The sequence below is a fragment of the Triticum urartu genome, chromosome 4 (genome assembly GCF_003073215.2).
Source record: "Triticum urartu cultivar G1812 chromosome 4, Tu2.1, whole genome shotgun sequence".
NCBI lineage: Eukaryota > Viridiplantae > Streptophyta > Magnoliopsida > Poales > Poaceae > Triticum > Triticum urartu.
In genome coordinates, this window is record NC_053025.1 from 574,817,728 (window position 1) to 574,888,695 (window position 70,968).

General features: G+C 45.7%; 5 protein-coding genes and 2 long non-coding RNA genes across 8 annotated transcripts in view; 2 read left to right on the plus strand and 5 right to left on the minus strand.

Annotated features, from left to right (window-relative positions):
- The first annotated feature begins 22,061 nt into the window (after positions 1–22,061).
- Positions 22,062–25,709, plus strand: LOC125552799 (protein GAMETE CELL DEFECTIVE 1, mitochondrial). The gene is made up of 3 exons (XM_048716483.1): positions 22,062–22,699; positions 24,887–25,076; positions 25,150–25,709. Exons 1-3 carry the CDS (start codon positions 22,161–22,163, stop codon positions 25,381–25,383), a joined length of 963 nt encoding a protein of 320 aa, XP_048572440.1. The 5' UTR covers positions 22,062–22,160; the 3' UTR covers positions 25,384–25,709.
- Positions 25,710–28,767: 3,058 nt separating this feature from the next.
- Positions 28,768–29,689, minus strand: LOC125552800 (ubiquitin-fold modifier-conjugating enzyme 1). The gene is made up of 2 exons (XM_048716484.1): positions 29,232–29,689; positions 28,768–29,135 (listed from the first exon to the last, which is right to left on the minus strand). The coding sequence occupies exons 1-2, from the start codon at positions 29,562–29,564 to the stop codon at positions 28,914–28,916; spliced, it is 555 nt and encodes a 184-aa protein (XP_048572441.1). The 5' UTR covers positions 29,565–29,689; the 3' UTR covers positions 28,768–28,913.
- Positions 29,690–32,261: 2,572 nt separating this feature from the next.
- LOC125552801 (protein FAR-RED IMPAIRED RESPONSE 1-like) lies at positions 32,262–36,673 on the minus strand. 2 transcript variants are annotated; one of them, XR_007303800.1, is made up of 5 exons: positions 36,396–36,673; positions 34,164–36,194; positions 33,942–34,065; positions 32,707–32,782; positions 32,262–32,608 (listed from the first exon to the last, which is right to left on the minus strand). XR_007303800.1 is itself a non-coding variant. In XM_048716485.1 (5 exons), the coding sequence occupies exons 2-5, from the start codon at positions 36,185–36,187 to the stop codon at positions 32,586–32,588; spliced, it is 2,202 nt and encodes a 733-aa protein (XP_048572442.1). In that variant the 5' UTR covers positions 36,188–36,194; positions 36,396–36,673; the 3' UTR covers positions 32,262–32,585. The 2 variants fall into 2 exon arrangements, 1 of the variants encoding a protein (XP_048572442.1); XM_048716485.1 differs by having other exon boundaries at positions 33,987–34,065.
- A 4,532-nt stretch (positions 36,674–41,205) lies between these two features.
- Positions 41,206–45,213, minus strand: LOC125554879 (probable ubiquitin-conjugating enzyme E2 23). The gene is made up of 5 exons (XM_048718263.1): positions 43,711–45,213; positions 43,425–43,562; positions 42,975–43,322; positions 42,008–42,080; positions 41,206–41,909 (listed from the first exon to the last, which is right to left on the minus strand). The coding sequence occupies exons 1-5, from the start codon at positions 45,145–45,147 to the stop codon at positions 41,206–41,208; spliced, it is 2,700 nt and encodes an 899-aa protein (XP_048574220.1). The 5' UTR covers positions 45,148–45,213.
- Positions 45,214–46,262: 1,049 nt separating this feature from the next.
- LOC125554200 lies at positions 46,263–46,689 on the plus strand. The gene is made up of 3 exons (XR_007304346.1): positions 46,263–46,335; positions 46,433–46,546; positions 46,653–46,689. It is a non-coding gene; the product is annotated as an uncharacterized LOC125554200 (long non-coding RNA).
- Positions 46,690–54,869: 8,180 nt separating this feature from the next.
- LOC125554201 lies at positions 54,870–55,842 on the minus strand. Its single transcript, XR_007304347.1, has 3 exons — positions 55,805–55,842; positions 55,466–55,654; positions 54,870–54,953 (listed from the first exon to the last, which is right to left on the minus strand). It is a non-coding gene; the product is annotated as an uncharacterized LOC125554201 (long non-coding RNA).
- A 14,357-nt stretch (positions 55,843–70,199) lies between these two features.
- The window catches only part of LOC125552802 (probable pyridoxal 5'-phosphate synthase subunit PDX2), a 4,246-nt gene continuing 3,477 nt past the window's right edge, over positions 70,200–70,968 (minus strand). The window contains exons 7-8 of the mRNA XM_048716486.1: positions 70,630–70,727; positions 70,200–70,539 (exon numbers count right to left, since the gene is read on the minus strand). Of these exons, the coding sequence (XP_048572443.1) occupies positions 70,407–70,539; positions 70,630–70,727 (231 nt within the window). The 3' untranslated portion in view covers positions 70,200–70,406. The remainder of the gene's footprint in view (positions 70,540–70,629; positions 70,728–70,968) is intronic.

A 70,968-nucleotide genomic window follows, 5' to 3' on the forward strand; every position in this document is an offset into this window, starting at 1 on the left:
AGTGAACGAAATCGCCATCCGTTTGGGTCAGCCCGTTGGAGTTGCTCTAATGTGTGTCTCAAACTTAATATTGTGGTGGTAGTCGCCAGATGACGGACAAAACTTGATGTAAGAAGCACCTGAATCCTAAAAGCTTCAAATCCTTGGAATTGGCGCACCGGCAAGACCTTCTCTACCCGGCAGGCATGCGCTTCTTCCTCCTGGATCCTGAACCATTTTCAGAACCTTGCATGGACTGCAGCAAATCCGTCTCAACAAAGTGCGTAGAGGGAACATTTGTGTGCCCTTTGTACTATATTGGAACAATGGTTCACAGTTGGAAGTTAGAAAACTTTATAAAGCTAGATAAGTAACTAACTGTGTCTTTCTCACCTATATCCACAACCGCTTTCATAGTTGCGTTTCCAAGAGTGAACTGTATTCAGATCTTTGAGCAAGTCACATTTCTAATATGAGCTGTCTTCTAATATTTGTTGTATGTGTGCCGTTAGCCCGTTACAAGGTGTCAATTATAGCTGTTGAGAGAGAGTGCAGTACAAAGATGTTGTGATGTTGCCGAGGAGTGTATTTAAAATATATAAAAGATAAGTCTAGTTTGTAAAGTGTTTTTCTTCAAGTGATATGGACGTATGGGGCCGGCAGCTAGCAGATTGCTAGAAGTACTCCCTCCGTACATCGTATTGTATGGAGACTGCATATTCGGATTGGAAAGGATTGTAAGAAGTACAATTAGTGGCTAATGCAAGAAATGGATGAAGTGAGGCTCATATTTGGATAAATTTTCCCTTCTCTATTTTTCTTATTCAAACTTCTGCTGATCTTTTTTCTGAAACGACCCCAAGTCAAATAAAAAATGGGTCTTCTTGATATTGTGCGGTGCAGTTCTATAGAATTTATATTGCTGAAGACATGCTTTCTGCTAGCAACATTACTTTCTCAGCCCAGTGCTTAGCTTTTGGCGACGTATGGTTCTACACTAAGTTTCAACCCCCAATACCAGATTCACTCACGAAAAGGGGCAGCCAGCAACGTTCAAATCATAGCAATGGGATGCAATTTTGAAGATTCGGAGCATTCTAGATGCAATTGAAGATGATTATGTCGGTTCCATGCATTCATACTTTTACCCAGTGAAATGGTTGTCTTAATGGTTCCGTACTAGGTTTTATTTGCATATTATGTACTCCCTCTGATTTAAAATAATTGTTGCTATTCTGAACCAAGGTTAGTTCAACCTTAGTTCAAAACGAAGGGAGTAGTTAAAATGTTCTTTTGGATGATATGATGCATTGCCATTCAAGAGCACAAGATAACAAAATTTTGGGTTTGTTATATAGTAGTACATCAATAGATAACATTTGTCGGGATGCGCATTTCCGTGTGCAAGATTACTAGTCCATAACTTATATGCCGCTAACACACAACAGCGAAGCAAACTACCATGCTACATAGAATGCCAGCACAACACACCCAGTCAATCGACCCCCCCCCCCCCCCCCCCCCCCCCCCCCCCCCACCCCCCTTTCCCCCTCACACACACTCATCGATACCCGACATAAACCTCACATGGCATCCAAACCTGTTAAAGTAGAGAAACAAAAGCCCACGAATCACTACAAAAGTACAACCCCAAAACAGACAAACACAGTGAAACGTTGACGATGATGGATTGATGGTGCGGCAAGGCACACATCTGCTTCTAGTCTGATGGTAAATATCGGGAGAAAATTATACATCTCACAATTATAACAAATGATCTCCATGTTAACTTAACATGACCTTGTCAGCAACCTCTACAAACCCAGTTACTCTTCATAGCAATATAACATCATCCATGTGAATTGGCCAAAAAAGGCAAAAAAATCATTATTAAAAATAAAAGGTATAAAATCATGTGGGAGAGAGGAGTCTTTGTTAGAGGAAACTCATGTTTGATAGTCTAAACATGCCTCTAGTCAAAATCTGCGAGGAGTTAGTGAAAAACGAACGTGGAGTATATAATCCCAAGCTTCAGTGATCTCAGATAAACATCAAAATCCAAAAAGAAAGTAAAAAAAGTTCAAAAAAATCAAGAAACATTGATGTTTTGTGTACATGCATGCAATTTTTCATGTTGAAAAATACTTGTGTGGAGGTGTGGGCAAAAAAATTGATGTTTCAAAAAGTATTTTGGAAACACTTTGGAACATCATTTTTTTTTCACACTTCCACAAATGTAATTTCATCATGAAGATTTGCATGCATATAGACAAAGCACTGTTTCTTGCAAAAAAAGATTTTTTTTGAACCTTTTACTATTTTTTTGGATTTTATGTTCATCCGGGATCAATGGAGCTCGGGATCACATGAGTATTTTCGGTGAAAAACTTGGTTCAACATAAAAATCAGAAGCGAACCAACTTGTGGTTGGATGGTTAGAGGGACAGTGGTATCCCCAGCCCACTAGGGATCAAGTCCTCATGCTCGCATTATTCCTGGATTTGTTTCAGGATTTCCGGGGATGTGCTTTCAGTGGGAGGAGACGTTCCCGTCGACGACGAGGCGCCTATGGTAACTTCGTAAATCTCAAGATGATATGCCGGCTCAGTATCTCGAAGGTGCTCATGGATGTAGGATGTGCGTGTGTGCGTTTATAGAGGTGAGTGTGCGCGTATTTATGAGCGCTTACATCTGTACTGTGTTAAAAACATGAAAATCAGAAGAAGAAAAAACAATGGACCATGACGTGCCGGCACACGGGCCTTGCCTCGCAGCCCAGGCACGGACGCAGGCCTGGCATGGCCCGTTTAGCCGCGTGCCGGACCGAGCATGCGTTATTCTGGGCCGGCCGGCGAAGTACGGGCCGTTTGCCATTGGATCATGGGCTTTTGGATCCATGCACGACTGGCATGTGATATTGGCAAACTACATATTTGTATCACAAGTCGTGGCTGTAGTTTAGTGGTGAGAATTCCACGTTGTGGCCGTGGAGATCTGGGCTCGAATATCAGAAGCCACATTCTTTCTTTTTATTTTTTTTCCTTTCTTATAAGAAACACCCAAATAATAAAATCAGTTCTTTTTTTTCATGCATATGATGTTCAGGACATGGATTTATTTTGGACAAGCACTGAAGTGAAATAGGATAATTAACCAGGTGGAAATTCAGCTTACCATTTCTGCAGGGAGCGCGCTGTCGGATTTGACCCCCGCAAGAAGAATGCACCACATTCTTTCTTTTTATTTTTTTCCTTTCTTATAAGAAACACCCAAATAATAAAATCAGTCCTTCTTTTTATTTGTTTCCCTTTCTTATAAGAAACACCCAAATAATAGCCACATTCCTTCTTTTTATTTATTTTCCCTTTCTTATAAGAAACACCCAAATAATAAAATCAGTCCTTCTTTTTATTTTTTTCTTATAAGAAACACCCAAATAATAGCCACATTCCTTCTTTTTATTTATTTTCCCTTTCTTATAAGAAACACCCAAATAATAAAATCAGTTCTTTTTTTTCATGCATATGATGTTCAGGACATGGATTTATTTTGGACAAGCACTGAAGTGAAATAGGATAATTAACCAGGTGGAAATTCAGCTTACCATTTCTGCAGGGAGCGCGCTGTCGGATTTGACCCCCGCAAGAAGAATGCACCACATTCTTTCTTTTTATTTTTTTCCCTTTCTTATAAGAAACACCCAAATAATAAAATCAGTCCTTCTTTTTATTTGTTTCCCTTTCTTATAAGAAACACCCAAATAATAGCCACATTCCTTCTTTTTATTTATTTTCCCTTTCTTATAAGAAACACCCAAATAATAAAATCAATTCTTTTTTTTTCATGCATATGATGTTCAGGACATGGATTTATTTTGGACAAGCACTGAAGTGAAATAGGATAATTAACCAGGTGGAAATTCAGCTTACCATTTCTGCAGGGAGCGCGCTGTCGGATTTGACCCCCGCAAGAAGAATGCACTGGAGGTCGATCCAGTTCCGGAAAAGGGGATTTTTCAGCTCCAGCGAGTCGACAATCTCCGAGAACGGGCGTAGCAGCTTCGTGGCCTAGGGCTCCCCGAGGCCCCATTTTTTATGAAGGACTGCAACAGAGAAGGCGTGTATCTACCGGTTGTTGTTGAAAGGATGCCCAGATTGCCTCGGATGGAGAGCGGAGGCAGAGCCATTGAAGCTGTAGATATAGGAATAACCGCATCCTGACATTGTTTTTGATACCGTGTGAGCAAAGGTTTCAAGGGGCATTCCTATGGTAAACTAAACTTTGGTCTCACATTTGAATCGTGACACTTGTACAAAGGCAACAGCGGGAGGTGGAAGAAGGCGTGAGATGTTAACTATAGTTGTTCCCCTCTTTATAGGCCGCGGAGGAGCCAAGGGTTCCCCTTTTCACGCCGTGGGCTTCTCAACTTCCCGATATGCTCGCTACGTTATGCGCGGGTGGGGAATTGAAATCATTGATCATATCCCCTAAAAAACGAGGCACGATCTCTGCCTTGATGAGATGTGCCAATGGAGGGGCGGCCTCGAGCTGCGCATCGAGAACTGCCAGCCGTTCGACGTTATGAACGGCGCGACCCTTTGCTAAAAGTTGTTAGGCGTGGGCACTATTCACACTTGGGCACTTTGGCCTTCGAGGCTAAGTAAAGTGGACGCTTCAGATTCCAAACACCACTGAATTCCGAGCACGCACATGAAGGAAATATGCCCTAGAGGCAATAATAAAGTTATTATTTATTTCCTTATTTCATGATAAATGTTTATTATTCATGCTAGAATTGTATTAACCGGAAACATAATACATGTGTGAATACATAGACAAATAGAGTGTCACTAGTATGCCTCTACTTGATTAGCTCGTTGAATCAAAGATGGTTAAGTTTCCTAGCCATAGACATGAGTTGTCATTTGATTAACGGGGTCACATCATTAGATTCTGTTAGCATAGCACTTGATCGTTTAGTTAGTTGCTATTGCTTTCTTCATGACTTATACATGTTCCTATGACTATGAGATTATGCAACTCCCGTTTATCGGAGGAACACTTTGTGTGCTACCAAACGTCACAACGTAACTGGGTGATTATAAAGGTGCTCTACAGGTGTCTCCGAAGGTACTTGTTGGGTTGGCGTATTTCGAGATTAGGATTTGTCACTCCGATTGTCGGAGAGGTATCTCTGGGCCCTCTCGGTAATGCACATCACTTAAAGCCTTGCAAGCATTGCAACTAATGAGTTAGTGGCGGGATGATGTATTACGGAACGAGTAAAGAGACTTGCCGGTAACGAGATTGAACTAGGTATTGAGATACCGACGATCGAATCTCAGACAAGTAACATACCGATGACAAAGGGAACAACGTATGTTGTTATGCGGTTTGACCGATAAAGATCTTCGTAGAATATGTGGGAGCCAATATGAGCATCCAGGTTCCGCTATTGGTTATTGACCGGAGACGTGTCTCGGTCATGTCTACATAGTTCTCGAACCCGTAGGGTCCGTACGCTTAAAGTTCGATGACGGTTATATTATGAGTTTATGTGTATTGATGTATCTAAGTTAGTTCCAAGTCCCGGATGAGATCGGGGACATGACGAGGAGTCTTGAAATGGTCGAGACGTAAAGATCGATATATTGGACGACTATATTCGGACATCGGAAAGGTTCCGAGTGATTCGGGTATTTTTTGGAGTACCGGAGAGTTACGGGAATTCGCCGGGGAGTATATGGGCCTTATTGGGCTTTAGGGGAAAGAGAGAGGAGAGGTTGGGCGCCCCCCTAAGGCCTAGTCCGAATTGGACTAGGGGGAGGGGCTGCGCCCCCTCCTTCCTTCTCTTCTCTCTTCCCTTGCCTTGACTCCTACTCCTACTACTTGGAAGAGGGGGAATCCTACTCCCGGTGGGAGTAGGACTCCTCCAGGGCGCGCCATAGGGGCCGGCCCTCTCCCCCCTCCCCCACTCCTTTATATACGTGGCCAGGGGCACCCCATAGACACAACAATTGATCTCTTGATCTCTTAGCCTTGTGCGGTGCCCCTCTCCACCATAATCCACCTCGGTCATATCGTAGCGGTGCTTAGGCGAAGCCCTGCGTCGGTAGAACATCATCATCGTCACCACACCGTCGTGCTGATGAAACTCTTCCTCAACACTCGGCTGGATCAGAGTTCGAGGGACGTCATCGAGTTGAACGTGTGCAGAACACGGAGGTGCCATGCGTTCGGTACTTGATCGGTCGGATCATGAAGACGTACGACTACATCAACCGCGTTGTGCTAACGCTTCCGCTTTCGGTCTACGAGGGTACGTGGACAACACTCTCCCCTCTCGTTGCTATGCATCACCATGATCTTGCGTGTGCGTAGGAAGTTTTTGAAATTACTGTTGGGGATCGTAGCAGAAATTTAAAATTTTCTACGCATCACCAAGATCAATATATGGAGTAATCTGGCAACGAGGGGAAGGGGAGTGCATCTACATACCCTTGTAGATCGCTAAGCGGAAGCGTTGCAAGAAAACGGATGAAGGAGTCGTACTCGCAGCGATTCAGATCGCGGTTGATTCCGATCTAAGCGCCGAACAATGGCGCCTCCGCGTTCAACACACGTGCAGCCCGGTGACGTCTCCTACGCCTTGATCCAGCAAGGGGAGAAGGAGAGGTTGGGGAAGACTCTGTCCAGCAGCACCACGATGGGGTGGTGGTGGTGGAGGAGCGCGGGACTCCAGCAGGCTTCACCAAGCACTACGAGAGACGAGGAGGGAGAGGGGTAGGGCTGCGCCAACAGGGAGATCAAATCGTGTGTTGGGCTGCCCCTTTGCCTCCACTATATATAGGGGGAGAGGGAAGGCTGCGCCCCCACCTAGGGTTCCCACCCCAAGGGGTGCGGCAGCCCTAGATCCCATCTAGGGTGGCGGCCACAAGGGGGAGAGGGGGAGGCGCACCTGGGGTGGGCCTTAGGGCCCATCTGCCCTAGGGTTTGCCCCCTTCCCCTCTTGGAGGCGCCTTGGGCCTTGGTGGGAGGCGCCCCAACCCACCTAGGGGCTGGTCCCTTCCCACTATTGGCCCATGTAGGCCTCCGGGGCTGGTGGCCCCTCCCGGTAGACCCCCGGGACCCTCCGGTGGTCCCGGTACACTACCGGTGATGCCTGGAACCCTTCCGGTGGCCAAAACCATACTTCATATATATAAATATTTACCTTTGGACCATTCCGGAACTCCTAGTGACGTCCGGGTTCTCATCTGGGACTCCGAACAACATTCGGTAACCGTGTACATACTTTCCCTATAACCCTAGCGTCATCGATCCTTAAGTGTGTAGACCCTACGGGTTCGGGAGTCATGCAGACATGGCCGAGACAACTCTCCGGTAAATAACCAACAATGGGATCTGGATACCCATGTTGGTTCCCACATGCTCCACGATGATCTCATCGGATGAACCACGATGCCAAGGATTCAATCAATCCCGTATACAATTCCCTTTGTCTAGCGGTACGATACTTGCCCGAGATTCGATCATCGGTATCCCCATACCTTGTTCAATCTCGTTACCGGCAAGTCTCTTTACTCGTTCGGTAACACATCATCCCGTGATCAACTCCTTGGTCACATTGTGCACATTATGATGATGTCCTACCGAGTGGGCCCAGAGACACCTCTCCGTTTACACGGAGTGACAAATCCCAGTCTCGATTCGTGCCAACCCAACAGAGACTTTCGGAGATACCCATAGTGCACCTTTATAGCCACCCAGTTACGTTGTGACGTTTGGTACACCCAAAGCACTCCTACGATATCCGGGAGTTGCACAATCTCATGGTCTAAGGAAATGATACTTGACATTAGAAAAGCTTTAGCATACGAACTACACGATCTTGTGCTAGGCTTAGGATTGGGTCTTGTCCATCACATCATTCTCCTAATGATGTGATCCCGTTATCAACGACATCCAATGTCCATGGTCAGGAAACTGTAACCATCTATTGATCAACGAGCTAGTCAACTAGAGGCTTACTAGGGACATGGTGTTGTCTATGTATCCACACATGTATCTGAGTTTCCTATCAATACAATTCTAGCATGGATAATAAACGATTATCATGAACAATGAAATATAATAATAATAACTAATTTATTATTGCCTCTTGGGCATATTTCCAACAATTCTAGCATGGATAATAAACGATTATCATGGATAATAAATGATAATAAACTTTGGTTTCTTGACAAACCAATGTTCATACGGCGTCGTCTCAACGGACTTATATGGTGTCCTATCTTAAGTGAATGCAGCTGTCTCTAATGCATAACCTCAAAATAATAGCGGTAGATCGGTAAGAGACATCATAGATCGCACCATATCTCATAAGGTTCGATTACGACGTCCGGACACACCATTACCCTGTGGTGTTCCAGGTGGCTTCAACTGTGAAACAATTCCATAATGTCTTAAGTGTTTACCAAACTCATAACTCAGAAATTCTCATTGATCAGATCGTAGGAATTTGATATTCGTGTTATGATGATTCTTAACTTCACTCTGAAATCGCTTGAACTTTTCAAACGTTTCAGACTTGTGCTTCATTAAGTAAATATACCTATATCTACTCAAATCGTCAGTGAAGATGAGAAAATAGCGATATCCACCGCACGCTTCAATTCTCATTGGATCACACGCATCAGTATGTATGATTTCCAACAAGTCACTTGCCCGTTTCATTGTACCTGAAAACGGGGTCTTAGTCATCCTGCCCATGAGGCATGGCTCGCATGTGTCAAGCGATTCAAAATCAAGTGACTCCAAACATCCATCGATATGGAGTTTCTTCATGCATCTTACGCCAATATGACCTAAGCGGCAGTGCCACAAGAAAGTGGTACTATCATTATTAACTCTACATCTTTTGGCATGGACATGTATATTACCATGACCGAGATTCAATGAACCATTCACATAGGGTGCATGACCATGAAAGGTATTATTCATGTAAACAGAATAACCATTATTCTCTAACTTAAATGAATAACCGTATTGCAATGAACATGATCTAATCATATTCATGCTCAATGTAGACACCTGATAACATTTATCTAGGTTCAATACTAATCCCGAAGGTAGATGGAGCATGCGATGGTGATCTCATCAACTTTGGAAACACTTCCAACACACATCGTCACCTCGCCCTTAGCCAGTCTCCGTTTAGTCCGTAGCTTTTGCTTCAAGTCACCAATAATAGCAACTGAACCGGTATCCAATACCCAGGTGCTACCAGGAGTACTAGTGAGGTACACATTAATAACACGTATATACTTTGTTGAAGTTGCCAGCCTTCTTATCTACCATGCATTTGGGGTAATTCCGCTACCAGTGACCGTCCCTTTACAATAGAAGCACTTAGTCTCGGGTTTAGGTTCAACCTTGGGTTCCTTCACTGGAGCGGCAACTGGTTTGCCATCCATGAAGTTTCCCTTCTAGCCCTTGCCCTTCTTGAAACCAGTGGTCTTGTTAAACCATCAACACTTGATGCTCCTTCTTGATTTCTACCTTTTGCGGTCTTAAGCACCGTGAACAGCTCCGGGATCAACTCCATGCCTTGCATGTCATAGTTCATCACGAAGATCTAGTAGCTTAGTGATAGTGGCTAGAGAACTCTATCAATCACTATCTTATCTGGAAGTTTAACTCCCACTTGATTTAAGTGATTGTAGCACCTAGACATTCTGAGCACATGCTCACTAGCTGAGCTATTCTCCTCCATCTTGTTGGCAAAAGAACTTGTCAGAGGTATCACACCTCTCAACACGGGCATGAGCCTGAAATCCCAATTTTAGCTCTTGGAACATCTCATATGTTCTATGGCATTCAAAACGTCATTGGAATCCCGATTCTAAGCCGTAAAGTATGGTGCACTAAACTATCAAGTAGTCATCAGGATGTGTCTGTCAGGTGTTCACAACATCCACAGACGACGTTGTAGGGGTTTGCACATCGAGCGGTGCATCAAATACGTAAGCCTTCTGTGTAGCAGTGAGGACACTCCTCGGACTATGGACCTAGTCCGCATCATTGCTTACAATATCTTTCAACTTAATCTTTCTCTAGGAACGTATTGAAACAGGGAGCTACAACGTGAGCTATTTATCTACAACATATTTGCAAAGACAATTTAGACTATGTTCATGATAATTGAGTTCATCTAATCAAATTATTTAATGAACTCCCACTCAGATAGACATCCCTCTAGTCATCTAAGTGAAACATGATCCGAATCGACTAGGCCGTGTCCGATCATCACGTGAGACGGACTAGTCATCAACGGTGAACATCTCATGTTGATCGTATCTTCTATACGACTCATGTTCGACCTTTCGGTCTTCCGTGTTCCGAGCCATGTCTGTATATGCTAGGCTCATAAAGTCAACCTAAGTGTTTTGCATGTGTCCCGAGGCCATGTCTGTACATGCTAGGCTCGTCAACACCCGTTGTATTCGAACGTTAGAATCTATCACACCTGATCATCACATGGTGCTTCGAAACAACGAACCTTCGCAACGGTGCACAGTTAGGGGGAACACTTCTCTTGAAATTTTAGTGAGGGATCATCTTATTTAAGCCACCATCGTTCTAAGCAAATAAGATGTAAAACATGATAAACATCACATGCAATCAAATAGTGACATGATATGGCCAATATCATTTTGCTCCTTATGATCTCCATCTTTGGGGCTCCATGATCATCGTTGTCACCGGCATGACACCATGATCTCCATCATCATGATCTCCATCATCGTGTCTTCTTGAAGTTGTCTCGTCATCTAATACTTCTACTACTATGGCTAATGCTTTAGCAATAAAGTAAAGTAATTACATGACGTTTATGTTGAGACGCAGGTCATAAATAAATTAAGACAACTCCTATGGCTCCTGCCGGTTGTCATACTCATCGACATGCAAGTCGTGATTCCTATTACAAGAACATGATCAATCTCATACATCACATATATCATTCATCACATCCTTTTGGCCATATCACATCACACGACACATGCTGCAAAAACAAGTTAGACGTCCTCTAATTGTTGTTGTAAGTTTTTACGTGGATGTTATAGGTTTCTAGCAAGAACGTTTCTTACCTACGCCAAAACCACAACGTGATATGCCAATTTCTATTTACCCTTCATAAGGACCCTTTTCATCGAATCCGATCCAACTAAAGTGGGAGAGACAGACACCCGCTAGCCACCTTATGCAACTAGTGCATGTCATTCGGTGGAACCAGTCTCACATAAGCGTACGTGTAAGGTCGGTCCGGGCGGCTTCATCCCACGATGCCGCCGAATCAAGATAAGACTAGTAACGGCAAGTAAATTGACAAAATCGACGCCCACAACAACTTGTGTTCTACTCGTGCATAGAAACTACGCATAGACCTAGCTCATGATGCCACTCTTGGGGATCGTAGCAGAAATTTAAAATTTTCTACGCATCACCAAGATCAATCTATGGAGTAATCTAGCAACGAGGGGAAGGGGAGTGCATCTACATACCCTTGTAGATCTCTAAGCGGAAGTGTTGCAAGAACGCGGATGAAGGAGTCGTACTCGCAGTGATTCAGATCGCGGTTGATTCCAATCTAAGCGCCGAACAACGTCGCCTCCGCGTTCAACACACGTGCAGCCCAGTGACGTCTCCTACGCCTTGATCCAGCAAGGGGAGAAGGAGAGGTTGGGGAAGACTCCGTCAAGCAGCAGCACGACGGCGTGGTGGTGGTGGAGGAGCGCGGTACTCCAGCAGGGCTTCGCCAAGCACTACGAGAGACGAGGAGGGAGAGGGGTAGGGCTGCGCCAACAGGGAGATCAAATCGTGTGTTGGGCTGCCCCTTTGCCTCCACTATATATAGGGGGAGAGGGAGGGCTGCGCCCCCACCTAGGGTTCCCACCCCAAGGGGTGCGGCAGCCCTAGATCCCATCTAGGGTGGTGGCCACAAGGGGGAGAGGGGGAGGCGCACCTGGGGTGGGCCTTAGGGCCCATCTGCCCTAGGGTTTGCCCCCTTCCCCTCTTGGAGGCGCCTTGGGCCTTGGTGGGAGGCGCCCCAGCCCACCTAGGGACTGGTCCCTTCCCACTATTGGCCCATGTAGGCCTCCGGGGCTGGTGGCCCCTCCCGGTAGACCCCCGGCAAGCACTACGAGAGACGAGGAGGGAGAGGGGTAGGGCTGCGCCAACAGGGAGATCAAATCGTGTGTTGGGCTGCCCCTTTGCCTCCACTATATATAGGGGGAGAGGGAAGGCTGCGCCCCCACCTAGGGTTCCCACCCCAAGGGGTGCGGCAGCCCTAGATCCCATCTAGGGTGGCGGCCACAAGGGGGAGAGGGGGAGGCGCACCTGGGGTGGGCCTTAGGGCCCATCTGCCCTAGGGTTTGCCCCCTTCCCCTCTTGGAGGCGCCTTGGGCCTTGGTGGGAGGCGCCCCAACCCACCTAGGGGCTGGTCCCTTCCCACTATTGGCCCATGTAGGCCTCCGGGGCTGGTGGCCCCTCCCGGTAGACCCCCGGGACCCTCCGGTGGTCCCGGTACACTACCGGTGATGCCTGGAACCCTTCCGGTGGCCAAAACCATACTTCATATATATAAATATTTACCTTTGGACCATTCCGGAACTCCTCGTGACATCCGGGTTCTCATCTGGGACTCCGAACAACATTCGGTAACCGTGTACATACTTTCCCTATAACCCTAGCGTCATCGATCCCTTAAGTGTGTAGACCCTACGGGTTCGGGAGTCATGCAGACATGGCCGAGACAACTCTCCGGTAAATAACCAACAATGGATCTGGATACCCATGTTGGTTCCACATGCTCCACGATGATCTCATCGGATGAACCACGATGCCAAGGATTCAATCAATCCGTATACAATTCCCTTTGTCTAGCGGTACGATACTTGCCCGAGATTCGATCATCGGTATCCCCATACCTTGTTCAATCTCGTTACCGGCAAGTCTCTTTACTCGTTCGGTAACACATCATCCCCGTGATCAACTCCTTGTCACATTGTGCACATTATGATGATGTCCTACCGAGTGGGCCAGAGACACCTCTCCGTTTACACGGATGACAAAATCCCAGTCTCGATTCGTGCCAACCCAACAGAGACTTTCGGAGATACCCATAGTGCACCTTTATAGCCACCCAGTTACGTTGTGACGTTTGGTACACCCAAAGCACTCCTACGATATCCGGGAGTTGCACAATCTCATGGTCTAAGGAAATGATACTTGACATTAGAAAAGCTTTAGCATACGAACTACACGATCTTGTGCTAGGATTAGGATTGGGTCTTGTCCATCACATCATTCTCCTAATGATGTGATCCCGTTATCAACGACATCCAATGTCCATGGTCAGGAAACTGTAACCATCTATTGATCAACGAGCTAGTCAACTAGAGGCTTACTAGGGACATGGTGTTGTCTATGTATCCACACATGTATCTGAGTTTCCTATCAATACAATTCTAGCATAGATAATAAACGATTATCATGAACAATGAAATATAATAATAATAACTAATTTATTATTGCCTCTTGGGCATATTTCCAACAATTACTACATTACCAACAGTGGCATCCGAGCCAGGTTTTATGCATTGATGTAATATGCACGAGTAGAACACAAGTGAGTTGTGGGCGATATAAGTCATATTGCTTACAAGCATGTCACACTTTGGTTCGGCGGTATTGTTGGATGAAGCGGCCCGGACCGACATTACGCGTACGCTTACGCGAGACTGGTTTTACCTCCGTGCTATGCACACAGGTGACTAGCGGGTGTCAGTTTCTCCAACTTTAGTTGAACCGAGTGTGGCTACGCCCGGTCCTTGAGAAGGTTAAAACAACACTAACTTGACAAACTATCGTTGTGGTTTTGATGCGTAGGTAAGAACGGTTCTTGCTCAGCCCGTAGCAGCCACGTAAAACTTGCGACAACAAAGTAGAGGACGTCTAACTTGTTTTTGCAGGGCATGTTGTGATGTGATATGGTCAAGACGTGATGAGATATAAGTTGTATTATGAGATGATCATGTTTTGTTGAAGTTATCGGCAACTGGCAAAAGCCTTATGGTTATCTCTCTATTGCATAAGATGCAAGCGCCAAATAATTGCTTTACTTTATCGCTATGCGATAGCAATAGTTGCAAGAGCAATAGTTGGCGAGACGACCATGTGATGACACATTGATATAGATCAAGATGATGGAGATCATGGTGTCATGCCGGTGACGATGGAAATCATGACGATGCTTTGGAGATGGAGATCAAAGGCACAAGATGATGATGGCCATATCATGTCACATATTTTGATTGCATGTGATGTTTATCTTTTATGCATCTTATTTTGCTTAGTTCGACGGTAGCTTTATAAGATGATCTCTCACTAAATTTCAAGATAAAAGTGTTCTCCCTGAGTATGCACCGTTGCCAAAGTTTGTCGTGCCCAGACACCACGTGATGATCGGGAGTGATAAGCTCTACGTCCATCTACAAGGGGTGCAAGCCAGTTTTGCACACGCAGAATACTCAGGTTAAACTTGACGAGCCTAGCATATGCAGATATGGCCTCGGAACACTGAGACCGAAAGGTTGAGCGTGAATCATACAGTAGATATGATCAACATAGTGATGTTCACCATTGAAAACTACTCCATTCACGTGATGATCGGTTATGGTTTAGTTGATTTGGATCATGTGATCACTTAGAAGATTAGAGGGATGTCTTTCTAAGTGGGAGTTCTTAAGTAATATGATTAATTGAACTTAAATTTATCATGAACTTAGTCTTGGTAGTATTAGCATATCTATGTTGTAGATCAATAGCTCGCGTTTAGCTCCCCTGTTTTATTTTTGATATGTTCCTAGAGAAAACTAAGTTGAAAGATGTTAGTAGCAATGATGCGGATTGGATCCGTGATCTGAGGTTTATCCTCATTGCTGCACAGAAGAATTATGTCCTTAATGCACTGCTAGGTGACAGACCTATTGTAGGAGCAGATGCAGACGTCATGAACGTTTGGCTAGCTCAATATGATGACTACTTGATAGTTTAGTGCACCATGCTTAACAACTTAGAATCGGGACTTTAAAGACGTTTTGAACGTCATGGATCATATGGATGTTCTAGGAGTTGAAGTTAATATTTGAAGCAAATACCGGAGTTGAGAGATATGAAGTCTCCAACAAGTTATATAGCTAAAAGATGGAGGAGAATAGCTCAAGCAGTGTGCATGTGTTCAGATTGTCTGGGTACTACATTCGCTTGAATCAAGTGGGAGTTAATCTTCCAGATAAAATAGTGATTGACAAAATTCTCTAGTCATCATCACCAAGTTAGTAGAACTTTGTGATGAACTATAGTATGCAAGGGATGATGAAAACAATTCCCAAGCTCTTCGCGATGCAAAAATCGGCGAAGGTAGAAATCAAGAAAAACATCAAGTGTTGATGGTTGACAAGACCACTAGTTTCAAGAGAAAGGGCAAAGGGAAGAAGGGGAACTTCAAGAAGAACGACAAACAAGTTGCTGCTCAAGTGAAGAAACCCAAGTCTGGACCTAAGCCTGAGACTAAGTGCTTCTACTGCAAAGGGACTGGTCACTAGAAGCGGAACTACCCCAAGTATTTGGTGGATAAGAAGGATGGCAAAGTGAACAAAGCTATATTTGATATACAGATTATTGATGTGTATTTTACTAGTGTTCGTAGCAACCCCTCGGTATTTGATACTGGTTCAATTGCTAAGAGTAGTAACTCGAAACGGGAGTTGCAGAATGAACAGAGAGTAGTTAAGGGTGAAGTGACGATGTGTGTTGGAAGTGGTTCCAAGATTGATATGATCATCATCCCACACTCCCTATACTTTTGGGATTAGTGTTGAACCTAAATAAGTGTTATTTGGTGTTTGCGTTGAGCATGAATATGATTTGATCATGTTTATTGCAGTACAGTTATTCATTTAAGTAAGAGAATAAATTGTTGTTCTGTTTACATGAATAAAACCTTCTATGGTCATACACCCAATGAAAATGGTTTGTTGGATCTCGATCGTGGTGATACACATTCTCATAATATTGAAGCCAAAAGATGCAAAGTTAATAATGATAGTGCAACTTATTTGTGGCACTGCCGTTTAGGTCATATTGGTGTAAAGCACATGAAGAAAATCCATGCTGATGGCTTTTGGAATCACTTGATTATGAATCAGTTGATGCTTGCAAACCGTGCCTCATGGGCAAGATGACTAAGACTCCGTTCTTCGGAACAATGGAGCAAGCAACTGATTTATTGGAAATAATACATATTGATGTATGCAGTCCGATGAATGTTGAGGCTCGCGGCGGGTATCGTTATTTTCTGACCTTCACAGATGATTTGAGCAGATATGGGTATATCTACTTGATGAAACATAAGTCTGAAACATTTGAAAAGTTCAAAAAACTTTAGAGTGAAGTGGAAAATCATTGTGACAAGAAAATAAAGTTTCTACGATCTGATCGCAGAGACAAATATTTGAGTTACGAGTTTGGTCTTCAATTAAAACAATGTGGAATAGTTTCATAAAATCGTGCCACCTGGAACACCACAACATAATGGTGTGTCAGTACGTTATAACCGTACTATTATTGGATATAGTGCAATCTATGATGTCTCTTACTGATTTACCGCTATCGTTTTGGGGTTATGCGTTAGAGACAGCTACATTCATGTTAAATAGGGCACCATCTAAATCCGTTGAGACGACACCGTATGAACTATGGTTTGGCAAGAAACCTAAGCTGTCGTTTCTTAAAGTTTGAGGTTGCAATGCTTATGTGAAAAAGTTTCAACCTGATAAGCTCAAACCCAAATCGGAGAAGTGCGTCTTCATAGGATACCCAAAAGAAAATGTTGGGTACACCTTCTATCACATATCCGAAGGCAAGATATTCGTTGCTGAGAATGGATCCTTTCTAGAGAAGGAGTTTCTCTCGAAAGAAGTGAGTGGGAGGAAAGTAGAACTTGATGAGGTAACTGTACCTGCTCCCTTATTGGAAAGTAGTTCATCACAGAAATCTGTTCCTGTGACTACTACACAAATTAGTGAGGAAGCTAATGATGATGATCATGTAACTTCAGATCAAGTTACTACCGAACCTCGTAGGTAAACCAGAGTGAGATCCGCACCAGAGTGGTACGGTAATCCTGTTCTGGAGGTCATGTTACTTGACCATGACGAGCCTACGAACTATGAGGAAGCGATGATGAGCCCAGATTCCGCGAAATGGCTTGAGGCCATGAAATCTGAGATGAGATCCATGTATGAGAACAAAGTATGGACTTTGATTGACTTTCCCATTGATCGGCGAGCCATTGAGATTAAATGGATCTTTAAGAGGAAGACGGACGCCGATAGTAGTGTTACTATCTACAAAGCTAGAATTGTTGCAAAAAGGTTTTCGACAAGTTCAAGGTGTTGACTATGATGAGAGTTTCTCACTCGTATCTATGCTTAAATCTGTCCGAATCATGTTAGCAATTGCCGCATTTTATGAAATCTGGCAAATGGATAAACAAAACTGCATTCCTTAATGGACTTATTAAAGAAGAGTTGTATATGATGCAACCAGAAGGTTTTGTCAATCCTAAAGGTACTAACAAAATATGCAAGCTCCAGCTATCCATCTATGGACTGGTGCAAGCATCTCGGAGTTGGAATATACGCTTTGATAAGTTGATCAAAGCATATAGTTTTATACAGACTTGCGGTGAAGCCTGTATTTACAAGAAAGTGAGTGGGAGCACTACAGCATTTCTGATAAGTATATGTGTATGACATATTGTTGATCGGAGATAATGTAGATTTATTCTGCAAAGCATAAAGGAATGTTTGAAAGGAGTTTTTCAAAGAAAGACCTCGGTGAAGCTGCTTACATATTGAGCATCAAGATCTATAGAGATAGATCAAGACGCTTGATAAGTTTTTCAATGAGTACATACCTTGACAAGATTTTGAAGTAGTTCAAAATGGAACAGTCAAAAAGGAGTTCTTGCCTGTGTTACAAGGTGTGAAGTTGAGTAAGTCTCAAAACCCGACCGCGGCAGAAGATAGAGAGAGAATGAAAGTCATTCCCTATGCCTCAGCCATAGGTTCTATAAAGTATGCCATGCTGTGTACCAGACCTATTGTATACCCTGCCCTGAGTTTGGCAAGGGAGTACAATAGTGATCTAGGAGTAGATCACTGGACATTGGTCGAAATTATCCCTAGTGGAATAAGGATATGTTTGTCGATTATGTAGGTGACAAAAGGTTCGTCGTAAAGGGTTACGTCGATGCAAGTTTTGACACTGATCCAGATAACTCTAAGTCTCAATCTGGATACATATTGAAAGTGGGAGCAATTATCTAGAGTAGCTCTGTGCATAGCATTGTTGACATAGAAATTTGCAAAATACGTACGGATCTGAATGTGGCAGACCCGTTGACTAAACTTCTCTCACAAGCAAAACATGATCACACCTTAGTACTCTTTGGATGTAAATCACATAGCGATGTGAACTAGATTATTGACTCTAGTAAACCCTTTGGGTGTTGGTCACATGACGATGTGAACTATGGGTGTTAATCACATGGTGATGTGAACTATTGATGTTAAATCACATGGCGATGTGAACTAGATTATTGACTCTAGTGCAAGTGGGAGACTGAAGGAAATATGCCCTAGAGGCAATAATAAAGTTATTATTTATTTCCTTATTTCATGATAAATGTTTATTATTCATGCTAGAATTGTATTAACCGGAAACATAATACATGTGTGAATACATAGACAAACAGAGTGTCACTAGTATGCCTCTACTTGACTAGCTTGTTGAATCAAAGATGGTTAAGTTTCCTAGCCATAGACATGAGTTGTCATTTGATTAATGGGGTCACATCATTAAAGAATGATGTGATTGACTTGACCCATTCCGTTAGCATAGCACTTGATCGTTTAGTTAGTTGCTATTGCTTTCTTCATGACTTATACATGTTCCTATGACTATGAGATTATGCAACTCTCGTTTATCGGAGGAACACTTTGTGTGCTACCAAATGTCACAACGTAACTGGGTGATTATAAAGGTGCTCTACAGGTGTCTCCGAAGGTACTTGTTGGGTTGGCGTATTTCGAGATTAGGATTTGTCACTCCGATTGTCGGAGAGGTATCTCTGGGCCCTCTCGGTAATGCACATCACTTAAAGCCTTGCAAGCATTGCAACTAATGAGTTGGTTGCGGGATGATGTATTACGGAACGAGTAAAGAGACTTGCCGGTAACGAGATTGAACTAGGTATTGAGATACCGACGATCGAATCTCAGGCAAGTAACATACCGATGACAAAGGGAACAACGTAAGTTGTTATGCAGTTTGACCGATAAAGATCTTCGTAGAATATGTGGGAGCCAATATGAGCATCCAGGTTCCGCTATTGGTTATTGACCGGAGACGTGTCTCGGTCATGTCTACATAGTTCTCGAACCCGTAGGGTCCGTACGCTTAAAGTTCGATGACGGTTATATTATGAGTTTATGTGTATTGATGTACCGAAGGTAATTCCGAGTCCCGGATGAGATCGGGGACATGACGAGGAGTCTCGAAATGGTCGAGACATAAAGATCGATATATTGGACGACTATATTCGGACATCGAAAAGGTTCCGAGTGATTCGGGTATTTTTTGGAGTACCGGAGAGTTACGGGAATTCGGGGAGTATATGGGCCTTATTGGGCTTTAGGGGAAAGAGAGAGGAGAGGTTGGGCGCCCCCCTAAGGCCTAGTCCGAATTGGACTAGGGGGAGGGGCTGCGCCCCCTCCTTCCTTCTCTTCTCTCTTCCCTTGCCTTGACTCCTACTCCTACTACTTGGAAGAGGGGGAATCCTACTCCCGGTGGGAGTAGGACTCCTCCAGGGCGCGCCATAGGGGCCGGCCCTCTCCCCCTCCTCCACTCCTTTATATACGTGGCCAGGGGCACCCCATAGACACAACAATTGATCTCTTGATCTCTTAGCCGTGTGCGGTGCCCCTCTCCACCATAATCCACCTCGGTCATATCGTAGCGGTGCTTAGGCGAAGCCCTGCATCGGTAGAACATCATCATCGTCACCACGCCGTCGTGCTGATGAAACTCTTCCTCAACACTCGGCTGGATCAGAGTTCGAGGGACGTCATCGAGTTGAACGTGTGCAGAACACGGAGGTGCCATGCGTTCGGTACTTGATCGGTCGGATCGTGAAGACGTACGACTACATCAACCGCGTTGTGCTAACGCTTCCGCTTTCGGTCTACGAGGGTACGTGGACAACACTCTCCCCTCTCGTTGCTATGCATCACCATGATCTTGCGTGTGCGTAGGAATTTTTTGAAATTATTACGTTACCCAACAGCACAAGACAAGACGAAGAACTCGCCTCGCAAGCCGAAGATGATGAGTTGTGCGGAGGCCAAACATAAGCCCTGACGCTGGAGGCTAGTCCTGGGGCTAGTGAGGGAGTCCTGGATTAAGGGGTCCTCGGATTGTCGACCTACTGTATATGGGCTAGACTGATGGGCCACTATGGAGCCGAGCTAGAGTGTGGATTCGTGGCCGGATAGGAAATCTTCGGAGTCGTGGAGTGCCCTCCAAGCTAAGTTTAGGCAGGATTCTTCCTTCCCTGTAACTGATCGCCTGTAACCGTAACCCTATTAGTGTCTATATAAACCATGTGGTTTTAGTCTTTAGGGCTAGAGCAACATCCATTACTCCATCAACCTAGGGTTTAGCTCGCCCGATCTCAAGGTAGATCAACTCTGTAACCATATCATACACATCAAATACAATTAAGCAGGACGTAGGGTTTTACCTCTTCGAGAGGGCTCGAACCTGCGTAAACACCGAGTTCATTGTCCCTGTTCCCCATTGATCCTAGATCCACAGCTCGGGACCCCCTACCCGAGATCCGCCGGTTTTGACACCGACCCCCCCCCCCCAACACACACACAGAGACACACTCATCGATACTCGACATAAACCTCACACTACATCCAAACCACTTAAAGCAGAGAAACAAAAGCCCAAGAAGTACTACAAAAGTACAATCCCAAAACAGACAAACACAACGAAACGTTAAAGATGATAGATTGGTGCGGCAAGGCGCGCATCTGCTTCTGGTCTGATAGTAAAATATCCGAAGAAAATTATACATCTCACAATTATCACAGATGATCTCCATATTGACTTAACGTGACCTTGTCAGGAATCTCTACAAACCCGGTTACTCTTCACAACAATATAAATCATCCATGTGAATTGGCCAAAAAAGAGTACAAACAAAATCAGTATTAAAGATAAAAGGTATAAAATCATGCTGGAGAGAGGAGTCTTCGTGTTTTGTAGTCTAAACATGCTTCTAGTCAGAATTTGGGAGGAGTTAGTGAAAAGTGGACGTGGAGTATGTGATCCCGAGCTTCGATGATCTCGGATGAACAATAAAATCCAAAAAAAAAGAAAAATATTCAAAAAGTCAAGAAACATTGATGTTTTTGTCTACATGCATGCAAAATTTCGTGATGAAATTACATGTGTGGAGGTGTGGGAAAAAATGATGTTCCAAAAAGTGTTTTTGGAAGCACTTTGGATCATCAATTTTTTTTCACACCTCTACAAATGTAATTTCATCATGAAGATTTGCATGCATGTAGATAAAACATCAATGTTTCTTGCCAAAAAAAATCAGATTTTTTAAACTGTTTACTATTTTTTTCGGATTTTGCTGTTCATTCGAGATCACTCGAGCTCTGGATCACATGAGTATTTTCGGTGAAAAACTTGCTTCAACGTGAAAAATCAGAAGAAAAAAAAAATGGGCCGTGCTGTGCCGGCACGCGGGCCTTGCCTCGCAGCCCATGCATGCCGCAGGCCTTGGCATGGCCTGTTTAGCCGCGTGCCGGACCGAGCACGCGTTGTTCTGGGCCGGCCGGCGAAGTACGGGCCGTTTGGCCAGCTATAACCCTCTCCCTCGTAACCCCTAAAAAAAATAACCTCTCCCCCGCAAAAAGGAAAAGAAAAGGGAAGCAGATCGAACCCTCTCGTCGGCATTTCGCCGAGCACACGGCATGCTGTCGCTCCGGCGCATCCTCCGCCTCCCCGTGTCCTCCTCCCGCGGCCCCCGCCGCCTCCTCTCATCCCACCGCCGCGCTCCAGCGCACCCGGCCGCGGCCACCGGGGACGACGAGTGGAACGACGCGTGGGAGACCGCATGGCTCCCGGGCGACTCCCCCGCCTCCTCCCCGGCACCCGCCGCGCCGTGGGAGTCCCCCACCTCGGAAGCCGCCGCGGCCACCGTCCCGGCCGTATCCGCCGAGGTGGACCCTGACACGAAGGCCTTCGTCGCCGACATGGACGAGCGCTGGGCTGAGCGCCGCGCCGCGACGAGGCGGCTGCGCGCTCCTTCTCGCCCCACGGCCGCCGAGGGAGCGGGCGGCGCCGGGGCGAAGAAGGCAGGGGCGGACGAGTACAGGACGAGGAAGCAGCGCGTGCACGCTGCGCTTTGGGTGAAGGAGATCGACAAGATGGAGGAGGCGCGCCTCGGCGGCGGCGGCGGTGGCCGCGGGGCGGCCGACGACATCGACCGGCTTCTTGACTCGTGCTCAGAGTGCGTTGCTGCTCTTCTATCCTTCATTTTTTGTTCTCCAACAAAGCTGCGATTTGTAGCTGTGGTTGCTTAGTGTCATCAAATTGCTTGGTTATATTCGATTGCTTGTGATACACCGCACTTGTTGAACTAGTTTCCCACTAAAACCCCATTTACATGCGACATAATATAGGCGCCTAGTATCACATGACTTTTTAATTACAAATGCAAGTGGTAGAATTGTTGCGGTGTGTATCTTCTTCAGAGGGTTTATGACAATTTTTTTTTTTGAAACTGCATTGTTTCTCCTTCGTTTTGCAAGGAAGATGGATCATTGAGATAGTCTTTTTTTTTTTTTTTCCGTTTGTGGAAACGGTTGAGACAGGGTATGAAAGTGCGCCAAATTTCAATTGCATCATGTATAATGCCTTAACTAGTGTGATGAGAAATGTGAGGACTACAGCTAAGTGTAACCAGTAAGGTCCATTTGTACTGCGCTTTCTTGATTGCTGGTGGATTATCCGGTGAAACCTGTACTTTTTGAAAAATCAGGCTGAATTATGTATAATATGCATGTGATGACTGTTCAATGGCCAACACTCAAATTAAGTTTGGATGAAGTGTCTACTTGAGATGCTCACACGAAATTTGCTGTGAGCTCGTTCACTGCCTGATGTGTGATTATGCATTCTGATACGATGCAATGCATTTGGAACGGATTATAACCATTTTACACTGGTAACTCCAAGTTGAGCTTGGGAGCATGTGCTCCTGTCTTAAAAATATAGCATTCTACACCTTCAAAATTCTTGAAAAAGAGCACACATAGTCTCTTGCAAAGTTAGTGCAAAAACTTGCATTCTTGTGCCCTGTGGAAAAGGGATGGGTTCAGTGCATAAAAGGTTGCTATTCTAGGCACAACAGTTGTGCCCTGTGGAAAAAGAATGAATTCAGTCCATAAAAGTTGCTATCCTAGGCATTCATTCTTTTCTTCTCTGCAAAGAACAGAAACTAGCATGTTTTACTATGAAAATTAACAGGTGCGTAGTACACCCCCCAACTATGTCTTGAGTCCAAATATCACCATGAACTCCAAAACCACCCACTTTACTCCGCAAACTCTTAAAACTGGTTCAATATGACTTTGGATGTCGTGGCATTCATGTAGGCAATTTTTTTGGGTTTCCTGGCATGCCACTTGACGTGGCATCCTAGTTAGCAATAGTGAAATAAAAACAACAATGATGTTTGGCTGGCACGGCAGTGGGGCTGCCACGTAGCACCGACCCTACCCAAGTGTCACAGTCGGTGTTTTGTTGCCAGCCAACATCATGGAGTACATGAGGATGAATACCCATGGGCGCTCAGTCCTTGTGGCATGCTGCTTATTTATGTTTTCTTGCCAACATGTTTTTTTATGACTAAGCGATTTTGGCTTGTCTGGATCTCATGTAAGCGAAACTGTGACATATGAGGGTGCCACGTCAGGCAAAACACACGATGAGTGAACAGTGGACGGTTTTTAAAGGAACCAGGGGGGGGGGGGGGGGGGGTTAAACTGAACAATTTTGGAGTTGATGGTGAAATATCAAATATGAACTCGGGATATAGTTGAGGGGTGCAAAATGGAGTCTGCCATTATGCTGAAGCTTCCAATCCAGCAGTACGATCTCACAAATTATTTACACTGGTGGTTTATTCTGAATCTAGTAAATATCAAATTTATTTTGCTTCATTATACTTGAATACTGTACAGTTTTTGTTTGAGTAATAGCAAGTCTTGTAGTTGAATACTGTTATCTCTTGCTGAATAATGGATGTGTGTTATCTTTGTTCTTTCCTTTCCCGCTCATCACTTAGTTGACAGAAGTAGGCACCATCTAAGACTAAAATGACAGTTGAGTAAATGCACGCTTGACATCTTATTTATCCAATGCCTTTTGTGCTTTGGTTGTATTGCCTCATAACCGGACCACCGTGGCCATTAGGCTTTTATGGCCTATAGTAACCTGTAGGCTGCAATCCAAGTGCTTGCAGAAGCGTTTCGTAATTGAAATGAAAAAAAAAAGTTATTTCCCTACGACAGGAATACCATGATTGGCAGACATATTGTTTTCCTTCACTCATACGTCTAGGTTTTGTTAATATACTTGGTGCTCCAGAAGACATGGTTTCCTTACAGTACTCTGCTCGTGAAATGAAATGCAGGATCTTTGATTCCGGCAACGCTGATTTTGGCGATTCAAAGATTCCAGGCACCGGTGAGATCAAAACCAAGCCGGATGGTTGGGAGACTACCTCGAGGGGTCAGGACGGTAACATATGGGAGATCTCACAGCGCGAGGAGGACATTCTTCTCCAAGAATTTGAGAGGCGCATTGCTTTCAGCAAACAGCAGGTCATAGTTGACACAATAATTTCTTTGTTAAAAGTCTCCAAATTCCAAAATGACACTGAAACTGTGGTTGCAGATTGCTAGCTTCATCAAAACTCACATATTTAGTCGAAGACGGCCTATCGACGGATGGAAGTACATGATTGAAGAAATCGGCCCCAATGCGAGGAAAGGGAAGGGGAGCGTACAGAGGCTACCAAGTGTGACTGATCCGGCCACGCAGCCGTTCAGGGAGGAATCGCCTGTAATTGCGTCTGCTGGTGGTTCCTCCTCTGGTCCTCCCCCCTTCAGAGGAAACCGACATTACTGATGTTCAGTATGCATGCAATCCCCTGCCGATTTTCATTGCACACATCCAGGCTTTGTGGCTCCAGAAGTGCACTGGTGGCTAGATTCCTTGTGGAGAAACTTTGTGTATTTTCTGGGTCATATATGCTTCCTTGTGCTAAAAAAAAAACTCAGCAACGCCATCGCTCTGCCACTCGGAGGCCAATCTTTTGCTACATGCTAGGGTTAAGATGATATTTTCAGCAGAGATGTAATTGTGGAGGAAATGATGGAAAGGCATATCCAGACCACATGCATTTTGATGCACACAAGAAGAATATCTAGAGTGAGTAAAATTTCGAGGGCAAATCCAGGTTCAACCATGCATAGTGGACTACTCCCTTCGTTCCGAATTACTTGTTGCGGGTATGGATGTATCTAGATGTATTTTAGTTCTAGATACATCCATTTCTGCGACGAGTAATTTAGAACGGAGGGAGTACTGAATTAGGTCAACGAGTTACACCAATCTTACACCACTCCTTGAACAACTGTTGTGAATTGTGATGTTTGTGAGGAGATGGATTTGAAACATAGAAAAGAAAAGTGAGTTTGTGAAGTATTTTCCTTGAAGTGATGTTGATGTATGCAGGCAGCAATGACTAGAGGTGGTAGCACATCTTCAACGCGGATCACCAAATGGACATCATCAAATTTCCATTGAAAAGTAGAAGATGTTAGGTGTGGAGTTACGTGGTCCAACTGAGAGTGAGCCATGCAAATTTCCGGACTACCCCAAAGCTCCCCAGTTAGAGGATGGATTTGTGTGATTTTGGACGCCCGAACCATTTCACGGAGATTTGATGACTTGCGTTAGGTCTAAAAGTGTCCGGACCATCCTGTCCAATCTTTACAAGCATTTTAGTGTTCTGCATTGGAGACGGGCTAATGCATGAGATGGATGAAGTGAAGCTCGTATTTGTTTTCTTTCTATGTCCTGGTTGTAAAAGGTTATGTTATTCTTCATTTTGAAACAACTGCGAGTAAAATGTAAAACGGGTCTTCTTGCTATTATACAGTGCAATTCTTATACTCCCTCCATGCCTGCTTTTTATGAGCAGCCAGCAATGTTACATCAAGACTACTGGATGCAGTTTTGAAGATTCAGAGTATTCTACATGCAACTTTGAAGATGGTTACGTCGGTTCCGTGCATTCATACTTTTACCCAGTGCATTCATACTCCCTCCGTTCGGAATTACTTGTCGCAGAAATGGATGTATCTAGATGTATTTTAGTTCTAGATACATCCATATCTGAGACAAGTAATTCCGAACGGAGGGAGTACTTTGAAGATGGCTGTCTTAATGGTTTTGTACCAAGTTTTATTAGCATATTTTTATGTAATATGATTTGAACTGTTCTTCAGGATGATATGCTGGATCACCATTCAAGAGCAAAAGACTATCAAAGATTTGATTAGGTCTGTGATATACATCTATAGAATTTACATCAGTCAGGATGCACATTTTTGCGCGTGCAAAGGTTACTAGTCCCTCATGACTTATACTCTGGTAACACACGGCAGCGAACCCAACCACCGTGCTACACGGTACACCAGCACCACACACACTCACACGCATACCCGAAACCACACAAGCATGGAAACAAAAGCCAATGAAGCACTAAAGAAGTACAGCCAAAAACAGAGAACCAAGTGCGAAACAAACAACAAGAACAGCCCAAAAACAGAGAACTAAGTGCAAAACAATCTACAAAACCCTAAAGAGGAGAGGATGGAGCGGCAAGGCGTACATCTGCTTCAGAGTCTGATAGTAAGATGCCACGAGATAATTATACGGTACATCTCACAAGTAATGATAGATGAACTCCAAGTTTATTTGACATCACCTTATTGGCAACCTCTACAAACCCGGCTACTCTTCATAGCAGCATAGCACCATCCTGGTGAATTTGGCCAAAACAGAGTATAGGAAAAGAACCCCAGTATTAAAACTTACTTACAAGGTATGAAACCACATGGGAGAGTTTCAAGAACAAAAATCACGTGGGAGAGGTAAGAGTCCTCCTCAGAGGAAATTCAGGTTGCGTAGCTGTGTCAAGTGCCTGGGAGGAGTTGGTGAAAACTTGCTTTTAACTATGTCAGTGCTCCAAGCTGGAGCGAAGAGAAATTAGGTTCAGTTAATAAAGAACTCAACCTTCTAATAAGGGACCTACAACGTTTCTTGTCCTGTAATTCTAGCTAGCTTTGCCTTAGGAGCAATCTCATTGATACAATGTTCAGAGCGCAGGCTTCTCCCATTTGGTGTGGTATTGAATAGTCTGGAGCTACTCAAAGAGAAGCTTATTTGGAATGCCCCAGTGCCAAATAAGGTAAACATATTCAGTTGGATAGTACCTTGTGATAACCTTACTACAAACAACAATAAATTCAAAAGGAAGTTGGAGATTGACAACATATGCAGTGTGTGTTGCTGTGAAGCTGAAACTAGTTTTCATGCCACCTTGAGAATGGAGATGGGGAAAACCTGGAGCATTCCTGATGAAGCTTGTTTTAAATACACTGGTCCTGACTGGCTGCTGATCCTTTTGTTGAATGTAAGCAAGGATAAGTTAGCTAGAGTGAGCACTAGAGTTTAAGTTAGCTAGAGTGAGCACTAGAGTTTAAGTTAGCTAGAGTGAGCACTGTTAACAATTTCAGGTTGGGGCATGTCCAGACAGAGATTGGTCATTTTGTAGATGATGACTCTGTAAACTCTCCTTTTATGAATCAATGAAAACCTCTCTTCCCTCAAAATAAAGTATAGCACCAACAAATGATGAAGTTAACACAACAACCCGTAAGTCAATTCTACCGTTCCAATCATGAAAAGATCAAGCCAATATAAAAGGCAACAGTTTAACCAGTTTTAGGTTTCTAGCAAACATATTCAATATACCGTGTGTTAAAAACACAATGGTAGGCCTGTAGTCGTGCTACATCGAGACTTGGCAAAACAAAATAGACACGGAAGCTTGACAACTCAGAGGAGATAAACAAGCAATTGAACAATTGGTCCTATTTTTATTTCAAGTCGTTTAATATTCCTAGGATGATATAGGCAAGGCAAAAACATTCAAAAGACAATTGTGCACCTGATCTTGCTTACGCTCTATTGTCTTTTTCGAGACAGAAAACACAGTTCTGTTCACCAAACACAACTTTCAGGTTCCATCCTAAATTAACAGCATCCACCTAAGAAATCCAGCAGGGCGGAGGCAATTGCTTTGTTAAAAAATTGGTTATGAAAATCAATGTTGAATGCAAATCTACTACTTCGATGCACACCAAATCAGCCAGACAAACTAACTACAGTTCTAATCAGCAACCAGTTCATCAGCAAAATATGGAACGGCAAAGCACCACATGACAACTAGAGTATATGTATTGCTGGCTCTTATTAGTCCACAACCGAGTGGATTTTCAATCCTCCAATCCCCTTGATAACAACCATCATACTGTAACTGTCACTGTCAGCAACAACAAAAAAGACATACTGTAACTGTCTTGCAGCTAAGAGGCAGCGGCAGAGCCAGACGCAGCAGCGGCATCTGCAGGAGCGGCCTCATCGTCCTTGTGCTTCACCATGCCCGAATCGACCAGGATGGGCACCTCCGCGGCGAGCCACGGCGCGAGCCCGAGGCACAGCGCGTGCGCGAGGCCGAACCGCGGGCAGTTCTTGGCCCAGAGCGGCTTGAAGTGCACGGTGAGGCAGATCTTCCCCCCGCGGTACATCTGCATCCATGTCCAACAATCACAATCCACAACCAAGAACCCACACAACACACGGCGACGTAGACGGCACGGGAAAGAGGAAGCGTGATCGCGGACCTTGTGGGTCTTGCCGTCGAGGGTGGGGAGCTCGATCTCGGGGGCGACCTGGGGGTAGGCGACGGGGATGTCGAACTGGAGGGGGAACTCGTAGCGGCGGAGGTTGTGGACGTACCAGCAGGTGCCCTCCCAGCGGGTGCCCTCCGGGTTGGCGGCGGAGATGCGGAACCAGTCGTTGTCCTTGGCCTTGTTGACGGAGGTGTAGGCGATGAGGGCGCGGTACTCCTCCTTGAGCCGCTGCCGCCACGCGTCGCCGTCCCGGGGCCCCGCCCGCGTCGACAGCAGCGGGATCTCGCCCACCACGCTCTTCGTGCCCTTGTCCCACCCCTCCATCGCCGCTCCGACGATCTTCTTGATTTCCTCTGCTCCGCCTCTGCCCCTGCCCCTGCCCCCTTCTTCTTCTGTGGATCTGTCTATCCCCCGATGCGATTCTCGGGACTGCTTGGATTTCACGCCGACGGCTGCTCGTGGCCGTGGGGAAGGAAGGCACGGGTTCTCTGACTTGCGGTGGCCAAGTCAGGGGCGACTTAGCGACGGACAGCCGTCGGATCAATGATCCAAGGAGGCCTCGGGCACTGTTCAGAATGTTGTTCACTTTATTTTCCCTGCGATGAGAAATTTGTATAACTCGAACATCAAGATTACTTTTTTTTGCGAGTAAACATCAAGATTACAATCCGCGCAACATAGTTCAATGGAGTGAATAGCAAAAAACTATCACATTACGGTTTATCATTGCAAGAAACTACCTTTTTTTTAATTTTTCAAAAAACTATCAGAAAAGTGATGGGCCGCTCCGACGATCTTCCTCGCCTTCTTCTTGATTTCCTCTGGTCCGCCTCCGCCCCTTCTTTCTATGGATCTGTCTACCCCGATGCGATTCTCGGGCTATACTAGAAGGGGGTGAAGCTAACCGTGGAAATGGACTACGCTCAGGCGGTTCAATTAGTGATGGCGAAATGGTCGGACCCCTTGTGATACATCAATTTTTTTCTTGATGGGTAAATAACTTTATTTGTCAGATAATACACCCACTTGGTAAATGAGATCAAACGACTAATGTATGGTGAAAAGGATATAGAGTTAGTTAAAATCGACCTAGAGGTAAATGGCGCTAGCCACGCGTTAAGCGATGGATGAGGCACTCCACTGAGAAGATTGCACGCATAGTTCCACCATACTGTAACAAGTATATTATTGATCAATGACACCACCCCCCCCCCCCCCCCCCCCCCACCCCCACCCAAAAAAAAGATTACCCCCTCCCAAAAAAAAGATTTAGAATTGTGCAATCGGCAATTTGGGTCCAAGCATTCAGTTGCACTTAATTATTTCCACGGGGATTTTTTAAGGGTCACAAAATGAACATTTTTTATGGCAATTTATGTTGTCACGGGGATGGCAATTTCCTTTAGGAAATACAACAAATCTTGATAAAAAAAAACTAAACATGACGTATTTGTCATTGCTTGCTAAAGGAAATTGTCATCCTCGCGACAACATAACTCGTCATAAAAAAATCATTTTGTCATGCTTAAAAATTTGATCAAATTGTTATCAAGGTCTTGGCAAGCCAACAAGAGATTTGATAGTTAATGCAGTTTTAATGAAAAAACAATGAGAAAGAATGGAGATGGAAGAAAAAATCAAAATGAAGAAAAGGATGAGGGGCATACATAAAGTTGACCGGGGACGAGCGCGCAGCTAACTTGAAGTTATAGTTTAGAAAAAGTATATATAGGAGAGAGAGAGAGAGAGAGAGAGAGAGAGAGATAATATTTACTTTCTTTGGGTTCAATATCGGTCTTGTGGCACTTGTTGATTGGGGTTCACATTGGCCCTAAGTGCCGCAGGTCGCAAGAGAATTAGGCTTGAGGCATACAATTAATCAACTGTGTTTTCATCTAGAAGCTAGAATTCCCTTTGGTTCCATTTTTTTATTTTACACTGACATGTGTGAATCACAAATAGTTTTTTACATTTTGTCTAAACCAATTCATATTCGACATCAAAGGGCACTTTTTGTCGGCACCTGAATTATAACTCTTGCTGGGAGAAACATCTGGGGAATGCCTATCGATCAGTTGACTGATTTTCGTTTAGTGTAAGTCAAATTTTTGCCCAGTTAGAACGTGACAAGTGTGCACCTAGCTTTGTCTTTCAATCTTGCCAGAATTCAACTGATTTCTACCTGTGTAATCACTGATGATAGCTCCAAGAGCCCAGTGTAATATGCATCCTTCAAAATTACACTTCGCTTCTTGATGAGAAGAAACATGTCAAATTCTTAACTAGTTACTGAGAGGGAACATGACTGAACAATCGCAACTAAGGAAAGAGAGAGGAAAGAAAAACTAAGTGGAACATACACGAACCAAAGACACCACAACAATGGAGGTCTATAAAACTGCGGTTTTGAACTAAGGTTGAACTAATCTTAGTTCAAAACTGCGACACTTATTTTGGATCGGAGGGAGGAACATAAACAATGGAGCTGAACTTGAAGAAGCTTTGCTTTACAGCGAGCTTTAGCTGTAACATGACTAAAGCTGATCGACTAGATGAATCATGGCTGAAATTGATCGTCTAGAAACAAATGCATTTAAGTCTTATTAGAGAGCTCTAAGTGTAACATGAATGAAACTGATCGACTAGATGTAACATAACTGAAACTGACTGACTAGAAGTAACATGACTGACTGAATGAAATATAAGCAATGGCATGATGATTAACACTAATCTAGCTGAGCAAAGGGATGTGCAATCTCAAAACAGAGGAACAGAATAATGAATTTCAATGAAAACTTAATACTGATACACAACAGAGTAAAAGAAAGAAGAGGACTAGAGAAGAATAAAGAAATGAATAAGAAAATACTAATCTGATAAACTGATGAAGAAACTACAGAGATTGATAAACTAAACAATTGAAATGACGAGGAGCTAAGAAACTGATAAAATTGAAGAAGAAAGCTAAAACTGAGAAAAATGAAGAAACTGAGAAGAATATGAAACTGATCAACTGATAACTTGAAAAGAAACTGAAGAAGACTAAATGATTTAACTGACAAACACATAAATGAAGAAAGACTAAGGTTTGTGTCTGGTCATATATGATACCTAGACTGAAACATGGCAAAACATCGTGTCTGAAGCCTTGGGCAACTAGTGCTGACTATCTACAGGGCATCGAAATCGATGCCAAGAGTTTCATCATCATGAAAATCAGATGAGCATGAGCAACCCTATCTCCAGATTAGTCTACATCATGAATTTCAACCATCCAGACTTGGAAGTACATTTGGCCATGCTTCGCAGTGGAGTACTTCATGCTGATGCAGTGATCTCCACTCATCACCAACGTGGCTGGACTGTTCCTGCAGATGTTTATGTGTCAAAAATGGACATAGAAAAGACATTAATAGAAAAAAAATCAATGAAGATAGAATGATATATTGTTAAGGTGGTGCCTTACCCACGGATCGGGACCACAAATAGCAGCTTTGCATCAGGACTGACATAGAAACCACCCTGTACATCCCAGCCTTGTCCTGCTCACAACAACCACATTAGCAGATGTTATATTTAGAAAGGTATGAGCACTTTACTTCAATCAGAATTATTTAATGATAATGATTCCATCAGCAGTAACAACCAAATCATCTCAATGATCAGCTCAAGATAGACTAGAGCTATGTGCTTGTGGTACAGAAATTGGACTACAACAGACGCTACCTGGTGGAGGAAGGGTACCAACCCAAACTGAATCAAAAGGCTAAGCAAAAACTTCTTGACTGTTTTAGGGCTTGCTTGCACTCCGATTTTTTAGTGTGATCTGATTGGGATTGGTTGGGTTGGCTGCTGCTGCTAATGGCTCTTGGCATTTGAATGCAGACAGTTTTTTTTATATGAATGCAGATAGCTAGCTAGTTTGTTTTTTCATTTACTCTGGACGAAGCTGATAACTTGCAGTTTGCTCCCAGTTTGCACTGGATACTGAAACCCAAAGAAATGAGCAAAAAAAAAGCGCCATCACTTCCAACCCCCAAACAACACAAATGTTGACACAAACCCTTGATCTGAAAAAATCATTGAACTATAGCTCATTAATTCCATGACAAATCGAAACGAAATCGTATGTGGGAGACAGAAAAAAAAAGCTAAATCGAATCACAACAAAAGGAGGACAGACCCTACCCGGGGGGAGGGGATGAATCAAGGAGCAGAGCTAAAATTCGAAACCAGTGGAATAGTGGGAGACCCTCCCTTGCAGGTCAACGGAGGACTGCTGGGGGAGGGAGAGGAGGGGGCAGTGTAATTCACAACAATAGGGGCTGTGCTGAAGAGGTACAAGTCAGGATTGATCAGGGTAAGCAAGGGTCCCTATTTCAGGGATTTAGAAGGTTGATATTCAACTCAGACTAGCACTATAAGGTCAAGGTTTTATTTTATTTTGTTTTGTTTCAGGAGTTAAGTAACCATTAACCGTGTGGTATGCTAGCCTGGCCTTTGCATGCAGAATTTTGGCGGTACTGATTGGTGTTTCTCATAGAGTATCTGAATGAAATATTACATCCATTTGTTGTGAACTCTCTAGATTGGCGTCTTGCCCATTTTTTGATTTGCTGTTCTGTTTCTGCCAAGAGATGGTTCTTACACTTTAGTAAGTTACAACAGGAAGATCTTTTTGGATAACTAAAATTTAGATACCTTTCTCCTCTATTGACTTGGCATTTCATTTGTATTTGTTGGTACCTGCTGCTTCTTTGCTCTCAATTTTTTGACCACTTGATCCACTTTCGATTCCTTTCTCTTTGAAGGAGGACAACCTACACTGCGAATAGGGATTGGACTGAGTACAATTTTTTCCTTTTTTTCTTTTTCATTGTATCTTCATGCTTTGAAGTTGGATCCTTCTCTTAAACTTCCTACCTAGCACAGTACGCGTCAATCTTACTTTGTAATTCATTAAGGCCATCCATCACCAAGTCATGCAATGCATCAGACTCTGCACCATTCTCTGCCAGTTCGTGGGAACGCTTGCACAAATTATCATAACGCTGCACAACTTGTGTATCAATCATATCATCATAGGAGCATCTAATAAATGTGTGTTTGCGCTTAATATCCTTTCTCCATCGCTGCAATATATACCTAGAAGGTACATCTGTGATCTCCATGAGAGCAAGCACGGAAATGATGTGGCTACACAAGATGCCTCGAAATTCAAAGAGCCTACACATACACTGCACATCACATTCCCCTTGGTTGAACAAGACAATGAACTCTAAAATAACCCTTTTCTCTTTTCCTTTGCCATCCTCCCCTTCACAAAAAATCTTGCTGTCCTCTCTGACTCCAAATGTAAAAATTGATCCTTCTTTGTTCAGCTGAGTTGGATAGCAATAGATTTTACCTCTTAATTGATCTTGAAACTCTTTAAACTTTGCAGTAGTATATGCTGCTTGAAATTGTCTCTCAAAGTCATAGTGAGTAATGCATGGAATTTGCTGTTGGAATGACTTAGAATCAGCCTTGTTTTCTTTCTCTACCTTGTCTCTTAATAAATTTTCATACTGCTCCACAAATTGCTTCAGAGTTGTTCTAGCATTGACATAGCCATCAAAGAAAGCATTTACACTCTCACTCCTTTTTGTTGAAGACATTCCTGCCCAGAAAGTATCTTTTACATATGCTGGTACCCATCGATTTTTATTATCATATAATCCAGCAAGCCATTCATTCTCCTGAAGATCATATTTATTGATCATCTCCACCCAAGCTTTGTCAAAACCATGTTTGGTCAAGGAATCATACACCACATTTGACAATGTAGATTTAATGTTTTCATACCCATTAAGGTTTTCAGGAATCTTCTTCATGATATGACATGCACACCATCTATGACGAGCTTGAGGGAAAACTTCTTCAATAGCATTCTGCATTGGTTTGCATTGGTCGGTGATTATAGCATTTGGTGGTTTGCATGACATACAGCATAGCCAAGATTTAAACAGCCAAACAAAAGTCTCGGTGTCTTCATTGGACAGAAGACCACAACCTAATAGAACAGATTCTCCATGATGATTTATGCCAACAAAAGTAGCGAGCGGTATTGTATACTTGTTTGTTAGGTATGTAGTATCAAATGTGATGACATCCCAATAAGACTCGTATGCAGCCCTACTTCTTGCATCTGCCCAAAAGACATTTCTCAGTCGTCCATCCTCGGCCACATCCATAACATGGAAAAAAGCTGGATCTTTTGACTGCATATGGAGAAAATACCGATAAAGGGCATGTGCATCTCCAGCACCAAGTTTCAGGCTTCTTTTCTCTTGCAAATAGTTAGTGCATTCCTTTTCACCAAACTCAAGATTTCCATACCAGCCAGCTTCCATAACAGGAGAACCAAAATTCTTGTTCATACGTGCTCCTGCTTGATCATTCAATTCTAGCCTTCTCTTGGAATGCAAGTCCACTTTCTTATGACATCTCAGAAATCTGGCTTTGCTTGGACTTATAGGATGATTGTGGTCAAGCGTAACAGTCGTGATACAAAAGTTTTCCCCACGACGAGAGAAATTACTCTTAGCTGGGCATTGCATCCTTGTCGACGGATTAGGCTTGAATGAGTTCTTTGCTGAGTACTGAGCCTTCCCTTGTCTGTTACAAGCAAGCGTGAAATAAGTAAGCATTTTGTCTTCTCCGTGTCTGGTCGTCCTTCTTATGACACCAAAGCCCTTTTTTCTGGCATAAGCTTTGTAGAACCTGACAGCATCATCCTCGCTGCTGAACATCATCCCCTTCTTGGGTTCCAACGCCACGGTCGGCTCTGCCTGTCGGTCATCTGAAGAATCCCCAATCTCCTCGACGACGAAAGCATCTTCATCCTCTTCGTCAGGTGCTGATCTGTTCTGTTCTGCTACTTCATCCAAAGTTAGATCAGGCTCCATCAAGTACCTAAATTTGCCAACAAAAAGATCAGTAGGGGATACATTTTTCTCTAAATTGTAACATGGCTGCACAAACATAAAGGCGCCCTAGGTTGAGCAGGAGCCATCTAGAGGAGAGGATCAGAGGAGATGAGAAAAGGAAACTGAGCTGTGAGCTACGGTTCGGTACTAGGCACTGGAGTTGAGGAGTTAGAGACCGAGCGCATACCTTGGTGCTGCTGCTGCCGCTACCGCCTGCGAAGTGACGAGCTCAGCCGGCGAGCTGCCGCCGGGGAACGGGCTGCTACTGGCTGTTGCGTGCCTGTGTGAGAGGGGCTGAGGGGGAGCCGGGCAGTCTGTGAGGAACTGCTGGAATTCGGTGCCGGCCTGCCGCCGCCGCCGGTGTGAACCAGGTCGGGATCGAGAGGAAGGATCGGTTCAGGGGATCATCGGGGCCGGGCTAGGGTTAGGTCATTAGCTGGGCTGGACCGTATCGCAAACGGACTGAGATCCAGTGCCTTTATCAAGTGAAGTCACGCTGCAACTTTACCCTTCTAATCTCCATCCAATTCACATCCTACGGTCCAGATCACACAAGGGGAAAGGCTCTCAACACTTAGCAGTTTTCAGCATAGCAGCAAACATCAATATAGACTAGCTGCAAACAACGATGCAGTGGCACTTGAACTCAGTTTTATTTGAACAGATTGAAACCCAAAAATTAAAGAACTGCAGATACTCATGAGCAGACTATAAAACAAAATATGGTATTGTGACAGTGTGTATCCGCAGTTCTTTATTTTTTGGGTTTCAACACCAGACCAAATTTTGTTTTATAGTCTGCTCATGAGTATCTGCAGTTCTTTATTTTTTGGGTTTCAACATCAGACCAAATTTTGTTTTATAGTTTGCTCATGAGTATCTACAGTTCTTTATTTTTTGGGTTTCAATCTGTTCAAATAAAACTGAGTTCAAGTGTCACTGCATCGTTGTTTGCACCTAGTTTGTATTGATGTTTGTTGCTATGCTGAAAACTGCTAAGTGTTGAGAGCCTTTCCCCTTGTGTGATCTGGACCGTAGGATGTGGATTGGATGGAGATTAGAAGGGTAAAGTTGCAACGTGACTTCACTTGATAAAGGCACTGGATCTCAGTCCATCGCAAACGTACCAGGGGAGGTATCCTAGCACGTCTCGAGGGGGGAAAGAATTTTTTTATTGGATTGTTTACGAATACACGTTTATACGGGAGCGTATTATCTATACTCCTTAAAAAAGCGAGTTGGTGATGATGATATGCCTGTCTTCGGGCCATATGTACCATTCGATCTTGAATCTAAGGTTAAGATTGAGATGAGACACGTTGGACGGAGCCAACCACCAAAACAAGATAGTCTGAAAGTTTCTCCTTCTCTCGTGAGACAGATTATTCTAGAACCCCTCCAAGTTTCCTCGCCGCCGGCCCCTCTCCTCTATTTCCCCGTTACCACTGGAGTTGAGTTGGGCGAGGGTCACGTCTGTTGTATCTATATCTATATCTATATCACTATATAGTGTGTGAATAAGTTTAAATATGGATCATTGGATGAACTTAATATGATAATCAAGAGGTGGCAAATCCAAGCATTGCTGGGCCATTCGATTTCCTATCAATTACATCAGATTCTGCCATGTGTACTATGTAGAAGTTTCCAATAGTTAAAAACTCAGTACACCCTTGTATTTGTCACATATACTATCTTTACACACTTCTCATTTATTCTAGAACCTTCCATGCATGATCTTGCTCCGTTAGAGTTTCTCGCCTGAATAGAAGTGTATCCATTTATGATTTAGTCTAGAATCTTTCATGTATGCCCTTGCTCCATTAGAGTTCTCGCTTGAATAAAAGTGTATCCATTTATGATTTAGTCTATAATCTTTCATGTATGTTCTTGTTCCATTAGAGTTCTCGCTTGAATAAAGTGTATACATTTATGAGATTATTTGTGAATTTTACTCATGGTGAAAGACTCCTGATTAACCATTTCTTACATTCCATATATCTTTTCAGAGAATTTCAGCCAAATGTCACAACACTATCTTTAACCTTAAGATCCATACATATAATGTGTTATATTAGTGTATTGGAACACAATGCAGCTAAGGTTTTTCTTTTCAATGATGTAATATGCAAGTGTCAGTTGCAACGATATCTCACAACTCACGTGCAAAGCACGTGCAACTCACTAGTCTCATATTAATTCGTAGGGATGTAAGTGGGTGCATCTATGACCAGATGTTCTTTTTTTCGAAAGATCGGCTCTATTATTAAAGTTCACCCGAAATATAAATCATCTCAAACATAATAAACATTACATCGGGATTTCAAGACCACTGAACCACCAATATTGCCGCCAGAACGAGCTGTCGACGCGCCGCTATCGCCGGTCCTCTACTGGAGCCGGCTTGACCTTGTCGATGACAGCTGGAAAATTTTAGTGCGCGTGCCCCTAAGGACCAATGCTATGGAACTGCAGTTGTTGCCGTTAAACCCTTGCATAGATCTGAAGCACCTGATACCCAATCTCACCACATGATGAGAAACCCTAACCTCACCGCCCGATTTAGACGACATGGATCTACGCCCCAAAGCTAATCAATGTTGTTTAAAAACACACCCAATTCATAAGTTGAAGGATATATCGGTGTTTTCTATGTAGTGTGAGGTCGACAGAAACATGAGTGTAAGGCCAACAAAGTCCGAAACACGTATATAGATTGGATCCAATCAATGCAAAAGATAAGTCAAGTATTACAATACGTTGATCGGACGAACAATGTCCTGTGAAGCAATTTCGGTCCTCATAATACAAAATTGAGTGGGTTTTTTGTGGCACATTATGAACGGGGTGCCTCCTTGGCGGCGGCGGCTGGCAAGATGCAGCATGCGCGCAACCCCCTTCAGGCCAAGATGATCCCGAAGCCATTGATGATGCATCTGATTTGGGAGGAGGTTAAAACAGCACATTATGTTTTAGTTAGTCTGCTCGACCATGGTGACGACACTAAAAGGGCGAGGCTATGATGTTACGGAGCTTGGCGTCTTCTTCAGGGAAGCAAAGAGCTCGTACCTTTTTTTAATTTCTAATTTTCTGTAGTGTCATCGGGACTGTGATAAGGTGGCGCAAGCTTTGCACAGTATGCTTTAGGCGCTACGGAGCCCTTATCCGTGTGGGTGACCGATGCCCCGGACTTTGTTTGAGGTTTGGTGACTATCGATATGGTGCACCATGTTTTAAGTGGAGTCTATTCATTTCATAAAAAAATTATCATCTTCCTTTAGCAAGATTACAGGTGTATGGTATACAATGCCACTAACTTGATTGATGCAAAATCACTCAAAAAATAATCTCGAATAGATTTCAGCAAAATATGTCAAAGTGGGTGTATTATTGACAACCTCAACATAACATTGTAACGATTCAAATGGTTTCTTATTCAGACTTGGTAGCCATCCAAACACAACTCTGGATAAGAAATGACTGGTTTGAATTGTAACTTTTCGATTTGTCTTTGTATCATTGAGTCGACAGCTCACATATTTTTCAATTAAACTTGTCTCCTATGTAATTGTGCCCTTGAGTCGCGGCTCACATATTTTTCAATGTCGCTACTCCATACGGGTCTCGCACATAGTCAAAGATTGGTTTGATCTACACCCTTTCGATCCGTCTTCGTGGCAGACTTTAGCGGCGTCAAATATTGATGGGTTCACTTGCTACAGTATGGGTAGAGTAGGGGCAAAGCGATGGTCATCCTCACCATGCTTGTACTTTTGGAGATTTGCAACGCTTCAGCGGCATCAAATCTTGGTGGGATCACTCGCTACAATATGGGTAGAGTGGGGGCAAAGCGATGATCACCCTCACGATGCTTTAATTTTGGAGATTTGCAACGAGTGTAATTCCCGTGTTTTTCATAACCAATCAAGCCCCTCTATCATCGTCTCGTGTGTCTGCATCGCGGTGGCAAACTGTGCCACGGTAGGGGCATGACATTTTGGTAACATTATGTTGGAAGATTAAACTTTTGGATTTTGAGTCACGCCTCCTCTAGTCGTTTGGTCTCTAAAACATGCTTCTTAATTTAATGAAAGTGGCAAACCTTTTGTCACTTCTAAAAAGGTAATATGCTTATTTCGATAATTTTCAAAGTATTTTTTCACCAAGCTTCTTTTTAATGATATTTTAAAAAGGTAAGAATGTTTTATTCAAATTATTATTATTAGTATTATTATTATTTCAGTCATTTTTATTTGCTTTAAAATCATTCAATTATTTCATACTAAAATATCTGCATTCATATCTACTCCCTCTGTTCACAAATTATAAGATGTTCTGATTATTTTTTGAATCGGATGTAGAATGTATGTAGACACATATAATTGTGTTTGTTCACTCGTTTCAGTATGTAATCCACATTAAAATATTCAAAACATCTTATATTTGTGAACCGAGGAAGTATTATTCAGGGCATATCTAAATCATTTCAGATACGTCTCACAAATTCAACATGCTTCAAATATTCTTCGTTAATATAACAAATAGGCTGTGGGTAACCTGGGAACTACTCTCTCTATAAAGAAATATAAAAGCGTTTAGATCACTAAAGTAATAATCTTATTCTTTTGAGGAAACACTAAAGTAATAATCTAAACGCTCTTATATTTCTTTACAAAAGGAGTAGTAGCTAGTTAGGTTAGATCTACGTTTCATTTACTTGTGGCTGGAACGGTATGCGGTTTTCAGTGGTAATGGAACCGGCCCTATGCACAGTTTAGATCAACATGCTGTACAATGGTTCAACAGTAAAGATTTCCACCGAAGCTATGGAAGGTTCAATAATCAATAGTAAATAACTTTTGCCGAAGCAATAGTTGACCCCACAATCTAACTGTTGTGGTCTACTGGTCACAGTTCAGAGTTTCTGTGCTCGTAGTGACAATACATCAGCAGTAGCGCTGCCGCCAAGGGTCCAAAACCGGAGTAGTCGTGTCATATCATCCGGGAATATTTGCCGGATGTTGATGATTGGTGGCAGTGCATTGGCAGCTCCCTTCGTCGCCAATCTGCGTGAACGCTGCCGTGAGCCCGGGCAAGACATTGTCAAGCGCGATCCTTAAGCCGGTGGAGCACGACAACTCCATCCTCCCATGATCGGCGGGCACGCATCCCTGAAGGTACGCTTCACACGTCGCGAGGACGTATCTCCCGCGTCGGCGGAAGTGGTCCCCGATGAACCCCTCGAAGCCCCGCGGCGGTCGGCGCAACAGATGGAGCATGGTCCGAAGAGTGAGCAAGAAGGCGTTCTCGTTATAAGGCAACGCGTGGCGACGGCCCTGTGGCGTGCCGACCAGGTGATCATAGTTGGCCTCGTTGGAGCAGGGCTGGTCGTTGAGGACGAGGGCCTGGAGGGAGACAGCGACCTGAAGGAGGCTTGACGTCCCTGGCACCCAGACCTCGGTGCCCTCACCGTCGAAGGTGTTGAGCAGGCTGAGGCACACCATGCCAGAGGCATACAAGTTTGGGTTCAGACGGTTACCGAAGGAGTGGTAGTACACCTGCGGTGGCACGTCCGGGTAGGACAACGGTAGCTGCAGGTCGAAGAAGAAGAGCCCATCCTGGTAAGGCGTCCCGCTCGCGCCCACCATCGCCACCCGGAGCAGGTCCATACGGTCCTCGAACGTCCGTACATAGACTGTGTCTGCATACATATATAGATTGATGTGCCAATTTCATCCATCGAATCATTACTAAGATATACTGACACGTATATAAGTTACACTCGAAGGCCACACGTACCGGGCAAGCTGTCCTGCAGTATCTTCCACTCCTTCTGCACTGTTTTTACCCACTTCTTTTCGCCGTTGCTGCCCTGCGGTTCATTTGGCAAAAGAGAGCATTGCTTAGCGTATGTTCAATTTGCGGTTTGTTGTACCACGACATGACTTAGAATATACAATATTTCGTTGCAGGAAATCCCTGCTACGGTGTATTGACACCAACCAATTAATTATGTCATGGTTGTAATGATCTAAAGGACGTGTCCGCCTGCATCCCTAAATGAGGCGGTGGCGTGCATACACGATACTGCAGGATGGATTGTCCTTGTTAGGAGTGATAACACATGAGAAGACTACTAGCCGAATTATAGACCAACATCAGGTTAATCGGAAATTACTAAGTCGTCCTTGAGCTAAATAAATTCCTAGCTGAGCCATACTAACCACTAGATCAACTTAATCTTGCACATTAAATCATGCAGTATGATGTATCTTTAAAAAAGCTCCAAATTTTATTGCAAAAACTTCAGGAAAAGAAAATTAAAGTTCATCATCTCGTGTAACAAGCGGAAAGCGTGCCTTCTTCCAACTAAATAAAAACAAAGGAAAGAGTGCCTCTTGGCTTCTACATGTGCCTATATTGGGAGAACTAAAGCCATTTGAAAAAGAGAAAGATTAGCGAAAGTAAGAGCAGGTATAACAAGATGATGTAACCAGGCTATAAGGAGTACTATCTTTTTGCTATCATAGAGCAATAAGAGAAACGTGTTGTAGATTAAGATCAGTTGCAGCACTAGCTCCATAAAGCTTTGTGAGAGAGTAAGATGAGCCAAGTAGTACATATTTATAGCTAATTGGCCTCTATAGCTAACTGCTACCCACACATGTCGGCTATAAAATTAGCTATAGATGGTATGGCATTAATATATAGTCAGCTAACAGGCCTCTATTGTTATCTCTGAGGAAAAAGGATATAAAAGATGAACCTGATCCACCGTGTCAAGGTAATGATGATCCGGAGGACTCTTCACCACGTCGAAGTTTGGGAACTTAAACGGGCCGTCATCTCCAATGACATCCTTGGCCTTGATCACCACATTATCGACAAAGTCGTCATCGCTGTCGTCGACACTTGCATCGCTTCTTTCCATTGAATCAGCAAGGCCAGCCTCCATGACGGCGCCACCAACGTTAGCGTCCTCATGACTAACCGTGGATACATGTGTGGGCGCTTCCACATTCTGCGTGGTTGTAGCAGGGCCATCTAGTTCGTTCACAGAACAATCACCACCCTCTATGTTTCTAGCATCTGCTGGATCATGTGGATCATTTACCTGTAATTGAACATTGCCATATCATTCCTACGCTAATGCGTGATGCTATAAGTTAAGGTGCATGCATGGGATAATGTTCCTAGCTAGATATATAGTAGATACCACGTTGGCAACATCCAACTCCGGAGAAGCACCGACATCTTCCTCCTCCTCCTCCTCGCCCCACTCCCAGCCATACATTTCAGCGTACAGTTGTGTGTAGTGCTCCTTGTTGGCGACACTGATCTCATGGGGGAACACCTGAAACATCACATGGAAATTAAGCAGCTATATTTAAGTCGAGTCGAGATAGGTGCCATCTTTTTGTAATACTACATATCATATTAAATCAAATTGTAACAGAAGGTGCACGGCAAATTCGCCATGCATGCTGCGTCCATATTACTACCATTGACGTGCTGCCGTCACTCCACTTGACTTGGACGTGGCCGTCATTCAGGTCAACAACGCGCCCGACCCATGGAAGATCGGCGGGGGCGCTCTTGGCATGTGGTATTTGCTGCGCTGCTGGTGTGCTCTCGATGACGCTTGATAGCACACGAACGACGACGTCTCCGTGGAGAACAGAGTGGTGCGGGTCCCTGCCCAGATCATACGCACTCACCGTATCCTCGCACTCGACCTCCAAGCCGCCGGCCTCGCTGTCGGGCCGCATCGCCGCCGCCTTGAACCATGACACGTGCACCGTTTGGTCTTTGGAATTCAGGCTTCTGACAACGCCGACACGCCTAGTTGATCCACTGGCAGCACCCACGCCATCTCCGGCAACACCATCTACCGTGTCGCCAGGAGCGTTGTCAACAACGTACTGCCCAGGAAAGAAGTCGTGCTCCATGATGAACTCGTAGGGGCTGAGTGTCGTTGATCTAGCCCCATACTGCCGCGTGCCGTCCTGCCACAGCACGTCGACGGTGGTGTTGCTGTTGGCAACGGTCATGGTGGGCAGCAGGGCCGTGTGCGCGTGCAATGAACTTATGTGTCGCTGCTCATCACTAAGAAGAAAGCAGCGGTCGCCCAGCCGCCAGCTGCAATCGGGCGCAGAGCAGAAGTAAGTGAGGCTGTCGGGCTGCTGGTAAGGTGGAGGAGCGGACTCCTCGACCAGTTGTTGATTGGTGCCGTGTTGCGCCGACGCGATCCAGTAAACGAAGACGCCGGCCATCTCCACGCTGGCCACCGTGCCTATTTCGTGCTCCGGCTTCCAGTGGCCGCTTAGCCACCGCGATCCTTTGAAGACGGTGGGGGAGGAGTTCTTGGCAGTGACGCGCTCCCCCGGGTAGAAGGCGACGTTCGTCTCGGGGATATGATAGGCCTGTTCATTTGTCGCCGATTTTAACCCCTGGGACTCCAGATGGGCGACCCTGCAGACGGCGCCGTCGTCGAACAAGACGTCGACGTCCAGAGGCACCGCGACCACCCGGCCCAGCCATGCCCCGGACAAGACGTAGTCGCCAAGGCTGAGTGCTCTGACACGTCGCAGCCCAGCCGGCGACGCCCCCAGGATCTGATTCGCCGTCGCGCCCCCGCGTTCGTTGAGCTGGACGAGGTGGAGATCGGTGGTGACCCCGGTGACGACGCCGATCTGGCCACCGACGTCCGACGCCGACCCGACCATCTGACCGACATGGATGGAGCTTCTGTCGACGACGGCGATGTCATCAAGCTTCTTGGTCACCAGCGTGCCGTCGAGGCGGAACAGCGTGCAGGTGCGGTCCTCCCCGTTGTACGAAACCAGCAGGCCGCGGTCGACGAGCGTGCGATTGCCACGCTTCGGGTAGAAGCGCACAAGGTCTCGCAACTCTAGCGTAGTACGCATCTCGGCGCCCATCTCGGTTATATCTTCTCCGATCGGTCGATCGATCGATGTGATGATCTCGTTCTTCTTGATCGAGGGCGTGTATGGAAATCGTATATCTAGCCGTCGCTAGATATATATAAGGGCTAATCAAAATTTGTACGTGTACTTACCTTTTGCGGGACGGGACTAGTAAAATCCATGTGTTGCATCCCTCAAAAAATTAGGGTCCGAATAACTGCCACACGTGTGGCATGGACAGGAACCCGCCCGCATGCCTCGTGTGGCATGGACGGGAACCGGCCCGGACGACCACGTCCGCGCGCACAAAAGGACGGCCCGCACGTCCGGTGTGTGGCAACCCCGCCCGCACTGCCCTGTCCGGGCCAGACGACCCGCTGCCCGCACGACCCAGCCGTTCCCGGCCTCCGATCCATCCCCTCTCTCGTCTGCCGCCATCGTCCCCCACCTCTCGAACCCCGACCTCCGTCGCCGGCCATCTCTAGTTGCCATGGCAACCAGGGCAGATCTGTAGGGCGCTCCCACCGCAAACCACACCCCAACCCTCCCCACCCCCAGCCCCCCACTCCAACCCAGCCCTCCAGAGACGATCATCTAAAACCAGGTGAAATCTCCCGATCTCATCCTTCTCATCCTTAAGGCTGAAAATCTCCCGATCTTGTACTGGGTCCATGCTATAGGGGTAGAACACTGCATGGTTCAGTGTATATTCGCAATTGCCAGGCAGAATACACCAGATCTGCCATGTACTACGTTTGAGATTAACTTAAGTTCATAGTTTAATTGACGCAAGTAGTTGGGTATGAAATGGATGAGTAGGAATCCCTAAAAAAGGGCAGGAAGGACAATTTTTGGAATGAAGGGGTGGGAAAAATTAATTGCCACTTGTGTATAACGACAGTTGCCACCTTTCGTTGTCAGTAGCTGCCACCTATTTTGACTTGTTGCTTGCCATCCCTATCTTCTATGTGCAAGCAGCAGAAGAATACAATTCTTGTGGATTGTTGATGCCTTCTTGTTCATCTAGTGATTGAGAACACATCGGAAAGAAGCGAGACACGGAAAGAATGAATCACGAAGATGGCGCTGATGCTTGGGGTTCTCAAAGGCCAGAAACGCCCCCTTGGGATGCATCAGAGTACAGTCAGCTCATCTCTGCAGGGCCGTTGCTGCCGCTGCTAGAACAGTATGCAGGCGTAGGTACGATGCGTGCTAAAAATGAAGAGAAACATTTGCCATCTTCGCGACGATGGACATGACATTCTACTTATGTCGTGCACTGTCATTTGTCTTGCAGGTTCTTATGACCAGAACACTCTTAGGGGGGCCCCGTGGCAAGTGCAGTCACAAGGCGCTAACGCTGACAAATGTACGGGCAGCCAACTCCAACTAGCTAGTATGGCTAATCAAGGTAATGCAAAAACGAAAAAAGAGCACATAATGCTGTGGACATGAAAAATGAACATGAAAAAAAGATGGCAAAAGGACTCACGAGTTATCACGGGTGTAAAATGCAGAGCCTTCGTGCAGCACGTGGAATCGGGCAGCACCCATTTACCTGCCATCGACGTCGTACACAGGTGAGTCCATAAACATATTGAAAATGCGGATGCTCAGTCAGCACAAGGAGCATAGTTGACAACTACAAAAATTGCCATGACTGGTCTTCTATGGTTGCCATGTATTAAAAACAACATTTGCCATCTCTGCACACCTGCAGTTGCCATGTAGGAAAAGCTGCAGTTGCCATTTCATGACAACTGCAATTGCCATTTCATGACAACTGCAATTGCCATCTAATAACAGACTGCGATTGCCCTACCGATGCAACTTCAGTTGCCATGCAAGCAAAAATGCATTTGCCACATAAGGGCAACTGCAGTTGCCGTGCTAGCACGAAATGCGTTTGCCACGATTTGACCAACCACTACTATGATTGCAGGTTATTACGCTGGCGGTGACCCAGCAAACGTCTCCTGGCAAGCTTCGCAAATTCCTGGTGGATCACGTCATTATGGTGTAACAGACCACACACGATGGTCAAATACAACACAACAAGGTAGAGGGGAAATATCTGAACCACAAAAAACAGCGGTACATTTGCTATTTGTAGTTATTTGTAGGCAAAACAATGGTTGCCATGTTTGTTGAACAGTAGGTGCCATGTCTGCACACCTACAGCTGCCATAAAAATGACCACCCACAGACTGACGGCTTGCTGTCTATAAAAGATGTCATGGAAAATCACTCGAAGATGGTGTGATCCGTTGCGATCCACATGTTATCCAACACAAAATTCTTAATCTCGTACCTGTTTTTCCCTGTTACAGAACCTACAACTACAATGCACAGCGGCGCCGGCACATCTACTGCGGGGAGCTCTGAGCGCACGGAAGACGCGTTCCACTAGACAGCAGACAAACATGCCGCAAACAATTTCGAGTCAGAGTCGGGAATGGCAATCATTCCAGCAATGCCGGCAAGCACCCCTTTGAACACAAGCACTGGCAACTCTCAGGTAGATGGGACCGCCGCCCATACTGAAGTGAACGATGAAACTGACGACGACGCGCAAGGGGATGAAGATGGTGGGCAATCAGAGATCGTGGTGCCTCAGCCACCGTACATTGGGCAGAGATTTGAGTCATTCGAAGCAGCAAAGGAATACTACCAGACATATGCAAAGTTCCATGGGTTTGCGGTCAACACCGAGTACCATAGGAAAATTAAGAAAACTAACGAGTACAACAGAGGTGAGATAAGGTGCCACAAGGCACGCAGGAACAAGAAGGGGAAAGGCGATGCGTCTGTCGTTCCAGAACGAAAGAGAGGTATCATTCAGAAGACTGAGTGCCCTGTCCGGTGTAAGCTAAACGTAGATGGAGCACAGTGGGTGGTCAATGAGTATTTTGACGAGCACAACCACCAACTGATAAAGAAGTTCGACCTGGTGAAATTTCTGACCGCCCACAGAGGGTTCACCCCCGTCGAAAGGCAAATTGTAAAGCTGCTACATGATTGTAACGTCGGTCCATCGAGAATGGTGCAGATACTATCTCTCATCCACAACAAAAAGGGGACTCTGAGTAGCATGCCGTACATACCAGCTGACGTCACAAACCTATGGGCAAGGTACCGTAGAGAGAGCAAGTTGGCAGACATAGAGGCCACAATTGCCTACTTCGATGAGAAAGCCAAAGAAGATGCAGATTTCTTCTACAGGATAAGGTTGGACGATGAGGACCGTGTCAGGAACATGTATTGGGTGGATGGTGCTGCAAGGAGAGCCTACAAACATTTCCGAGATTGCATTTCATTCGACGCGACGTACCTCACCAACATGTACAAGATGCCGTGTGCTCCGTTCATAGGGATAAATAACCACAATCAGTCGTTGCAGTTCGGCTGCGGGCTCGTCCGGAACGAAGACACGGATGGGTACGTTTGGCTGTTCAAGACCTTCTTGGAGTGCATGGATGGACTTGCTCCGATGAACATAATAACGGACCAGGATTTCAGCATGCGTGCAGGCATAGAGGAGGTCTTTCTGTTGGCAGTGCACAGGCACTGTAGGTGGCACATTATAAAGAAGGCTGAGGAGACGCTAGGACCGTTCTTTGCTGACCGTCCAGAGCTGCACAAGGCATTCGAACTGTGCGTGGACCACAGCTTGGCGGTGGAGGAGTTTGAAAGGAGCTGGATGGCCATGACTAAAACACATCAAGTCCAAGACAACGAGACTCTTGTAAGCCTGTGGGAGAAGCGAATGTACTGGGTGCCGACCTACTTCATGCAGTGCTTCTTCCCCTTTCTGCAGACTACGCAATGCAGCGAGGGATTCAATGCTGTTTTGAAGCGGTACGTTAGTCCTGGCAACTCATTGCTACAGTTTGCCAAGTAGTACACAGCTTTGCAACAAAAAATTCTGGGACCTGAGCTGCAGCAAGAAGCGAACACCGCGCTAAAGCAGCCAAAATTGCTAACGTACTTACCGATGGAGAGGCAAATGAGCAAGATATACACCAACAAGATCTTTAACAAGTAAGTTAGTTGCGTTACAGTCTTATTTGCAGAAAAAGCACCAAGTCAGTATGTGCCTTATAGAGTGCGATGCAGTTGCCATGATTTTGCGGTTGCCATGTTTAATAAAGTACTATTTGCCATGCTTACTCAGATGCAGTTGTCATATTCAATATAAATTCTGTTTGTCATGCTTACCCGAATGCAGTTTCAATGTTCAATGAAATGCAGTTGCCATGTTTAATGCAATGTACTTCCACTGGACATGTTGGTGTGCAAATGCTAGTGTCAAATGGAAAATGTTATGTTGTTGCCATGTCTATTGAAATGCAATTGCCATGTTTACTAAAATGCAACTGCCATGTTTGCTGAAATGCAATTGCCATGTTTAATAAACTCTAGTTGCCATGTTTAACAAAATGTAGTTGCCATGTTTAAATAAGATGCATCTGCCATGTTTGTTGAAAATGCAGTTGCCATGTCTATTGTACTGCATTTGCCATGTATAGCGTACTGCATTTGCCATGTTCAACATACTATATTTGCCATGTTCAATGAATTACGTTTGCCATGTTCAAACAAAATGTATATCTATTTTCCATGACAACATAAGGTGCTACAAGAAAAAAGCCCACAATAGTTTAACAGAAAACACACAAAAAATGCAGATTTCAGGAAGAAATAAAGCGTGCCAGCATGTTCACGACTTTCCAGGTGGACGAACGTACGTTCAAGGTGTGTTCTATTTTGGGCATGTCAGATTCAGAACCTGAAGACCCGGACAAAGGAAGGAACTACTTCGTCACAACCTCGATAGGCGAAGGCAAGTTCTACTGCCAATGCTGCAAGTTCGAACGGGACGGCATTGTGTGCTGTCACATACTAAAAGTAATGGACGTGAACGCTGTGACACGGATGCCCCGACATTTCATAAGGCGACGATGGACTTGGGACGCTGACGATGCGTTGGTGCCGCAAACAACACACGTAGTTCTGCCTGTGCATGACGAGAGACCAGAGTCAACCATGGAAGCCGTGAGGCACGTTGTGCTGACAAAGAACTATGCTGAGCTAATTGATGAAGCGTGCAAGAGTGATGACATAGTGAGAGTCGCAGAAAAACACAGGAAAGCACTAAAAAGAGAGCTTGATGAGATCAAGAAGAGGAAAGCCGAGGAAGCCCTACACCGGTTCCCCCGCACATCAAGCGTGCCTTCATCCACGGGGCCGTCGTCTAAAAACTCGGAGATAGGATCTGGAACAGCAAGCACACAGACCCAGGTCAGGAACCCACTCCGTTCCATCACAAAGGGTCGTCCAAGAGAGATAAGGTACAAGTCGGGATTGGAGATCCAAGCAAAACACAAGAAAACGAAGAAAGGGGCGGCCAATCCATGAGCAAAAATTGTGGCGTTGTGGACATTTAGTTTTGTACCCTAGATGTTGAGACTTCTTTTTTAAAACAATTGGGGGAATAACTCTTTAGGGGCATCAGAAGTGCAAGGGAAAATTCATTGAATGGTTAAATGCAGTTGCCATGTTATGGGTACTTAATCTGCCATGATGTATGCATTTAATTTGCCATGTTATGTGTAGTTAGTCTGCCATGATTTTTGATACTAAACATGCCATGCTAATTTATGCTAAATATGCCATGCTGTTTTGTACTGAATATGCCATGCTAGTTGTAGTGGATCTGCCATGTTAATTGTACTGGATCTGCCATCTTAGTTGTGCTGTAGTTGCCATGTTAATTATGCTGGAGCTGCCATGTTGTTTGTACTGTATCTGCCATGTTAGATGTACTGGACATATGCCATGGTATTCTTGATGACTCTGCATGGCATGTATTCACATGACAAAAACGATGCGGTTTACGGGCACGTAGTGTGTTGTGTGCAAGTGTATGGGAAACAAGTTGGAAAACAGCGTAACGTGCATAAACCCCAGCAAAAACGTTGTGGCTGCATGATCAACCTACCCCCGTGCAGTTACCAGTGAAAATGAAGAAGCAAAACAGCCAAAAATGTAAAACGACAATGACTTCCACTACCCATGTTTGATGAACTACATTTGCCATCGTTTTTAAAACATCGTAGACGCGTTCAAAGCATCAAACCGGTGCTAGAAACGACGAAACCATTGTAATAATTACGCCTAAAAGTAGGTTCACGTCCACACATATATTACATGAAACTATTCAAATGTCACTCGCACACCACCACTACATAGTAGCCTATGCGGGGTTGTAGCCACAACATAGCACACAAACATAGTTTTCAATGATAAACAACGAGATAATACCTTACATTCCTCGGCAACAGAATGTAAGGTGTGCGTCCGGTCTGTAACGCCACGTGATCACTTGTACTTCTTGGTGACTTTCTTGACAGCTTCCTTCACAAACTCGCGTGCTCCCGACCGCTTGTTGAAATCTTCGTTCGTCAACCAGTTCCATGTGTGGATTTTCCGGAGCTCAACGACCGTTGCAGCTGTGGTAGCGGGGACAGTTCTGCCTTCCCACTTCGCAAGGTACTCCAGCACGTGAAAGCCACAGTCCGTCCTGCATGAGGAAAAGAGTAACGTGACCACACAAAGAGCTCAGACGTAACAAAAGACATACTTCAATTTCAGATCTGACAAACAAAACAGGAATTGGATTGATGTAAAATGGCAGACGAAAAGGGAGGAAGGAATTACGTGTTCCCTTGCTTTGTAGTCGCCACATACTCAGTCGGGAAATGACTGATCTGGACCTTTGAGTGTTCATAGTGACGGTGCCATGTCTCTTTGAGGTTCTTAATGAAGAATTCAGCATGCGTGGTGAGGTCTGCATCATCTTCCGAACGGATTGAATCAAGCACCTCAACACGTTGGTTCTTCAGGTCAAGATAGATCACGTAGTGGTGACCACACTTGTCGTGTGGGTCATGTGGTGAAAGCTCCTGGAACATGGGGAACATGACCTGCATTTAAAAAAGTGAGGAAAATGAGAATCGGCGTTCGCGTAAAGAACAGCAGAGGGACAAAGGAATTAGAATCACGTAGAAAAACTCTGGTTATGGGTGGGGGTAGTTGAAATAAAGTTGCCGTCCATGTGTGAACAAAAGTATGCCATGTATTTTACTGTCAAGTTGCCACATAGTTTAAGTCAGTGTGCACGGCAGCTGTTGCCACATGAAAACAGCTGCCACGTAAAACACAACTGCAGATGATGGCAACAAAAAGCACACCTTGTGAAAAAAAGTGCAGACATTGAAGGAGTACTCACATATTTCTTCATTGTGAGCTTGAAATCACCGTGTTGGGCAAAGTTCTTCCTCAGGATTTTGTGGTGGAAGTCACCGTCCCATATTTTGCAGGTCACACTGTAATGCATGATTGTCTTGTCGGCGCACACATCGGTGTGGTTGTTGATGTAGTCAATCCCGCATGCAACTACGTTCATCGACATTTTGCCGTTTGGCCTCACGGACTCAGCAAGATCACCAAGGTCGACGTACGTCGCTCCGCATTGAATGACTTGGGTTCTGTCCAAACATGAGCTATATGAAAACATATAACATGGAAGGATCATGCCTACTAAGTAAAAAAAATTTATGAAAGAACTAAAACAATATAACATAGAAAGTACGAAGGATGTGAATGGTAAAAAAGGAGCAAAGCAAAATGAGATGTTATGGGGTGTGGTCGTTTACGCTTTCAGCTCCTTCATGTGTTTGCCGCTGGACCTCGCATTTCCAAACCGCTTGACGATATCGTACAGCTGGATCTGTTCTTTAGTGGCCCTGAATTCGGGCTCGTAGTCTTCCGGGGGAGGTGGGTGCACTACCCTCTGCTGCCTCACAGAACCAGGAGTGGCACTCCTAATGGTATCATCAGATACCGTGTCTGCAGGCACGTTGGAACTTGATTTCCCTTGCCCTCGTGAGGACTTCCTCTGCAATGCTGCCTCCTCAAGCATGCGGTAAGTTTCTTCAAGAGACGGTGAAATCTCCTCGGGTGTGGCTGTAGTGATAAAAAAAAGTGGGTTAGGATACCTAGGAAATCAAAAGCAGATGGATTGTGAGAAAAGATGGGGTGCATGATGTGAGTTGTAGGTAGGAAAAAGTGGGGCAGTTGCCATGTGTGGTCCAGCTGTAGTGACCATGTCATAGCAACTACAGTTGCCATGTAGTTGGAATGTAGTTGCCATCTAGTTGGAATGTAGTTGCCATGTCACAGCAACTACAGTTGCCATGTTGTGTCAACTGCACTTGCCATGTGATTGCTTTATGAAAAAATGCAGCATGGAAACAAAAAAAATGCAGGTGACATGGTGTTGAATCAATTCTAGTTGCCATGTGTGATGCACTGTGTTTGCCATGTTACGTAGACTACGGTTGCCATATTGAATCAACTTCAGTTGCCACATGGTTGCCCAAATGTAAAATGCAGCATGGCAGAAAAAAAAGTAGGTGACACGGTGCATCAAATCCAGTTGCCATGTCATCGCATGTCAGTTGCCATCACAAGTGAGAACCCCCCAAAACAAAAAATATGATTGGGACAACAGTGAAACTACACAGACGTGTGCAAGAAAAATCATATGGACATGGCAAGTGTACCTGCCACAATCGGCTCTGCGAACTTGATAGCCTTCCTGCCCTTGACCATTGGCTGCGCCATGATTGCAGGCATGCCTCCTGGGAATGCAAAGGCAACTGGCATAGGATCTTGCGCAACTGGTTGATCTTAACTGATGCCAAGGTTGAAACTCGGTGGGGTAAAGGCCATTGGGTGCCTCTCATTCCTGCTGGCCGGACCACGAACGACTTGCGGGGCAGAATCCAAGGGTGAAAGATCAACAAACATATCTGAATCGGCCGCTGCAGAATGATCGTCCTTATTTGCAGGGCGGGGCGTGTTGTCAGTGGTATCAACCGTAGCTTTCATGACAATCTTCTTGTTTGGGCTGTAGGGGACACCGACGTTGACTGGGAGCCTGGAAGTGCGCAGATTTATGCTGGGGATTTCCACTGCAGGAAAAGGCGCAGTCTACTCCGGGTGTTCACCTGCGTCGCTCGTGCCCGGCTTGACACCTGCATCAGTTGTGCTCCGGTCTTCAGGTTTCTCCGTCACATTGCTTTTGGCAGGTGGCGGGAACAGTGTGGACGCAGGAACAAAACCAGACTCGTCTCTCCTGCTCCTGGCTACTGTCGGTGCGTTCGGTATGTCTGTTGGTTGCTTGCGGGGGCTACGACGCCTAGGTGGTAGACCAACACGCGAAACAGTCGCCTTAGCAGTATCTGCACCGCCAGGAGCTGGAGCTGTTGTGCCAGGACTCTCACCTGTAGATGGCATGTCCTTGTGAACTGCCGCCTCGACCGCTTCTGTCGTGGACACAGGAGTGCCACCGCGCACGCGCTTGGAATCAGTGTCAGATGAGCGGGAATCTTCCTTGCCTAGGTTCGTCTCGGGAGCGTCCACTTTAATGCTTGCTGATGGGGTGGCATGACTCACAGCAGCATCCTTCATTGCCAGAAGGGTTGGCAGTATTTCAGCTGTCCTGGCAGATACCGACTCGTCACTCCCCGATGTACGGATGCCTGTTGTTGTAGGCTGCACATCTGCAGCCGGCGGAGATGGTCTGCCACTTGCATTAGAGTTGGTGGGAGCGGTCAACGGTGCAGCAGCAGTATTGTCGACTGGTGCCTCCTGTACATCTGAGTTGCCCCCCTGTTGACAACTTTGAATGCATGCGTTCGAGCGGGTCCTTACTGATATGCTTGGACCCACGCGTAGTAGTCTTCTTCACCCTGCAAAAAAATGAAGCGCATGAAAAAGGTATTTAAAAATGAAACAAAATTATGTTTGCCTTGGTAGAAATCTTAAGAAAATGGAAAAACAGGTGGAAAAGCTGGCAGTTGCCATGTAAGGGGAACGTCAGTTGCCATGTGTCATAACTAGCAGTTGCCATCCAGCAACAGTTGCCATGTTAGCAACCTTGAAAGAATGATAAAAATGTCTGATCTGCCATGAATGCAATTTCAAACCTAGGCGTGGGATGAGCTCACAAGACAACGGTAAAAAGATGGCAGTTGCCATAAGGTACATTAAAGTTACCATTTGGCCTACATTCCACTTGCCATGTGAAAAACAAAAATAGAAGTTGCCACACGTTTAGAAAGTAAATAAAATATCATTTGGTAAAACAGCGGTTGCCACATGGGGGGGCGATGACAGAAGACAATGTGACAAGCTAAACGAATGCATTGGAAAATCAAAAAATATAGCGCTATGTCAATGAAAGCGGATTGAAGAAACCTACTTCCTGACTGCCTTCCTCAGGTCTGGCAACACGACAGGATCCCCGGTGTTGGTTGTCGTCGTGCGAGGAGATGTCCTGGTGGAAGTGGTATCACCGGCAATGGGGGCACCTTTGTTCAACCGAGCAGAAACACGGGTTGGCGTTGGCGCCTGTTTCTTCGTAATTGCTCGTCCACCAGCTGTCGGCTCGCTGCACGTATGAGATGGAGGTCAAAAAAAAGAGGTGGCAATTGTCAGTCAGCAATCTCGTTGCCGCGTTTGACAGAACACAAGTGCAAAAAAGGGGATGAGTCTGTTCGAAGAAAATAGACAAAGCAAAAAGCTAAGATGAAAGTCGAACCTCTTCCTGGCAGCTACAGGGTCGGTCCTAGACCTCTTTCCAGTAGAAACTTGCCCAGCACCCTCTGGAGCCATCCCCCTCTTTGATGGCAAAACCCCTTCGCCTCTCACAGCCATGTGTTGTTTGACTTTATCCGGTTGGGGGACATCTGTTGCATCCTTGCCCTTGTTACCACCTGCGCGAACTTCAGCGTGTTCATCATCATCGGTGTCCTCTTGCACATTATCCATGACATCATCGTCATCCTTGCTGAGACCAGCGTCTCCACCTAGTTCATCTTGTGTGTCAGCGGGCTCCTGGGAACTGTTGTAGTCATACCGGCCACGGCAACCGGTTGGCCGGTGTGTACGTTCTGGGACGAATGAAGTGAATTGCCTCGCAACCGCGTCGCCGTCAGAGCCACTGAGGGACGTCCACCCCTCAACCAACTTCCCGAGCAAGCCAGTCATTCCAGATGCAAACTGCCCTATTAGCTGCTCAACAGGTGCCCTCGCCTGTACACAAAACAAAGAGGCATCAATGACAACCCCGTATTGCAATCACTTGCACGACATCGAAAAATACTCCACGGCAAACCATATATGTAGATCTTTTGATTACCTCTGAAGGACAAGACGGAGCTGAGTGCACGTCCATCCACTTTTCAAAGTTTTGAGGCCCCCCAAACACGCTGTAGTCTATAGAATGCTTGGCCATCAGCTGGGGAGAAAGAAAAAAAAGTAGCAACGATATAAGAGAGAGAATGATGAACACTGACTAGCAGTTCATGTGTTGCAAAAAAAAGCAGAACTAACCTGCAGTTTACCATATTTGCTATCAGTTACCCTGTCTGCAGCAAGCACAGCCTTGACAGCATCGATAGTCCACGCAGAAACAGCAAACTTGTGCGCAGGCGGCGGGCCTCCTGTCCCAGTGAAGTCCACGGTGGACAGATCAAGGCAATCGACGTACATGAGCTGATGTACAACAATTTTAAAAAGAAAGAAAAATCAGTTGCGGTCATGGTATTTTGCGACAAATAACAGGATAAAATATATGGTATTTTACGAAGAATATGCCATCTGCATGTGCTAGTTGCCATCATAGAGTGATGGCAGTTGCCATCATAGTATGATGGCAGTTGCCATGTTGTCATGTTGGCAGTTGCCATCACAGTATGATGGCAGTTGCCATATAGTCATGATGGCAGTTGCCACATAATCAACATGACAGTTGCCATCTTGTTATGATCATGTTGACATGCATGAATAAATATGTGTTAAAAAATAGTGTTCACATAAAGGACCGGTAAAAAAATACCATTAAATGCAGTCGACAACCCTTCTGGTACACCTTGCTTGCAAATGCATCATGCAGGAAGTCGGCAATGAACTTACACCAGTTCATGTTCTTCACATTTCAGTTTCGCCTGCACCGCATAAAATTCAGGACAAGGAGTTGCCGCGTCAGAATTCCAATGGAAAAAACAACAAAAAAAACTGTTAGTGACTAGCTTGCACATGACATCGGAGCAAAAAAATTGAAGGAAAAATAATGTAGTAAAGATAGATCATTCACCAGGATGGGGAAGCATTTGTTGCTTGGGCGAAGAGAAGTGGTCGGCGCGAAAACGGCTGAGATGAGGTACATGAGTAGCTTCATCTTGAAAACATCTCTGTGCGTCGTCATGGCCTCCAACGAATCTGCCACTGCAGTCGTGTTCGGCATGGATTCCAACCCAGGAAACAAATGGGGGAACAGCGCTTCCTCGATCTCGTTGTTGACCTCGTACGGGACTTTGATATGTCCACGGGGCACACCCAACGTGCAGAACACGGATTTCTCATTCAGCGGTAGTCTTCCGCGTCCCGGAATCACGAATTCTCTGGAGGCAGGGTCGTAGATCTCACCAAGCCAATCGCATACAGGGTTGACAAGGTTCGTGCACCGGACAGCCATCATAGACTGCATACCCATCTCAGCAGCAGCCCCCTTCTGATCGTCGCTGAATCTGTCAGTCAATGCAGTCAGTCGTTCTTGGGAGGCTCTGTTGCGAATACGTTTCTTCTTCTGCAAAAAAACAGACATAAAGTGATCAGTTGTTGCCATGTTTTTACAAACAAAAACATGATATCAGTTGTTGCCGCATTTTGCAATGTAATGAAATTTTAGTTCGTGCCAGACGATTGCGGGCTCAAAGGTGTCAACCATTAACATACATCAGGAAGAAGGGGGGTGTGTGTGAACATTTACCTCATCACCCTCTTTTCTCCGCCCAGTTGCCCGATTACGCTGTGGTGGATCCATGAAATCATCATCATCATTTTGACGATCGCCACGAGCCATTCTGCTGAGATGGGAACATACCAAATTGTCATGGTGGAAAATGTAAATGCAAAGGGGGTCAGCAAAAACACTTGCCGCATGCAACGCATACGTATGGCATCTGAAACATTTGATATGCAAATTCGGTTGCCACATTGTGCAGACAGTTTGCCACACTGTCTTATATGCAGAAATGGCAGCAGGCAGTCTGTTTCACACTCTATTTGCCACACTGTCTTATATGCAGAATGGCAACAGGCAGTATGTGCGTACTCTATTTGCCATATGAATATACTACCTAGATGGCAACAAGCACACTTTAAGTGCGCAGTGGTTGCCATCCAGTGCACTTGGCTCTTGAATGCCCACTGACTACCGATTGTGGCAACTGTCACACCGTGGTTGCTGTCACATAACATTCAGAAAACACACTGGCCGCAATGGCACTTGGCTCTTGAATGCCCACTGACTACCAATTGTGGCAACTGTCACACCGTGGTTGCTGTCGCATAACATTCAGAAAACACACTAGCCGCAATGAAAATAGAATGGTTGTGGCACCTAACACAGGAATTCAGCAATCTTAGTTGCCACACGGAAAAAAGAGCGTGTGTTTGGTAAATATCACATTAGTTTAGCAGAATTAGTTGCCACATGGAAGAGCGTGTGTGTGGCAAGTATCGCATTACTTCAGCAAAATTAGTTGCCATGTGCGAAAGCTAACATGTGGCAACTAACACAGTCGTTTTCAGTAATTTGTTGCCGCAAGGGGAAACACGTTTGTGGCAACTATCAAATATGTTCAGGGAGTAAGTGGTCGCGCAATCATGATAGTTAATGTAACTATCAAGTTCGCCTCATTCTGCATTTTCAAAAACCAAACTAACTAGATCTAGGGTTCAATGGCAACTACTTCGACTTCAAATTCACCCTCGAAATACTCCCACGAACTCACTGCAAAACACAAAATCGAACCAATGCGCATCAAAAACTACCCGGAAGACACCTGCTCAATCCATATGCAAAAACTAGTGCGTGCCTCTGAACAAGCAGAACCACGCCGACGATGCCGCCGCCGCGGCCGCGACGAAACTGGCCAATGCAACCAAAAACGTCTAGCAGACGACTTCGGCGCCGGCGGGAACGCCGACGCATCGACGAATCGCCTGAATCTCTACAAATCTCGATCGAGGAATCGAACAGGGAGGGAAGGGGAGGAAATGCAGGAAGGGATTGCGAGGGGTGCATCGAGCAGTACCTTCAACCCGCAGGCGCTCCGGCGAGCCGCTCCGTTCCGGCGAGCACCACCGACAGTCCGAAGCACCGTCGATTCTTCCGCCTTCACCGTCGCCTTATCCCCTCTCCTTCTCCTTTGATAGTTGGAAATGCGAGTGGGTTCTGCCGGTAACTGCGGTGCAGAAGAGTAAATGGGAGCGTGAGGGGGAGGGGCAGAGGCGTGCGACGTCAACCGCAGTCGAAGCGTGGCGTGCGGGCGCATTGCAGTTCCACCGCACGACTCAGATGGCAACCGCGGACCGCGGGGTGGCAACCAACGTGCGGGCGAACCTACTCGCACACCGCACACGCGCCTCATCCTACGTGGCACAAAAAACCACCTGGTTTGTTCCAAGATTCGTGCACACACCTGCCAACGGTGATGCTTGCGTGTGGTCGGGGTGGTGAACGCCCACATGTGTGGGCGTTAACATTTCCGAAAAATTAAATCCATGTGTTGCACGTAACAATTAATGGCCACCCTGATGACACAGCCTGGTTTCTTTCTTCAAGAGGAAGGAAAGAAAAGTGATCTCGGCCAGCGAGTAGCCTTCCGCGGTGGTCCTCCGGCGGCTCTTCCGGTGACCTCTTATGGTCAATGGTGAGAGGGGTCATCGGTTCAGAGCATGTAGTTTTAGGTTTTAGGTCTTACTACCTCCGTCTTGGTTTATTCATATTTAGGGTTATATTTCAACCATAATTTTAAGGGTGGTACTCTACGTCGGGGCACCGGCTCAAATTTGGGCCGGTCCGCTGCCGAGCGTTGGATGTGTACGCGTGAATGGACGAGATTGTCGCGACCAAGTCATCTTCTTCCTCCCACACAAACGCGTAAACACAGGAAAAAACAGATCTCCGAGGGTCAGCCTCCCTTCCCTTGGCCGCCGCGTCACAGCTCGCCGGCGCCGCTCGCCGTCACAGCTCGCTGGGGGCACTCGCCGTATGCGGCTCTGCCGGGCCGGTCGAAAGAAAGACGTCCCTAGCTCCGCCGGGCAGGGCATGTCTCCCTCCCTCTGGTTGCAGCACCGCCGGGTGAGGGTTCCAGCATTGTCGCAGCCCGCCGTCATAGCTTGCCGCGCGCCCATCGCAGCACCGCGCGCCATGCAGCTCCGTCGCCGCCGCTCACCATTGTTAGCTAGCCGTTGTCGGTTTGAAGCTTTTTTAGAAGCGCGTTGTAGCTTTCCTCCACGCCGGTTGTAGCTTTTTGCCGTTGCGCGATGTCGACCTCCAGCTACCCCGTATCCCGTTGAAGCTTTTTCCAAAGATGGTTGTAGCTTTCATGATTGCCGGAAGTAGCATTTTTGAGCATTGGTTGTAGCTCTGACGTACATCCATCGAATCCCCTGCTTTCTTTAATTACAACAAAATATGTAGTTGGTTCCAGCTTTGGATTTGCTGGTTGTAGCAAAAACAAAAGCTGGTTCCAGCTCTGGCTTTGCCGGGACAAAAATCATTTGCTGGAAAAGCCATTGTTGGTCGCTGCTTCCGCCGGTTGCCGTGGTAGCAAAAAATCTTGCCGATAGAAGCTTTTGCCTCGTCGTTTGTAACAAAATGAGGAGGCCGCAAATGTCGACGTAGAGAACACTCCAGGCGATGCACCAAAACTAAGTGCTGGTTCCAGCTCTGGGTTTGTCGGTTGCGGCAAAATCAGATGCCGGTTCAAGCATCCCCTGTGTCGTGGGTGTGCCTCGCCGTCGCAGTTATGTAGCTCGTCTGCCGGAGCTGGGGGATTGCTGGAGCTGGAGATGGTGCGCTGGGAGAATAACCGGAGCTGCGGAGGACGATGCGGCGGGAGGGGGGGAGGGGTAGACGGCGCCTCACTGGGGCCGCTCACCGTCGCCGCTCGCTCACCGAGGCTGCTCGCCATCGCAGCGGGTGGGGCCGGAGAGAAACAGGAGCGCGTGGTAGCGGGCGATGCTGGTGGTCACTCACTGTCCCTAAACTTTTACCTAATTTTAACTAATAAAGTATAAGTTATACATAGCAAATATGGGCGATGCTGGGCGCCGGTGCACCGGCCAAACGTTTCCGCCGGTTGCACCCTAGCCGTCAGATCGGCCCGTCCCAAGCCATTGGATCTTTATCCAGCCAGATCATCTTCTTCCTCTCGCAAGCGTGTACAAGAAAAAGGAATCCCCTGTCTCGACGGCCGCATGCGTTCTCCCTCGTCACCTGCCCTCCTCGTCTCTGGTCGCTGCCTGTAACGTCCTCGATGCGGCTATATCTCCCACGTGTCGAAGCATGACTTAGAGGCATAACCGCATTGAAAGCAATGTCGCAAGTGAGGTAATCTTCACAACAACCCATGTAAATAAATAAAGGGGAAAGGTACATAGTTGGCCTACACTCGCCACGTCACACAAATACATAAATAAGTCATTACATTCATCCAATACACTCAAGGTCCGACTACGGAACCAAAATAAAGATCAACCCCCAAATGCGACAAGGTCCCCGATCGCCCCAACTGGGCACCACTACTGATCATCTGGGAAAGACATGTAGTAACGACGAGAGTCTTCATCAAACTCCCACTTGAGCTCAAGTGCATCATCTGGAGCGGTATCATCGGTCCCTGCATCTGGTGTTGGAAGTAATCTGTGAGTCACGGGGACTCAGCAATCTCGCACCCTCGCGATCAAGACTATTTAAGCTTATAGGTAAGGTAAAGGTATGATGTGGAGCTGCAGCAAGCGACTAGCATATATGGTGGCTAACATATTCGCAAAAGAGAGCGAGAAGAGAAGGCAAAAGCACAGTCGAACAACTATGATCAAGAAGTGATCCTAGAACAACCTACGTCAAGCATTACTCCAACACCGTGTTCACTTCCCGGACTCCGCCGAGAAGAGACCATCACGGTAATACACGCGGTTGGTGCATTTTAATTAAGTTAAGTTTTAGGTTATCTATAACCGGACATTAACAAATTCCCATCTACCCATAACCGCGGGCACGACTTTCGAAAGTTCAAATCCCTGCAGGGGAGTCCCAACTTAGCCCATCACAAGCTCTCACGGTCAACGAAGGATATTCCTTCTCCCAAGACAATCCGATCAGACTCGGCATCCCGGTTACAAGACATCCTCGACAATGGTAAAACAAGTCCAGCAACACCACCCGAATGTGCCGACAAATCCCGATAGGAGCTGCACATATCTCGTTCTCAGGGCACACCGGATTGTCCAAGGTTCCGGTAGGCCAGCCCAGAGTTGCCCCTGGTGGCCACCGGCAGCTGACAGGTTGGACCAACACTCAGAGGAGCACTGGCCCGGGGGTTTAAATAAAGATGACCCTTGAGTCCGCGGAACCCAAGGGAAAAAGAGGCTAGGTGGCGAATGGTAAAACCAAAGTTGGGCATTGCTGCAAGAGTTTTATTCAAGGCGAACTGTCAAGGAGTTCCCATTATAACCCAACCGTGTAAGGAACGCAAAATCCGGGAACATAACACCGATATGACAGAAACTAGGGCGGCAAGAGTGGAACAAAACACTAGGCATAAGGCCGAGCCTTCCACCCTTTACCAATTATATAGGTGCATTAAGATAAACAAGATAATATGGTGATATCCCAACAATAAACATGTTCCAACAAGGAACGATCTCAATCTTCACCTGCAACTAGCAACACTATAAGAGGGGCTGAGCAAAGCGGTAACATAGCCAAACAACGGTTTGCTAGGACATGCTGGGTTAGAGGTTTGACATGGCAATATGGGAGGCATGATAAGCAAGTGGTAGGCATCGTAGCATAGGCATAGCAAAAGAGCGAGCATCTAGCAAGCAAAGATAGAAGTGATTTCGAGGGTATGGTCATCTTGCCTGCAAAGTTCTTAGAGTTGCCTTGATCCTCGTAAGCGAACTCAACGGGCTCCTCGTTCACTAACTCGTCTCCCGGCTCTACCCAAACAAGAACAACAAGCAAAAGGAGCACAAACAACCACGTGCAATGCTCAAGCAACATGATGCAAACATGGTATGATATGCGGGATGCGGTATGTGATGCATATGCAAGATTTTCGAAGGAATGATTGAACCTGGCCTCAACTTGGAAAACCAAGAGTTCCACTGGAAAGGTGAGTTGATTTCGGTTGAAATCGATATAAATATCACCGGAATCGGATGCACGGTTTGGAAATGGCAAGCAAAACAAATATGGCACCGGTCTGCGATAATCAGCAAGTGACCAACTAAATGCATCAAGATAAATATGCTACTGCACTCAAACATAACAAAAAAATACATGGCAGGGATCCACTCATGATGCTTGACAAAAGATGAACACTGAGCTACGGCTAATTTACTCAATAGCAAGCTCAAACAAGCATGACAAAAGAGCAAAAGATTACTGGTTCCAGACTTAGTGAAATTAACACAAGTCAGGAATTTATCAACAGGAAGCAATCTTTAGAGCATGAAAACTACATGCTACACGAACATATCATGGCAAGGCAAGGCATGGCATGAAGCTACTCTAAGCATATAACAAAAGTCCCTTAGTGACCATGAGCCAAAAGCGATCAGAAAATACAATAGCAAGCATGTGAACATAGCAAAAACATAAACACATTCAGACTTAGTGAAAAACTGGAGCATGCAAAACAGATTTACAAGTAGGCATGTTTACGAGCTCGATGTACTCACTACGAGGCATTGCATGACAAACTAAGCATACACCCAACAACTAGACATGGCATAGAAGCTAGACATGGAAAGAACAACAACATAGCATGCATGGATCAACAACAACAAGCTAGGCAAAAATGCAAAACATGTTAACAATCTGCCAGGAACATTTTATAGCAAAAGTAGAGCTCGATTGACTCAAGCTAGGGTGCTCCATGAATGCAAACAAAGACATGGATGGATAGAGCACAACATTATCTAGAAAACATGCTTACTGATCATGCTCAAAAGAGGCACGGATCACTAGGAAACAACATGAACATATGGCATAAAAACAATAGCAGGACAAGGACTTAGTGAAATTCTAAGTCCCTGAAATCAGCATCATTGAGTAAGCTACTTTGCATGCTTGTGCTAGTCACCACAAAGATCACAAAAATACATGGCATACACCCCTGTAAAGATGGCATGACATTCTACAAAACACATGTAGAGCTCAGGATCATATCATGCACACATTAATCATGGCAAAAATGACAAAAGGCCATTTGCTGAAACAGATCTGACATAATCATCACATAGCCCTCTTCCAACAGCATTTCGGGCATCAACATGAGCTCAAATGAACATGATGCAATGAGATGAAATTATGTACTCGTCGATACGAACATTTTGATATGCTACACGCACGAATCGGAGCTACATATGCAGAGTTATGATGCGTCAAAGTATGCAAAAAGTTAGGGTTTCAGGAGGAAAAAGTCAACCGTCTCGAATCTCAGATCCAGATCTGCACGCTTTTCGAGGATGGCCGGAGTTCCTGTAGCAGTTCGCTGGAGTAGAAAGGAGAGGCGGCCGGGGTGCGCCGGTGACGAGGAGGACCCGGGCGGCGGTGGAGGACGGCGCCGGGGCGGCGGCGGGCTTGGACGGCGAGGGGTGGCGCCGGAGTCCGGCCGGAGCGCCGCGGCGGCGAGCGGCGAGGTCGGCGCGGGCGGCGAAGGGCGTCGCGGGCGAGGGATGGCGGCGGCGGGCGCGCGTGGGCCGGGAGGGCCCGTCCCGGGCCTCACGGGCTGGCGATGTGGGGCGGCTGGTCGGCGAACCCCGAGACGACACGTGGTGGCGGAGGGGCGAAATGGACACGTCCGGCGTCGGGATTTTTGTCCGGCGCGCGAGGAGAGGGAGGGGGCTAGGGTTTCGTCCGAATTTGGAATGGGGGTGTCTATTTATAGAGGTAGAGGGAGCTAGGAAGCTCCAAATGAGGTGCAGTTTGCGGCCACACGATTGTGATCGAACACTCTAGATGATAGAAGGGGTTTAGGTGGGTTTTGGGCCAGTTTGGAGAGGTGTTGGGATGCAACACACACGAGGCCTTTTCGGTCCCTCAGTTAACCGTTGGAGTATCAAACGAAGTCCAAATGACACGAAACTTGACAGGCGGTCTACCGGTAGTAAACCAATGCCGCATGACAAGTCTCGGTCCAATCCGAAAACGTTTAACCCCCACACACGAAAAGAGGTAGAAAGGGACACCGGAGGACATAGGAGCGCCAGAATGCAAAACAAACAAGGGGAAAATGCTCGCATGCATGAGACGAACACGTATGCAAATGCAATGCACATGATGACATGATATGGGATGCATGACAAAGACAAAACACACGGAGACAAAAATCCGACAACGAGGAAATAATATAACCTAGTGCCGGAAACAGCAAGAGTTGGAGTACAAATAAGGTAAATTACATCCGGGGTGTTACACCGCCCTCGCCGGCCGCCCTGGTCGCCGGTCCCAGCCCTCGGCGGCCGTTCTTGTCACTGGCTTCGCCCATGTAATAGCCCACCCCTGCGGTTTTAGCTTTCGTGGTAGTCGTTGTAGCTCCAGTGACAACGACCAGAGCTCACCGGCGCTCATCCCCCGCTTGCAACAAAAAATCGAGCCTCGGGGGAGATGCCCAGTGCTGCAACCGACGATGAAAAAAGCTACGATCGCTGACTAAAGAAGCTTCAACCGGCCATGAAAAAAGTTTCAACTCATACGACCAGAAACTATGAACGACCAAAGAAAAGTTACAACCGGCGACGAAAAAAGCTTCATCCAACGATGAAAAAAGCTTCAACTGTGGAGCCGTAAGCCATGGACGACAAACGAAAAGCTACAACCGGCTGTTACAAAAGCTACAACCCGTATTGAAAAATACTTCAAACTATTTGTCTTAGCTGTGAACCCCGCGATGACAATAATGTCGTTTTGCTGCAACCATAGTTGGTTTTGCTACAAATGGCGTTGGAATTTGCTACAACCATTTTCACAACTACTTGCTGCTACTCCGCTAAGCTCCCACGCATGCCCATGGCCATCGTCGCCGCGGTGCCGTTTCGGGAGGAAAAAGGTTCAACGGTTGCAGCTCCGCGCATGGTCGGTTGCAGCTCAGACGTGGTCGGGTCCGACGAGGCAGGCAGAGCTCCGGTGGCGCGGATCCGAGCAGATCTGGCCGAGGGCAGCCAGATCGGGTGATTCCCATGGCGGCGGTGCCCTAGGAGGCCTCCGGGCAGCGAAGGTTGACCATGGCAGCAGGGAAAGAGAGAGACGAGCAACGTGAAGAAGAGAAAAAGGAGGGAGAAGACACACGTGGGCAGGGCCCCCATCCTACGTGTCGCTAGGTGAGTCGCTGGGTACGTTCGCGCGTGGACGCGACCGGCCGAACCTCGGCCGGTGCTCCGTCGTGAAACGTTTTCCATATAATATTACCCGAAACTATGTTCGAATACGAATCGAAAGATATAATTCTTCATGACATGAATTAACATTTTGTTAATTATATCTATGGTCAAAATTTGACGGAAAATCTAAAGTGGGCCAATAAATCAGGAGGAAGGTAGTAGTACCTTAGGTTTTTTATTAGATGTCATGGCTTTAGCAATAGCGATGGCGAAGCTAAATAAAGAAGCTTCAGATCCTTCCCTGACGAGACGATAGGTTGTATGGTCGAGGATGGATATGGAAAACAATAAGTTCAAGCGAGGATGACGTGGTGGTGGTAGTATCCTTGTGGTGAACTTGTGTTCTTGGGCTCCGCCGTTGCGACGGTGTTTGCCCCAACACCAGCGTGGAGCTTGGAAGGTAGTCCAGAAGCGGATCCAAATTATGGTCTGCATTGCCAGCATCTGGAGGATGATGGATCGTGTGTGTTGGGTTTGTGGTTTGTGACTTGCATGTAGGGTTTCCTCCTTCAATGTCTTAGTCGGGGGGGGGGGTTGTTGGGGAACGTAGTAATTTCAAAATTTTCCTACCAACACGCAAGATCATGGTGATGCATAGCAACGAGAGGGGAGAGTGTAATCTACGTACCCTCGTAGACCGACAGTGGAAGCGTTATGACAACGCGGTTGATGTAGTCGTACGTCTTCACGGCCCGACCGATCAAGCACCGAAACTACGGCACCTCCGAGTTCTAGCACACGTTCAGCTCGATGACGATCCCCAGACTCTGATCCAGCAAAGTGTCGGGGAAGAGTTCCGTCAGCACGACGGCGTGGTGACGATCTTGATGTTCTACTGTCGCAGGGCTTCGCCTAAGCACCACTACAATATTATCGAGGACTATGGTGGAGGGGGGCACCGCACACGGCTAAGAGAACGATCTTGAAGATCAACTTGTGTCTAGAGGTGCCCCCTGCCCCCGTATATAAAGGAGCAAGGGGGGAGGAGGCCGGCCCTAGGGGGGGCGCCAGGGGAGTAGGATTCCTACTCCTAGTTGGAGTAGGTTTCCTCCTTTCCTAGTCCAACTAGGAGAAGGGGGGAAAGGGGGGAAGAGGGGAAGGAAGGGAGAGAGGGGCCGCGCCCCAAACCCCTTGTCCAATTCGGACTGGGCTTGGGAGGGGCGCGCGCCACCTCCTGGTCCTTCCCACTAAGGCCCATTAAGGCCCATTGCTTCTTCCTCGTATTCCCGTAACTCCCTGGTACCTCCGAAAATACCCGAATCACTCGGAACCTTTCCGATGTCCGAATATAGTCGTCCAATATATCGATCTTTACGTCTCGACCATTTCGAGACTCCTCGTCATGTCCCCGATCTCATCCGGGACTCCGAACTCCTTCGGTACATCACAACTTATAAACTCATAATATAACTATCATTGAAACCTTAAGCATGCGGACCCTACGGGTTCGAGAACAATGTAGACATGACCGAGACATGTCTCCGGTCAATAACCAATAGCGGAACCTGGATGCTCATATTGGCTCCCACATATTCTACGAAGATCTTTATCGGTCAGACCGCATAACAACATACGGTGTTCCCTTTGTCATCGGTATGTTACTTGCCCGAGATTCGATCGTCGGTATCTTAATACCTAGTTCAATCTCGTTACCGGCAAGTCTCTTTACTCGTTCCGTAATACATCATCTCACAACTAACTCATTAGTTGCAATGCTTGCAAGGCTTATGTGATGTGCATTACCGAGAGAGCCCAGAGATACCTCTCCGACAATCGGAGTGACAAATCCTAATCTCAAAATACGCCAACCCAACATGTACCTTTGGAGACACATGTAGAGCTCCTTTATAATCACCCAGTTACGTTGTGACGTTTGGTAGCACACAAAGTGTTCCTCCGGCAAACGGGAGTTGCATAATCTCATAGTCATAGGAGCATGTATAAGTCATGAAGAAAGCAATAGCAACATACTAAACGATCGGGTGCTAAGCTAATGGAATGGGTCATGTCAATCACATCATTCTTCTAATGATGTGATCCCGTTAATCAAATAACAACTCTTTTGTTCATGGTTAGGAAACATAACCATCTTCGATTAACGAGCTAGTCAAGTAGAGGCATACTAGTGACACTCTGTTTGTCTATGTATTCACACATGTATTATGTTTCCGGTTAATACAATTCTAGAATGAATAATAAACATTTATCATGATATAAGGAAATAAATAGTAACTTTATTATTGCCTCTAGGGCATATTTCCTTCAGGGGTTGCAAGATTTGAAGTGTGATGGCGTGTCCGGGTGCTGCCCCGGCTAGATTCTTTCAGAGTCATTGACTTTACATTTGGTAAGCTACTTTGAAGGTCTGAAAAATTGCATATCAGCGAGGGAGCCGCGTCGAGCTTAGTTAAGAGTTGATCCCTTACTTTTTTTCTTTGGTACTATTGTGGTAGTGCCGGTGGCAGGTGACGGCCGTTGGAGTCAAACTCAGAGGAGTCGTCCGGCATGATAGTAATTTTCTTTCTTGACCGATGGTTCTTTTTGCAAAGGCCAGCGTTCCACTGCCTCAACTTTGTCAGATTGGTTTGTATCTTAATTTTTATTATATGAATGAGACGCATATTACCATGAAAACTCATTACTAAGGAACCTCATCGTATTTCCCTAAAAAAAAGGAACCTCATCATCAAAAGAAAAAAAAAGCAACTCAAAATGGATAAAAACTCATTACTAACGAATTTATTTTGAGTGTGACGCAAAAATATATAATGACGACACGAGATTATGCTTCTGGTTTGCGGCTTGCTTGATATTTAAACTAGGGTATATCTACAAAAAAACTTGCGTTAAGGCTTTCGATCCTGTGAAATCCAACAAAAGAGAAAGCAAAAAATAGGCATCAATTTCAGATGGCAGGGTGGACCATGTAGATCTAGAAAAAAAAAGCACACGGGGTGTGGGGAGACGTAGTCCCAACTTACACGTTCGGACTCCTCGAAACCCCAAATTTGCTTCTGGTTTAGGGAATTCGGACATCCGGACCATGGCATGCACGTTTCATGCATTGACGCGGACGATCTACTCATGCTCCGGCTTGACGCGGACGATCTAATGTGTTCTTGGAGTCTGTGGAGGACCCCCGCAATACCAAACGGGAGCATGAGAAGATCGTCCGCGTCAATGCCGAGTACTCTTGAGAGTTCAGGTAGGTGTAGCTTATAACCCCTCAGAAAAAGAATCTTTTGAGGGGTCAACCCGTTTTAGAATACTCGATGGATACGTATCGTTGTATGACGTATTGGGTGTTTTCTAGTAGATGTGTGGTGTGAGGCCAGTGAATTAAGTCTGAAACATGCATAGATTGGACCCAATCAACGCAAAAAAGATAAGCCAGGAATTGTACATACCTCCTGCTGCTTGCTTGCCCTTCTGATCAAACTTGCGTGTACTATAACCGGACGAAAAATGTGTGTGTGAAAGCAGTTTCGGTTCTCATAATACAAGTGTGTATTGACTTGTATTCAGCTGACCAGCTTCCTTTAGCAAGATTACAAGTGTATGGTATACAATTTTGATATAGAAATATCACGGATGCCCAGCCTGTCATCAACTGAATGATCAAAACTTAGTCATTTTCTTTTCTTAAATGTTTGGCAGACCCCCTCTCCCGCCAGCTGCTATTCAAATATGGGAAGATCAAAAGGCTTGGTCTTTGACCCGCCTTCTGAACCTCTTGAAGACGACGATAGAGATAGCGCGGAGAAGGCCTTTGGATGGGATTCTTTGTCCATGTCCAGGAAGAAGCGATGCCTGCCAAGCAGCAGTGTGCAAAGCACTTTGCTTCAGAGTTAGCAGTGACAAACCAAAATATGTGACATGCCGTAGGAAAAAAAAACTTACCATCTACAGTCTGATGTCAATTCTGGGTGAAAAGCGGTGGCGAGGATGCTCCCTTGACGCACCGCAACAATCACCCGATCTTTTGAGTACACCTCTTCCTGCCAGGGTAATATGCATTGCAAGTCAGTGCACATAAGTGATAAGGTAATTTGGAGTATGTTTTCGACAAGGGATCCATCAGGGTAGCCGCTACTCATGTGGTAGTATTTTCTCAAAGCATTTTGTCAGCAAAGTACTTGAATAAAAGGAACATCCAGATACACACATCTGGTTCAGCAAGAAAAAAAAGTAAATAATCACGGTCGCCAGCAAGTCAAACTCAAAAGAGCAGGAAGCAAA

Coding starts and splice junctions, on each gene's coding strand:
- LOC125552799 (XM_048716483.1), top strand. CDS start 22,161: ATGCTGTCGCTCCGGCGCATCCTCCGCCTCCCCGTGTCCTCCTCCCGC. Junction 22,700..24,886: donor CTTCTTGACTCGTGCTCAGA/GTGCGTTGCTGC, acceptor AATGAAATGCAG/GATCTTTGATTCCGGCAACG. Junction 25,077..25,149: donor TTGCTTTCAGCAAACAGCAG/GTCATAGTTGAC, acceptor CTGTGGTTGCAG/ATTGCTAGCTTCATCAAAAC.
- LOC125552800 (XM_048716484.1), bottom strand. CDS start 29,564: ATGGAGGGGTGGGACAAGGGCACGAAGAGCGTGGTGGGCGAGATCCCG. Junction 29,136..29,231: donor TCGACGGCAAGACCCACAAG/GTCCGCGATCAC, acceptor ACATGGATGCAG/ATGTACCGCGGGGGGAAGAT.
- LOC125552801 (XM_048716485.1), bottom strand. CDS start 36,187: ATGGAGCCTGATCTAACTTTGGATGAAGTAGCAGAACAGAACAGATCA. Junction 32,783..33,986: donor TGAGAGCAAAGAAGCAGCAG/GTACCAACAAAT, acceptor TGTTGTGAGCAG/GACAAGGCTGGGATGTACAG. Junction 32,609..32,706: donor TTTGTGGTCCCGATCCGTGG/GTAAGGCACCAC, acceptor AAACATCTGCAG/GAACAGTCCAGCCACGTTGG.
- LOC125554879 (XM_048718263.1), bottom strand. CDS start 45,147: ATGGGCGCCGAGATGCGTACTACGCTAGAGTTGCGAGACCTTGTGCGC. Junction 43,323..43,424: donor AGTTGGATGTTGCCAACGTG/GTATCTACTATA, acceptor GTTCAATTACAG/GTAAATGATCCACATGATCC. Junction 41,910..42,007: donor ACTGCAGGACAGCTTGCCCG/GTACGTGTGGCC, acceptor ATATGTATGCAG/ACACAGTCTATGTACGGACG.